At 31.8% G+C, this 72089-nt stretch overlaps 3 protein-coding genes across 3 annotated transcripts; all 3 read right to left on the bottom strand.

Moving 5' to 3' along the window:
* Positions 1 to 30257: 30257 nt before the first annotated feature.
* Positions 30258 to 33176, bottom strand: LOC123269624. Its single transcript, XM_044735458.1, has 3 exons — positions 33146 to 33176; positions 31399 to 31682; positions 30258 to 30428 (listed from the first exon to the last, which is right to left on the bottom strand). The coding sequence occupies exons 1-3, from the start codon at positions 33174 to 33176 to the stop codon at positions 30258 to 30260; spliced, it is 486 nt and encodes a 161-aa protein (XP_044591393.1).
* A 10400-nt stretch (positions 33177 to 43576) lies between these two features.
* On the bottom strand, positions 43577 to 47368 carry LOC123269623. The gene has a single exon (XM_044735456.1). It carries the CDS (start codon positions 47366 to 47368, stop codon positions 43577 to 43579), a length of 3792 nt encoding a protein of 1263 aa, XP_044591391.1.
* A 54-nt stretch (positions 47369 to 47422) lies between these two features.
* Positions 47423 to 48742, bottom strand: LOC123269622. Its single transcript, XM_044735455.1, has one exon. The coding sequence runs from the start codon at positions 48740 to 48742 to the stop codon at positions 47423 to 47425; it is 1320 nt and encodes a 439-aa protein (XP_044591390.1).
* Between the last annotated feature and the right edge of the window lie 23347 nt (positions 48743 to 72089).

Genomic DNA, 72089 nt, shown 5'->3' with positions numbered 1-72089 from the left:
AATGAAAAATTTTATAATCTTATTCTACGAGATCCAAAGAATATACACAAAAAAAAAAATTTCGCAAAAATATAATTTCTTAGGAGAAAAATTTTCTGTAATTGAGGATTAATAGACCTTTATTAATGTTGTTCGTGACGGGAAACAAAATTTAAAAATCAATAGAAAATTTTATAAAATGCAAGAAAAATTTTATAAGAGTGAGAAAAAAAAACGAACACTAATAATACTTAATTTGTCATAATTAATATATACTACCCAAAAAAAATTTCAATATATACATATATATATATATATATATATATATATATATATATATATATATATATATATATATATATATGTGTGTAAGACCGATAGTTTTTAAATATCGGCGCCCGTTTTCCTTGTCATATGCGCACGCAGTCTAAAAAAATCTAGCTTGATCAAGTGGCACCATAGTCTCACGTGAGGGAAATAAGAAAACTTCGTCTGTTTTTGTACGTGTGTATCGTAGTGAATTTTAATGGAAATTCAATTTGAAAAAAAAAATACGTAAACTACGCAACTGATATGAAATATGCTTCATAACTTTTATTCTGTTACATTGACGTAAAAATCATCTAAGTTGAAAATTGAAAATTTTTTAAAATCGGAAAGTTATTGTTTTTATTCCGTTCTTCGGAAATCGAGTTTTCATCTGATCTCGACGTTTTGAGATCCTAGGAAGCTTCCCTGACTATTCCCGCGATGGTGTCTGTATTTCTGTGTGTGTGTGTGTGTGTGTGTGTGTGTGTGTGTGTGTGTGTGTGTGTGTGTGTGTGTGTGTGTGTGTGTGTGTTGGTGTATGTATGTATGTATGTATGTAAACTTCTCATAACTTTTGAACGGCTTGACCGATTTGAACGAAATTGGCAGCAATCCAGAGTTTTTTTGCCTCCAAATATTTTGTAATATTCAAGGTCATTCGGGCCCATAGATTTTCAGGAATCTCAAAAATAAAAAATTAGAAAAACTGTTTTTTTCGATCGGTCAATTCCAAAAACTAATCAGCTCTTCAGCTTAAAAAACTGCATCGATAGCCGTTAACGCGATCAAACTCGGTTAATTCGTTTGTGAGATATTGTGAACGAAAAATTTGGGAAAAGGTCTTTTTCTTACATAACTCCGACATTTCTTCTTGAATTGTTTTTGATTCAAAAAAATTATTTTTAGAACTTAAAAGACCACGTCGATTGCTGCTGAGAACGTGAAAATCGGTTGATTGATTCGAGAAATATCGTTGACGAAAAATTTGGGAACAAGGGTTTTTTTAACATAATTCCAACATTTATTTTCGGATCGTTTTTGATGTGTCGATATAACTATAAGAGCTTAAAAAATCAAGTCGATCTTCTACAAAAACGTCGAAATCGATTAATTGGTTTGTGAGTTATCGTAGTTGAAAAAATACGGAAAAAGTGAATTTTTCAAATTTCTCCAAAATTTTCGGTCTGATCAATTCGTGTCTAGTAGAAAATTGTAGCATTCAAAAAACTGCGTCGAATGTTGCGAAAAGTGTGAAAATCGGTTCGTTTGTCCAAAAGTTGTTGTGGATTGAAAATTAAAAAAATTGTGTGTTATCAAACTTTTATTAGACTTTTGAGGTCTTGAAGCTCAAAAGCATAGAAAAGCGATCTCTTCAAATCCGAAGAGCCCAAAATAGCTTATAAATTGATTTTTTGAGCTCAAAGAGCTCAAAAACGTCATAAGTACGATTTTAAGTGCCTAGGTATGGAATTAACGGGAAGTTACCGGGATGGCCTTCAGGGTCAACTGTTTTCCTAATTTTTTTCTTTACAATGATTTTCATGCAACATTATCTGTCAAACACGAATCTCAAGTACTTTTTGATAGAGAATTTTTCTTTTATAATTATTGTCAATTCACATATTGAACAATCAACAATTTGAGAAGTTACAAAATTAATCACAATAATTTTTTAATATTTTTAATTCCAGTTAAAAATGCCCTGTAACTTTTTTTACGCTAGCTCAAGGTAAAAATTATCTTCTTACTTGTTAAAAGAGAATTGTTTTCTCTACAATTATCAACAAACTCGGTAGAGTTTGGCGCCAAGTTCCGTTCTCAAACCAGACTACCGAGTGTGTATTTATTTACCGTAAGCAGAACGGTATTTTGTGGTTGCAAATTTTTTTTCAAATTTATTTCGATTTTTATTCATAAGATGTTTTATAATAGTAGTATATGCTCTTTATTACACGTATTAATAGATGACTATTAATTATCTTGATGATTTCTATTTAAAATTATTAAAAATAATTAGCACAAACTATAGCGACCCAGATTTTTAGATTTTAACTTTTTTCTCATACAAAAAGCGGATGGCCAGAGAATAAATAATATAAAGATACATGCTAATCTTATGATAAATGGGAAACTACAGTAAAAAAAGATATTTGACAGCCTGCATTTACATCCGCCAGGCAGTGCAAGAATTATTTTTACATAAACTATAGCTTTAAGGGGATAGTTTGCCGACAGATATGTTTTAAATTAAAATTGTCAATTTTTATTATAATTACAAAAAATACTGAAATCCGAACAAAAACAGTTTTACTTTAAAAAAAAATCGCGCCAAGTCCACGTTCACAAGACTATTAAGAAAAAAAAATTTTTTTTTTCTTTACAAAAAGATATGAAATAAAAAATTAAAAAATCCAAGTAACCGATAGATTGTATATGATTTTTGGAAATTAAAAAAAATTTTATTGCAAATTTAAAAATTAAAAGTAACAATTTTGGAACGTACTTGGTGTGCGTGATTGTGTACTTCAAATTTTTTTAAGTCCTAGTAGATAGATTACACGGATTTTATAAGAAGTGAAATATTTTGCAATATTAATTAAAATTTTCATCAAGATATTTAATTTTTTGGAGCAAGAGAGAAATTTTTTTAAGACAAGAAATTTTACTTCTGTCAAGAACTTAATTTTTTTGGAGCAAGAGAAAAATTTTCTCAAATCGAGATAATTTTCTTGACTCAAATAAATTGTCTTGGATCAAGATACGTATTTCTTGAGGCAAGGAATTAATTTTGTTGGAATTAGTGAAATTTCTTGTGTCAGAAAAAAATTTTTTTTTCGCCTAAGAAAATAATTAGGAAGAAAAATATTTTCTTGGTTCAAGTGAACCTTTCTTTTTGTGTGACTTTCAGGGTCAAACGTTTTCTTAATTTTTTTCTCTATAATCATTGTCAATTTATATATCAAAGAAACAATAATTTCAGACGTTGATAAATAAATCATAGTATTTTTAAATATTTAAAATTTTAGTTAAAAATGGCGTGTAACTTTTTTTGGGCTCGTTTAAGGTAATAATCATATTAATACTTGTTTAAAGAGAATTTTTTTCTCTAGAATTATTGTCAATTCCTTTTTTATTCGAACCATTACCAAAAAAACCTGAAAAAATAAAATCAAAATTTTTTCACGCATTAAGTTCTAGACAAACATGCTACGTAACTTTATTTGGGCTAGATTAACGTAGAAATCATCTCAGTACTTATTGATAGAGAATTTTTTTCTCTATAATCATTGTTAATTTACATATCAAAGAAACAATAATGTCAGACGTTGATAAATAAATCATAATATTGTTAAACATTTAAAATTTTAGTTCAAAATGGCGTGTAACTTTTTTTGGGCTCGTTTGAGGTAATAATCATCTTAATACTTGTTTAAAGAGAATTTTTTTCTCTACAATTATTGTCAATTCCTTTTTTATTCGAACCATTACCAAAAAAAACCTGAAAAAAAATCAAAATTTTTTCACGCATTAAGTTCTAGTCAAATATGCTACATAACTTTATTTGGCCTAGATTAACGTAGAAATCATTTGAGTACTTTTTTATAGAGAATTTTTTTCTCTATAGTCATTCTCAATTCACATATTATACAAACAATAATCTGAGAAGTTGAAAAATAAGTTATTATAATTTTTAACATTTAAAATTCCAGTTAAAAATGCCTTGTAGCTTTTTTTAGGTTAGTTTGAGGTATAAATCATCTTTATACTTCTTGACAAAGAATTTTTTTCTTTATAATTATTTTAAATTCACATATCAAACACACAATAATCTGAAAAGTCTAAAAATAAATCATAATATTTTTTACTTTCAAAAGTCCAGCTAAAAATTTCACGTAACTATATTTAGGTTAGATTAACGTAAAAGTATTTTTTCTACTTGAAAGAAAATTTTTTTCTCTATAATTATTGTCAATTCACATAGATGTCAAACGTGAATCTCAAAAGTTTAAAAATAAAGCATAATTTTTTTTTTACTTTTAAAATTCTAGTTAAAAATGTCGTGTAGCTTTGTGCGGACTTTTTGATATGAAAATTATCTAAGCACTTTTTGAAAGAGAATTTCTTTCTCTCTAATAATTGTAAATTCACTTATCAATCAAACTATACCGAAATATTTGACAAAAAAATAGATGGTCATGAAAATTATTTTATAATTATCCAAACCTGTATGAAACTCTTGTGAAATTTTATGAAACACCCAATTTTTTATTGAAATTTATTTTTCGCTAAATAAAATAATTTTACTTTCTTGTTGTACATAAGTTCAAATGCCAACTATATAATTATAATCTGAATTTTAAATTAACCCAGAATTTTTTTCAGATTTGTTTTAATCCTTAATTATTCTTCCAAAAACAACTTGTTTCTCATTATTTTATGTATTATTTATAACCAAACAACTTATCTATTACTTTAATAGAATTTTTTTATTTACTTTAGAAATATAATTATAATCTGAATTATAAATTAACCCAGAATTTTTCAGATTTGTTTTAATCCACAATTATTCTTCCAAAACAACTTGTTTCTCATTATTTTATGTATTATTTATAACCAAACAACTTATCTATTACTTTAATAGAATTTTTTTATTTACTTTAGAAATATAATTATAATCTGAATTATAAATTAACCCAGAATTTTTTTCAGATTTGTTTTAATCCACAATTATTCTTCCAAAAACAACTTGTTTCTCATTATTTTATGTATTATTTATAACCAAACAACTTATCTATTACTTTAATAGAATTTTTTTATTTACTTTAGAAAAATTCATACTACCAACAAATACATTTTCTGCCTTGCCGATAATTTTCACCCGATGCTAACGCACACTCCATGATAAATAGTTAAAAATTTAGCGTTCAATATAGTTATACGATATCCGCCAGGTGTCACTGCAGGATTTTTCCTACTAAATAATAATAATGGTATTAGACTTTCCTCTATAATACTCTCTTTTTCATCGGATTCTCATCACTTATGAAGCTTGTAACCGTTTTTCTGGATTTAATTAATAATTATTATGGAAAACTTGTGATTTATGATTTCTTTAAAAATCTTGCATAAAAGTGACATCTTTAATAATCAAAAATTCTCTTCAATCTCAATGATAATTACACCGCAGACGGAATTAAGATCGTAAAATAAAATTTTAGGTTACATATGGTAAGAAAAACTTTCCTTCTATTTATTTTATGTTTTCAGAAATATTCTTATTTTGATCAATTTTTTTTTTTTTTTCAGTTTGAATGATTTCTATTATTTTAAAATGTTTTCGTTGATCAGATTTGTAGATAAAAACTTTTCAGTTGTGGCTACAAGTCATTTGAGAAAATTAGGAAATTCTAAATCAAAATTTTTATATGGATCGACTCCAGGTTCTGAAAGTACCGTGCACTTAATTAAGACTTCAGGTAATAAAATTTATGTGTGCAGAAGTATTTTCAATCTCCAAAGATTATTATTCGATTTAAGTCGAACTTAGATTGATCGATGACTGCATATAATACGTAGTTTGTTTTTTTTTTTTTATTTTCTGAAATTTGAAATTGAATAATAATTATCTAGTAAGCATGAAATCTTGTTAATATCACTTTTGTAACTATATTTTTTATTTTGTAGACAACAGAAAGTTTTTAGAACGATGGATGATCAAATTCAAATCAGAAGGATATTGGGTTGACGAGTCTTCGGATGATTCGAGTGATAAGAATTCTGCTACAAAGCCTGACTACCGGGCGTCGACACCAATTAACCTCAAAACCTATCCTACGTTAGTTGTCCGTCTTTCAGATATCCGTAAATCAGGTGATTCATTTGCAGATACGACAAGATCAGAAAGTTCTGTTGCACCCAGTATCCCTTCAAAACTTTTAGAAATGTGGGAAAGTCGTTCTCCTGAATCGTCTCCAAAAAATTTAATTCCTTTGGATTCTGATGTCGGTAATTCTTCGAATATTTCTAAAAAACAATGTAATGATTTAACAGTTTCAAACAATAATAACTCGGTCTACAGCGCTGATATAAGCTCGAATGAATCTACGACTATTAGTCGAAAGAAAGTTATATCCACAAAAAAACGAAAGTTTGACAAAAAAAACTTTATCATGGATCAACCAACAAAAAAGCAAAAAATTTCTAACCCTGACAATACTAATTTGAAAACTTCAAAAAGATTTCAACCTGAAAATACTCAAACAGTTACCTCGTTTTCTACTCAAGATGATAATGTCTCAGATTTCAATCCAAATACCAGCAGCTTAGTCAAAAGTTGTGATAGTGGTAACACAGCCAACATTTCCAACAGTGCTAACAAGTCATCATCTTTTGAAACTACGACTATTAGTCGAAAGAAAGTTATACCCACAAAAAAACGAAAGTTTGACAAAAAAAACTTTATCATGGATCAACCAACAAAAAAGCAAAAAATTTCTAACCCTGACAATACTAATTTGAAAACTTCAAAAAGATTTCAACCTGAAAATACTCAAACAGTTACCTCGTTTTCTACTCAAGATGATAATGACTCAGATTTCAATCCAAATACCAGCAGCTTAGTCAAAAGTTGTGATAGTGGTAACACAGCCAACATTTCCAAAAGTGTTAACAAGTCATCATCTTTTGAAACTATTATCCCGTTCAACGTCAATAATTTAATTGTACCAGCTTCTAAATTTGTACCAAAAAATGAGTCAACTGCTAAGCCTGAACGAACATCGAAACTATATTTTTGCATATTTTGTAAGCAATTAGTTACAAAATTTGCAAGACACTTGGAAGTCCGTCATAAAGAAGAAAACGCTGTCCAAGAGTTTCTAAAACTACCCGTGAAGAGTCATTTATGCTTGGAGAAAATTACTAAAATACGTAATAAAGGGACATTACTACACAATACGAACGAAGACATGAATAGTGGAGTTTTGTTGACAAGCAGAAGATGCCAAGTTGGCTTTAACCGGAAGGCAACTGATTATTTACCATGTAGTAAGTGCAATGCTTACTTTTCCAAGCAAACTCTTCGTATACACGTCAAAAAATGTATTCCTGAGCACCAAGCTGGTATTCATGATATTTTTAGTATGAGTCGTCGTAAAGTTTGTTACATCCACGAACGAGCTGATGATTTATTACGTAGATCAATTTTCCCAATTTTAAATGATAACGAAGTAAAAGATATAATTTCCTATGATGAAATCATAATACTATATGGCAATTTCTTATGTGAAAAATACGTACATATTCGTCATCACAGTATGATTCGGTCCGATTTGAGATATCTAGGAAAACATAAAATTGCTATCATGAAACTTAATCCGGAAATAAAAGAATATGCTTCAATTTTTCACCCAAAACACGTTGACACTGCAATGAAAGCATTAAAATCTGTAGCTAACTGGAATAAAAAAAAACTAATGTTTGATACTCCGGCTGTAGCTACTAAAATGACTACGTTGGTAAGAAAGGTTGCCAAAAGATTTAAATCTGAATGTATTAAAAAAGGAAAAAAAGATGAAAAAATTGCAGTTGAAGAATTTCTTGACTTATGGAAAGATGAAGTGCAGCAGTTGGTTAATCGGAAAGCAATAGAGGATCAAGTCTCGATAAAAAGTCAAAAAAAGTTGGATATGCCTTCTAAAAAAGATATTAAGTTATTGTATAGTTACGTTAAAGCTGAAGGTGATAGAGCACAAGCTATTTTGAACAAAAAATTTGATTTCGAAGCTTGGAAGTCATTGACAGAGTGCACTTTAATTTTAATCCAAATCTTTAACCGAAAACGAGCTGGAGATATAGAACAACTAACATTAGATCAATTCGTTAATCAAGATGCTGTAGGTAAAAACATCAGTGGCGAACTTTTCAATTCATTATCAAAACCGGCTCAAGACATAGCAAAAAAGTTTGTAAGAATTACTAACCGTGGTAAGCTTGGTAGACCTGTGTCTATGTTAGTTCATTCATATATTGTGGTTTACGTAGATTTGATTAAAAAATATCGATCACAAGCTGGTGTCAAAAAAAGCAATCACTATCTTTTTGGCCGCCCTACAAGAAACTCACTGCAGTTACCGTATTTTAGAGCTTGCCCATTGATGCGTAAGTTTTCTGCTGCGTGTGGTGCTCAAGTACCGACTGCTCTTCGAGGCACTAATCTGAGGAAGCATGTAGCTACTTACACAGCTATGATAGGCATCGAAGAAACAGATGTAGAACGTCTTGCATCATTTATGGGCCATCACAAGGATATTCATAAGAATTATTATCAAATGCCTATCCCTCTAGCTGAAATGACAAAGGTTGCTCATCTTCTTGAAATTGCAATCGGAGATGATAAGGAAGAAAATGAAAGTGAAAGTAGTTCTGATGAAGAGTACTACCAAGATAATAATGATAATAAGAACGATGCGAATCAAAATCTCGATGAAACTTTTTCTATCGATAGTAGAAATCATGAAAAAACCGCCCACGCTCGGAAAAAACAATCAAGATCAAAAAAAAATAATGAAAAAAAAACTTTAAATTCAGATTCTGAGAATTCAAACCAAAATTCTGGTATATCTTATTCTAATTAGCGATTAAGTCAGCAAATGAAGCGTAGATCGAATCAAAAATCCAAAATCAGCGATCAGGGAGGTAAGTTTTGCTGTGTAAAGTTTATCAACTATCCAAAATACCTTGCTTGTATCAAATAAAATTGCCCGCAATATTTGTTATACAAAAATTAAATGAAACATTTTACTTGTAATTAACTTTTTATAAGTGTTTCTATCAAAACTTAATTAACAAAATAACGGTTGATAAATTGTGTATGTTAAAATTATTGATCAGATTTTATTAAAAAAAATTCAAATGTTGAATAAGTTTAAAAACTTATTAAATTTTTTGAAGACAAACTATTTTGAACTTTTTTGCGAACAATTTTTTTTGTCACTGCGTGATATTTAATTACTGATTTTACATGACACAATATAAATTAATTACTGCTGTTGTTTAGGTTCAAGAGTAACACCCATCAAACGTAAATGGTCGGACGCAGAGAATAATGTGCTTATAAAATATTTCGGAAAACTAGAAACCTTACAGCGCACTCCTAGTATCAAAGAATGCCAGAAAGTTATTCGTCAATATGACATTTTAAAAAATAGAGAACCGATTCATGTAAGACTTCATGTTGATAATCGTCAACGAGCGAATGATAGGAAAAAACAATACCGAAAGAAAAAGAGATCTGAGTAAAATTATTCAAATAGTTTAATTTTTTGAATGAATATCCATCAAATTCTCTACAAATGTGATATGAGTATTCTCTAAGTAATAATTTCTCCAAATATAATACAATAGACCTTATATTTGATTTAATCAAAATAAGAGCTAAAAGCACTATTCTAAGCGCTGCGCGTTATGAGGCGTGCAAAAATCTATATAGCTTACATTTTAAGTATCTTGCTTTGACATTAACTAGTTTTTTAATATAAACTAAGCGCTATTAAATAAATCAGTTTTGCTGAAGAGGTTTAAATAATATTTATTAAATACGATAAAGATTGAAATAGAAAGAAAATTCAGTTGCTGAATATTGTGTAAGCTAAGCTTAGAGCGTTGAAGATAATTCATGCAAGATAGTTAATAAGCGTAGATATTTTTCATGTCACTGCAGTGAAACAATTTCGTTTTATAAATTAATCATACCGGAATACAGGGCGTTCCGTTCATATTCCGAGTTTATTAAGCTCTCTCAAGTTATGAGCATAGATTTATATCAGATTTAATGCAATAAAATAAGAACTCGATTCAAAAATTAAATAAAAAAAAGTGCGATCATTTAATATTCTTAATAATATTAATATTCTTAATAATAATAATCTTAAAAAAAGAAAAAAAATAATTGATTCTTAATACTATATGAATGATTATTTTATAGGTCAATGATCTATAAATATTTTTAAAATTTATCATAACTTGTAAGAAAGAATCGTTCAATAACTGATATCTAATTACTATGGCCAGGGACTTCGTAGGGAAGGGGTAAAACAGTTGATGCTCGTGCAATACCCCTTCCCTACCAAGTCCCTGGCCCTACTAATTACTCAATAAAAAATAGTAATTAAAAAATTCCGTAATTATTAAGGCTACGATTTTGAATCCCAAAGTATTTTGGACCAAAAACTTTATATTTTATAAAAATATATTCTATAATTATCATAAGAGTATGTTTGTGATTTAGATTTTACAATTAATTTTGAAAAATTTAACTAAATAATGAGCATAAGAATCTGTAAGTCGAAAAATCAATTAATGTAATTGTTGTTATAAAAGTGATGTTTTTATGTGAGCAAGTGCAGGTACTAAATTAACTATATTTTTTTGTTGAATTAAAAAAAAAATGATTTTTAAGACCATATGAAAAAAAAAACCACAATTTTCATTAGCAGAATCTTATCGATATCATTCTCTTATTATTTGTTTTTATATTTTGTTCTTTTATTTTTTGCTCTTATTTTTTTTCCGTTTTTTTTAATCACAATATTTAAAAAATAAATAATGATTGTGAGTGTATTCAACATACATTTAATGAATAATTTCAACCGAGGAGTTGTTCCTATTATTAAATCTTTTGTAAAATTATAGAATTGATATGTACCTGCTAACATTGGATTAATGTTAACCCGATGTTTTGGTATGCAATAGAAAAAATGTTTCATAATTTGGTTAATTAATTTATGTTAGTATAGATATCTACCATATTCGATACTATCTTAATTACCGTCTAATTCAGCAGAGTAATTATTCATAAGATTAATAATTTAGAAAATTTGCTTCTATATTACTTTCCGCTATTACAGTATATATAATATTCTTTAACAACATATTGAGAAAATCGATATCTGTTACTAAGTATGTTCATAATAGTTCTGTTTAATTATCTTATTTGAAAAGTTTTTTTTTCTATGAAAATAAAGTATTTTTGATTCAATTCGAAATGTGTTTTGTTTAATATGAGTCGTTATTGAAATTTTTATAGTATAACAAATATTTTAAAGATTTTTTGACAGTCAACAGATGAATGATTCCAGTTTGATTTTCAAGAATCTTTATTTTTTTTTGGAGATGTAAGCTTAAAGACAATTCGAGAAAATTATTGAAAATAATAGTAAGTGCTAATCACAGTCCTATGATGGTAATAACTTTAAGTCTACTGTTCCGATTAATTTCAAAAACTTATTAAATTTAGGCTGCTAAAAATCGAGTTCAGTAGTATTAGAAATTTTATAAGAATCGATAACTTTGTATAAGTGATATTATCCTCATAATTTTTTTCAAAGTATTTAAAATTTGTCTCTGAAGTGCGTTGAATAAGCGATGAATCAGCGAATCAGATAGTCCTCAGTTTTCACTACTTAATAAAATTTTCGTTTCTTACTTTTTTATTCATCACTTATTCTATACCTGTACTCTGTATTAATATTTTCATAAGTCAGCTGTTTAGCTCTCTATGTGTATAAAAGAAACATGATTACATTTCTTCAGAAAAAAATGAAATAATTTTAATCTAAAAAAGAATAGCTTATAGATTTCTTGGATAGATATCTTAAATTCTTATAAAAATAATTTTTTACTTTAGTTAAATGAAAATAAATTGAATATTGTTTTAATATGTATAAATCGACATCATTGATTTGTAGTGTTTGACATAAACATACGAGTGCTCAACGACTGTAGATGCTTAGGAATTTTTAATCATTTTTTTCATATTAACTCTAAATAAAATTATAGAATTTCGTTAATTTTTATATAATTTTTGCAGTTGATTTTCTTGATAACAATTTTAGAAATTTCAACAAAAGTATCGGTTCTACAACATTTACCAATTAATTACAATCTAATTAAAAAAAAATTAGGAAAACGGTTGACCCTGAAGGCCATCCTTGCAACTTCCCGCTTATCCCAAATCTAAGCGCTTATAATCACACTTATTACTCGAAGAGCTCAAAAATAGAATATTTGTGTCATTTTGAGCTCTCCGAGCTCAAAAATCTTATCAAAGTTCGATGAAACACGAGTTTTTTAATTTTCAAACTGCTGTAACTTTTGAATGAATCAATCGATTTTCACGTGGTTGGCGGCGATCGATGTATTTTTTGAGCTCTATGATAAAGTTCAGAACGAAAAGATTGATCTTATAAAACATTTCGGAGTTATTACAAAAAAACACCTTTTTCGATTTTTTTCGACAACGATATCTCACGAATGCATCAACCGATTCTGACGAATTTGGCGGCGATCGATGCGAGTTTTCAAGGTAAAGAGCTGATGAGTTTTTAAGTTCGATCGGTTCAGCCAATTCGGAGATATTTTGAAAAAATGAAAAAAAAAAACAACTTTTTTTTCCACTGTTTTTTCATTTTTTTTGCAATTTCTCGGAATCTACCGGTCCGAATCGGTAGATTCCAACTCGGAACCAACCTACAGGAAATCTAAGTTTGGCGAAGCCTTTTCGAATGACACCAACCGCGATGAAATCGGTCGAGCCGTTCAGAAGTTATAAGAGGTTTACACACACACACACACACACATACATACATACATACATACATACATACATACATACATACATACATACATACAGACGTACGGACATCATCGCGGGAATAGTCAGGGAAGCTTCCTACGACCTCAAAACGTCGAGATCTGATGAAAAGTCGATTTTCGAAAAACGGGGTAAAAACAATAAGTTCCCGAATTTTAAAAAATTTTCAATTTTTTTTAGCGGGAAGGTAAAAAATTGAAATGATTTTGTCAATCGTCTGATTGACACCGTCAAATTACTTGGAATAGGACAGTGATTAAACGTTAAATATATTCTTTATCGGTTTGGTCCTCAAAGTATCGGAAAAATCGGTGATTTGTCCCTGAAGTATGCAAATAGCTTATGAAAATCATTCAATTTTTAGTGAGAGTATAACCCGAAATTAACGTGAAAATTATTCAAGTAATTTTTGAGAGAGCATTCTTTACTCTACAATTATTGTCAATTAACATATCAGCCAAACAATGATCTAAAAGATTAAAAATAAATCATAACATTTTTAAACTTTAAAAATTCCAATGAAAAATGCCGCGAACTTTGTTAGAGGTAGTTTGAAATGACAATCATTTCACTACTTGTTGGAAGAAATTTTTCTCTACAATTATTGTCAATTCTTTTTTGTGTAGAACCATTACAAAAAAATTTGAAAAAACAAAATTTTCCACTTATCAAATTATAGCCAAAAATAGTACATAACTTTTATTCTGCTAGATTGAAGTAAAAATCATCTCAGTTTGTTTCGAGAGAGAATTTTATTCTCTATTATTATTTTCAATTTCATAATCAGTTAAACCATTATAAAAAATTAAAAAAAAAAGAGTTTTTTTTCACTTATAGAGTTCCTGCCAAAAATGCCACGTAACGTTGTTTGGGTTAGGCTGACGTAAAAATTATTCAAGTACTTTTTGAAAGAGAATTTTTTTTTCGATAATTATCGTCAATTCGCTAGTCAGTCAAAACATTGCCGAAAGACTTGCCGAAAGACATTGCCGAAGGATTATCATTCAAACATGAGCTGTCAAACATAAATCTAAAAAGTTTAAAAATGAATCATGATGATTTTAACTTTCAAAATTTTAGTTAAAAGTGCCACGAAACTACACTGAAGGTGCTTTTTCATGCTGACGCTTGACGTTGGTGTCTAGCGTCAAATGTAGTCACATGACGAGATTTTGACATGTGCGCCACCTAGAAAAAGTGTAGCGATAAATTGCAGCGTTTAGCGTCAAATTTAATAATATGACAAAAATCTGTGTCTGCTACTTTTCAATATTTATTAGTTGTTATTTTTACTCTCGCTATTATATTTATCAAAACACAGAGTAACATCAGATTGTTTTCAAAAGATCGATTACTATCGATAGTAATGTTGGAGTTACATTGACGCTAATATAGCCCGGAAAAAAAGCTAAATTAAATTTTATTTTTATTTAACAGTAATAACTAGGGCCAGGACTTTCGCAGTTGTTTAAATGAGCATTCATATGTTTAATCTCAAATTTGAACAATGAATAAACGCCAACTTCTTGGCCCTAGTAATAACAAAGTTTATTTGGGCGAAATAAAAACTTAATCGTAATGAAATTATTTTTCATACGAATAAAGTTTTATTAGTATTTAATAAAATTTTCTTAAATACTTATATGTATTCTTAATATGAATATTAAGTTATTAAAACAAATAAATCGGCTACGATAGCCGTGCGGACTAATACGTTAGTCTGTACAGATATCGTGCCGATAGGCGCGGGTTCGAGCCCCAGTGGTTGTTAGAAAATTGATTTCAACAACAACCGCTGAGGGTCGCTCTAGTAGCCGAACTGTACTGACCAGGTTTTCTGTGGTTTTCCTTGGTCACTGTGCTAAAGCTTAAATAGGCAGGCATAGGCAAATGCATTCAGTACTTGTAAGTCGGCCACAGCCACTACCTCGAACGCATTAAGGTGGGGTAGAATGAAGAAATCTACCTTACCGAGAGGGTGGGAATAAGAGGAGAAAGCAGGAGAAAAATAAGTGTGATAGTTACATGTATGAAAAACGCAAAGTGGAAAAAGCAGGTGAGAGAATTAAGTGGAATCCCCACCCTCTCCTTGTAAAAACACACTAAGGTTGTATACAAGTAAAAATCACATTTATTTATTAAAACAAATAATTTCAAAAAAGAAATTAATATTCATCAATTAATTATAATATATTAAAATATATTTTCACAGTAAAATCTTTTAATTAATAAATAGTATAAAGATTTTTTAATGAAACATACTAACCTAAGCTACTTATTTACTTCCCCAACCCCTTTATTAGCCAAATAAACGTTTTATTAAATAGTAATAAAATTTGATTACTATTAAAGAAAACTGTCTCTCAGTGTATGTTTGGGCTAGTTTGAGATGAAAATCAGTTTACTACTTTTTAAAAGAAAATTTTTTCCTCGACAATTATTGTTACTTCCTTCTGTGCAGAACTATTAGAAAAAAATCTGGAAAATGGTTCACCCTTAAGGCCATCCCTGCAACTTTCCGCTAGTTTCATACTTAATCGCTCAAAATTGCATTTATTACGCTTTTGAGCTCTTCGAGCTCAAAAATATAATTTCCGTCTCATTTTGAGCTCTCCGAGGTCAAAACTCTAAAAGCAGTTTAATGAAACACAGTTTTTTGAATTTTCAAACTGCAATAACTTTTGAATAAATTAAATGATTTCCACGCGGTTGACAGCATTCGACGCAGTTTTTGAAGCCTCATAAAGAATCTTTGAGTATGAATTGATCAATCTAGGAATTTTGGAGTGATTCCGAAAAAACACATTTTTCGGTTTTCTTTCGACAACGATTACTCACGAACAAATAAACTGATTTTGACCGGACTGGAGGCGATCGACGTAGTTTTTTAAGGTTAAGAGCTGATTATTTTTTGGAGTTGATCGATATAGCCGTTTAAAAGTTATTGAAAAAAAAAACCGGTTAAAAAAATTTTTTTCTCAGATTTTTCACAGTTTTTCTAAGTTTTCTCGACCAGTCCGAATCGGTCCAAGTTCGATCCAAAATCTAAGTTTGGCCAAGCTCTTTTGAATGGCACCAACCGCGATGAAATCGGTCGAAACGTTCAAAAGTTATAGAAGGTTTACATACTTACACACACACACACACACACACACACACACACACACACACACACACACACACACACACACACACACACACACACACACACACACACACACACACACACACACACACACACACACACACACACACACACACACACACACACACACACACATATGCATACATACAGTCATACAGACACCATCGCGGAAATAGTCAGGGAAGCTTCTTAGGACCTCAAAACGTCGAGATCCGATGAAAACCCGATTTTTAAAAAACGAGATATAACCAATAACTTCCCGAATTTTTTAAAATTTTCAATTATTCTTAGCGGGAAGTTAAAAATATTCAAATGACAGGGATATATAGTTTATTCTGCAGAAGTTTTACTCTAGACGACCATGTAAAGTTCTCTGTAACCGTGTTCACACGAAATTTTTTGAAAGTGTAAGATTTTATCAATTTTTATGAAAATTTAGGAAAATTTAGAAATTGCCTATTCATTACCGCAAGTTTCACTAGCGTGCCTTTTATAAGAGTTCTTACAAAGTTTCATAGAATTCTATAACATTTTATGAGTTTTATTGAAATTTTATGGAATTATATAAATTATTAGACTTGAATTTTATGCCAGATGATTTAATTCTAGATTTTGAAATTCATTTGATCTCAGAAAAATTATAAAATCAGAATATTTCTTTATGTAAGGCTTAATACATATGATAGTTACGACGTAACACGAACTGTGACTTGGACGAGTGAGTCGTGTTTCATACTTCGACGCAAGAGGACCCGAGTTCGAGACCAGTATACCTCAGGATTTTTTCATCAAGTATTTACGTATAAAATAGTGGTTTACAGTTTGTTATAAGTCCACAACACTATAACTGATTTCAAAATTGCACTCTCTTTATTTTTGATAAGAAAAAAATAATTCCGATGCAGTTCTCAGCAGTGTAGGTTTTTTTGTTGAGAGCTGATTAGAATTAAAAAATCGATTGATACATTCGTTTAAAATTTACCTAAAAACACAAGTTCGAATTGTTTATTATTATTAGGTTACTTTGTCTCATAACAAACCCAGAGGTATGTTACTTTGAAGTTAATTCATGATGTCCCCAAACTATCGGTATTATCGTAGAAATGATATATTTTGTTTGAATTTGTGATATAAATGAAAATCGTTGTGACAATAGTTTTGGAACCTTTTATATCACTCAAAAATGAAAAAAAAAAAGTTGTCTCAAACTATCATATATAAAAAGATATAAATTTTTTGATAGTTTGAGGACGTCCTCAAAGTATCAGTCCTCAAACTATCGGTTAGATCTGTGGATACTTCAAGCCCGTCCTCGAACTATCGGTTGCGTCCTCGAAGTATCGGTTTAACCGTAGATATGTCCCCGAACTCCACGTTTTATATATTATAACGGGTATTTTCGTACTCGTGCGTTAGCGAGAACGAAGCCCGAAATAAATAATCTGGCCTACCTGCTTTACCTGTTGTTGGGCGCCAGGAGCCTTGCTCCAATCACGTCGATGTCCGGCTACTCCGGTTCGGGACTCCTTTCGTCGGGTGGCGGGCCTCAAGGGTACGACTTAATTATAGAGGAACGAGGAAAGTATTCGGGCTATTCGCATTAATTCGCAATTAATTAACAAAAAATAAATTATCAATTTATTGACAATAAATTCAAATAGTTGTTCAAAATTAACAAAATACAAGAATTAAACGCGAGAAAAAAAAATAATAATAATCGTCGACGATCTCGTCGATACGCCGTCGATACGCAGTTTTCGCCGAAAAGCAAACTTCAGTTTTCGCCGAAAAGCAAACTTCAACGGTTTCAAAAAACAAAATACTCCGGCAAATTTCACTCAACAATCTCAAAAAAATAATTTTGTCGTCGCTCACTCAGTTAATTTAGTCAGTTAACGACAGCAACAAAATAAAGCTCCCCGCAATTCACTCAATCGCAATTGATTAACTAAATAACCAAAAAAATTGAATCTTCGCTTAATTTAATTGAAATCCCTTAATTAAATAATACTAATAATAATAATAAAATAACGTCCTTGAAATTCAATTAATAACAATTAATTGAAATAGTTAAATATAAATCGTCGCTCAAGTCAGTTGTTATTAACTAACCCAAAAAAAAATTACTTGTTCATAAATTGTCGCTCAATTCAGTTACGTTCAGTAAATTAACACAAAAAGATTTATAAAATTCACTCGATTCAAATGTATAGCAGTCAAATAACTAATTCATCATAATTAATTTTAAATTTTACTTTCTAAAATTTCGCCGAATTTTTGGTACTAATAATAATAAACAAAAATTCATTCACCGCAGTTAAATAATAGTTAAATTAATTATTCAGCACGAATCCGAAGCTCGATCAATGGATAATCGACCTCGTCGATTATCCCGGGAGTAAACGTCGAAATTACAAAAAAAATGATAATAACAGTATTAATTGTAACTTTCATACATCAGTACACAAAAAAAATAACAACAATGGCGGTACCAAAATACCTCGTGGGATTACTCGGTTACTGGCTGAGTCAACACAACCTTGAAATTCCTCATCGACAAATTTAATGAAAAAAAAAAAAATACTTGATGAATATAAATCCCACGAGCTATTTATTTACGAAACCCGTGGCACTCACCCTGGTCGAAGACGTCGCTTAATCCCGTCCGTCGATTGGCCACACCAGGTCGTACTCGGCTTCCACGTCGAACTATATCGGACAATGAACCTCCTCGGCGAGGATACGTGGTGATTTTGTTCGTCACTTGCACACGTCAACCAGCGATCACCCAACAAAAAAAACGTCGTAATAGATCGCTTCTATTAAATAAATAATTGGCGACAGCCAATTATCGTCGTAATGCCGTAATAAATTTTTGGCAAACAAATTCGCAGCTAAACACAATAATCAATACATGCAGCACACCACGTCGTGGCTAATTAACTGAAATCATCAGATTTCAAACGCGAGAAATTTCACGATAGTCTTTCTAATAAATCTCAAAATCAGACAATATTAAAAAAAAATAACCAACAAAAATCCTCCGAATCGAAATTACATCCGCACGTGGCAAGTGGAAAACGTGGAAGAAGGAAAAATTAGCACATGTCGCATTCCTCGTCTCTTCCCCCTTTCTGGGTCCGTCGTTAGCTTTGAACTCCAGAGATGGCGCCGCAAGTCCAATTTACCAATATCGACGTTTATTGAGTGATATATTGGCTGGAACAGTTGCTCGTTCCCGAGACAGACATCCGCCCGTCGTTGATAATCTTGCAGATGATCCACGTCGTTGATCCTCGTTGGTCTCTCTTCACGGGTTTGTGGCCGGTAGTACCATTCTCAATAATACAATACTTAACTAACTCATTCGCTAAATTAAATTCCTATTCGCAATAAATTTTGTTTCGAGCGCAATCGAGCTTCGGTCAAATTTTTTCCCACGCGAGGGCGACTCGGTCGCGGCGAATTCAATCAACGGACATTAAATAAATTTAAGAGCCCAATTTAAATTTTCTTTTAAAATTTAAATTCAAAATAAAATTATCATAAAAAGAAAATAAATAATAAACAAACGTCTTAACAGGTGGCGCTAAAAGCGGCCTGTTACAATATATATATATATATATATATATATATATATATATATATATATATATATATATATATATATATATATATATATATATATATATATATATATATATATATATATGTATATATAATTACCGAGATATTAATATTTCAAGTCAGCAAAAGTCTCAGGAAAAACTCATGTATATATATATAGAAAATTTTTCAAAACTTCGTAATTTTGCTTTTTAAGTTAGTTAGAATTATTTTAGCCAAGTAAATATGTCAATTTTGTGAAAGTTCTCTCAGATAAAGAAAGTGCTAGTTAAAGCACCTTTCCAGAACTGGGAGGCTTCTGTGAGTGTTTTGTAAGAGAAGGTGCTAAATTCAAAGCACCCTCCTCGTAGGATGTAGTATATGTGTAATAGGCTTAAAATAATTGCAATCAAAACAATTTTTAACAGGGAAATAGAAGAATTTATAAAAAAAAATTTTTTTTTTATAAATTTAAATAACTAAGTCGAAAGTAATACTGCTTAATTAGCAAAAAAAAAAAAAAAAACGTAGCGGTATTTCTCAATACGGAAGAAGAATATTTTTGCTGACAAGAATGTAGGTGTGAGTACGCGTGAGGCAACCACCTCGAATAAAGAAACGTCAGCGGATTCTTTATTGCAATATTAGACTACGATAAGTTAGAGTATACCAAAAGGTTAAGAACCTATATGAGGTCGAAAACCGATGATAAAAAATAGTATTGCTAAATATCGAAATAACTCCCTTAAACAAAAATTTTAATATGACGAAAGAATAAATTCTTTTGCGAGTTATGAGGACAAATTAATGTGAATCAAAAAAAAATTTTCAACAAAAGTTCTAAAATTTCAGGAGTTAATATTTTATAAGAAATTTAGAAAGGAAAAATTTTATAAAATTTAAAAATAAAATGTGAATCAGAATAACTTGATAAATTTAACTAATAAGAAAAATTTTAAAATTGTCAAGATTAAATAGAAATAAACTTGAATTTACTTTTGAACAGTAGGATTTACTTGATTAAAAAAAAAAGACAGATTTGAAAAGAAAAAGAGAAAATATTTAAAAATTATAAATTTTCTCAAACGAAAGTTAAATAGTTTCGTATTCGAAATCCCACCGCTGCCACCAGTGTTCTTTATGTTATGTCCAAGGGCGTTTTTTGAGCGGTAGCGTAAACGGTGGAGGTTTGGACTAACAGTTTAAAGAATACGCAACGGAGGTTTTAATTCCGTTGTTTTAATTATTTTTGTGGGACGTTTTCGATGTACGAATTTACCACGCCTTCGTTTGAGACTGTACACGGATTTCTATTAGGGGTAGATGTACTTACTCTTTGCAGGATTTTTGTTGTTACCGGATCCGTGATCCCGGGGCCGCTGTTAGCGCCTTTTCCTTGAATTGGCCCTCTGGTTGGTCCTTGCAGCGGATGGAGTTGGATGGATTTGGGGCTGCTTACTTTAAGGGCTTCTTATTTTTAAGAAATGAATTAACTCGAACAAAATTCCACTTCTTTTGATATTTATTTTTATAAACACTAAAACTTTTACACTTTAACAAATTTTATTTAATCGAAATTTATATTAATGAATTTTATTAATTTGATTGAGCTAACGTCCTCCAGTCCCCCGTAGGGTAAAGTGCGCAAAACTAGCTTTTAAGAAATTTTGAATAAACTTAATGACCGGATTCTCGCCTAAGTGCAGAGCAAATTATAACTTTGAGATTCCGGTTCTCTATGATTTATTTACTGGCCGAATTCTCGCCTAAGTGCAGGGCAAATTAGAACTTTGAGAATACGACTCTCTAAATTTTATCTACTAACCGAGCTCTCGCCTAAGTGCAGGGCAAATTAGAACTTTGAGAATCCCGACTCGTAGATATTAATAACTAATACGTGGCCTGCCGGTTGAACCGTGTCTGAACTCGTCTTAAGTGCAGCGCAAATTAAGATAAGGGACTTTTACAAGGCACGGGCCTGTCAAGTTAAACGCGGAAGTCGAATTAACTAACAAAGACCTGGATTTGGCTGTTGATCGCCTTTTTTAAAGCTCGCGGTGCTGAGATTGCAGAAGTCCCCGCTAGTCAACCAGCAGTCACGTAGCTTACATTTTATTGTGGCTTTCGCGCATGGAGAAGTCTTCCATCTGCGCGGGTGATTTAAACTAAGAAAAAAAAATTGAAGTGGCCATAACAGTATCAATAAAAGACTTATAGTACCCATTTTTTGTTAGTAATGCTCGAATGATATCAAAATTTTTTTCATGAAATTGACTATCACTTAATCTGACCATCCTATCCAAAACTTCAGTGATCATCCCCACTTTTTGTGATCGAGAATGGTTGGAATCATAATTAAACATTCTACCTGAAGTAATAGGTTTGATAAATCAATCTGTGATGAGATGACCATTTATCCTTTTTTGTTAAAAACCAAATAACTTGACATGAAACAAAATTTAATTAATTTAATTAAAATATCTTTAGGATCTTCAGTCAGTGGAGTAATATTATCCCATGTCTCATCAATAATTTTTAATTTCTAGTTATTCTAATTATTAATACTAGATCCTCTTTGATATTAGTAAACAATGATACTACATCTAACGAGATCAAAACATAACCCTCCTGTAGTTTCACCGTCTTACTAAAGTTCACAAATTCATAAGAATTTTTTATATTGAACCAGTACGTATTCACTAAAGGAACAAGTAACTCATGTAAGAATCTAGCTAATTAATAACTTGGTGAGTTGACACAGCTTTCAACTGGTCGTAACTTACAAGTCTGTTTATGAGTCCTCCTCAGACCGTAAATTCTCATTTTTATTCAGGAATTTTTATCCAGGGATATATCTCTTCAGAATATATCCTGGTATATATTCCTGGATATATACCAGGATATACTCAATTTTGCCGAAAAGACATATGATGAAACAGTATATATCCTGGTATATATACCAGCATGAATACCATTATGTATATATACTAGGATATATCTGAGATATATTCTAAGATATATACTGAGATATAGGTTAAGATATATCACAGGATAGATACTGGGATATATACTGCTGCATGCAGTCAAGGACATATATTATAAATGTAGCATATATATAGGATATATCCCAAGATATGTGTAGAATATGTACAGGATATATCCAAGTGTATACAAAGGATATATACTTCAATTTTCCTTGGCCTCATTGCTCGGATATATCTAAAAAGCACAGCCTGAGATATATGTCGGATATATCTGAGATGTATTCTAAGATATATACTGAGATATATGTTAAGATATATTTTAGGATATATACTGGGGTATATCCCGCTGTATGCAGTCGAGGACATATATTATATATGTAGGATATATACAGGATATATCCCAAAATGTGTGTAGAATATGGACAGGATATATCCAAGTGTATACAGAGGATATATACTTCAATTGTTCCTAGCTTCATTGCTCGGATATATCTAAAGAGCACAGCCTGAGATACATGTTGGATATATACTTGGATATATCTATATATATATAAAAATAAATTGCTGTGCGTTAGTCTCGCTAAAACTCAAAAACGGCTGGACCGATTTTCAAAATTGTTTTTTTGTTTTGTTTGCTACAGTTCAGAGATGATTCAGAAAAAAAATTTTTTTGAAAACCCGACAGTTCAGCTAAAAAAATCACGATCATCAATCATGATCAAATACACAGTAAAAAATTTTGCGTCATTGCGTCAAAAAATTTTGTGTTAAAAATTTTTATGTTAAATATTTAACACTTTTTTGTGTTAATTTAACATTTTTCTGTGTTAATTTAACACAATTAATGTTAAATTTACACATAAAAGTGTTAAATATTTAACACAAAAATTTTTAACACAAAATTTTTTGACGCAATGACGTAAAATTTTTTACTGTGTAGTAAAAAAATATAAAAATAAATTGCTGAGCGTTAGTCTCGCTAAAACTCAAAAACGGGTGGACAAATTAAAAAATTTTTTTTTTGTTTTGTTTGCTATAGGTCGGGGATAATTTAAAAAAAAAAATTTTGGAAAACTTGAAAGTTCAGCTAAAAAAATCAAAAATTGTTAATTTTGTATTGGAATCGCTATTGTTACGCTTGAGCCTCAAGGTTGCAAAAGTGTACCAAAATTTTTCAATATGTAGGAAGATACGTACAAGTACACTGCAGAGTTATACTATTTACTTATATTCAGTTTGTAAGACACAACTACAAATCTCAAGAAGAAACTCAAGAAGAACGTTTGTCATTACTTTTGTTTTGTTCGTGTTTATTTTCATATTGTTCATATCTATCTATATATATAAAAATGAATAGCTGTGCGTTAGTCTCGCTAAAACTCAAAAACGACTGGACCGATTTCAACAATTTTCTTTTTGTGTTGTTCGCTATAGTTCAGGGATGTTTTCAAAAGAATAAAATTTTTGAAAAACCCGAAAGTTCAGCTAAGGAAATCAACAGATCTAAAATTGTTAATCGTCTATTCTCTGTATATAAGGACAAAAAAAAATTTCATAAATTCAGTGTTCATTTTTGGAATCTTGATTTTCAGACGATAATGAGAAGCGAGTTTCATTTAATAACTTGGCAAAATTCTAACCGCACTTCATGCAGCCAGTATTTATTCTTTATTGAAGTAGATTAGAGTTTAAAGATTGATAATCGCTGTTTGAAAGGTGTAATAAAATATGTTGTAGGTGATATGAAGTTCACCGGGTCAGCTAGTCTGAGATATATTATAAGATATGTACTGGGATATATGTTAAGATATATTTTAGGATATATACTGGGGTATATCCCGCTGTATGCAGTCGAGGACATATATTATATATGTAGGATAAATACAGGATATATCCCAAAATGTGTGTAGAATATGGACAGGATATATCCAAATGTATACAAAGGAAATATACTTCAATTTTCCCTGGCCTCATTGCTCGAATATATCTAAAAAGCACAGCCTGAGATATATGTCGGATATATACAGGATAAATCAAAGTATACATAATGTATATATTATGCATACATCATATATATACATACTTCAATCGCCTTTGGCGTTATAGCTCGGATATATCTGGACAGTATAGGTTGCGATATACGTAGGATATATACAGAATAAATCCAAGTATATATGCAGTATATATTCTGTTTACACCTCGAGAAATATACAAAATATATCCTAAGATATATGTAGAATATTTATTTCAATTGTCTTTGGTCTTATTGCTCGGATGTATCTGGACAGCCAAGGTTGAGATATATACTTGAATATAATCTTACTATTGTTGTAGTGTAATTATTAGAAAATAATTCAGAATAAATTTCTTTGTATTAATTATTATTAAAATTGAACATGAATAGATTTTAAAATAAACTCAAGGATAATTTTTTATGTTTATAGAGATTAATTGTTAATATTATTAATGAAAAAGTATTATAAGTAATTTTATCATTAAAATAATATAAAATTTGCTATAGAGAATTACTGCGTTAATTTATAATAAACAATAAAGTAAAGTTATTGAATAAACGTCATACATTTGTTACAGTTATTAATATTTTTTACTTATGTTGAACTTGAAGTTGATTGTTTTTATCAGCGTCCTCTATTAATTTTTGAGCTTTCTAGAAAAGAAATTATGTAGTTATTATTATAAGTTTTATAATTATTATTGTGATGTGAAAATCACATTTTTATTTTAAAAATACGTAGTAGCTTCTGCTGTTTAACTTCACTTCTTAGTTTTCTGCATTTATTATTTACTGCAGTTCCAAATGGGCCATCCTTAAAATCGTTGTGCCTTTCTTGAACTGCTTCTGCAATGTACATAGTATCATAATTATGGATTTTTAAATTAGATTTTAATTTTTTTCATCGAGTATAATTTTATATGGATAAATTTTTAATCAATGGTGTAAATAAAAATTTATAATAAATAATATTGTCATATAATATTTGTAGACTAAAATATATGGATTAGAAAGGAAATATTTCTATTCAAATATCAAAGTAGCGTTAGTATTTAATAAATATGAAATAAATTTTTTCCATTATAATTTAAGAAATTTTAAATTTGCAACTTAAAAAATCTTAAAATTTACTAAAGTCAAAAATTATGTTAGTGCAGACTATATTTATTATTAATTTTAATTGTATTTATATACCTTATCAACTAAACATAAAATTTCAATTATTTATTGAGCTCTTCAATTGAAAGCAATTTAATTCAAAATAGAATTTAAAACTATCAGTACAAAAATAATAAAATAAAAACAGCTAATTTAAAGTTTCTACTTGATAAGTTCACAGTTTTTACACTTATAAAAGAATAAATATGTCGATTGAAATATTATACGGTACCTTTAATTACTTTTTAAATGTTCTCATCAAGTGCATCGTACTTTTTCTCTTTGTTTTTTGTATTTTTAGATGTGCCACCTTTATAGTTGCTTTTTAAAAGAACTTCAATAGGGAAAACTGATGTAAGTAATGATGCTGTTATAGCTGCGAAAGAATTTTTACTTTTCGCATCGTTCCACTGATCGCGAGTAATCCATACACCCGACCCTTCATGACCAAGTTCTTTCTATATTAATAAAAAAGAAATCGTTTATTTTCAAATTAATTTTAAAGCAGCTAATAATAAATATATATGTATATGTACTATCTTTGGTGATGATTTCATTACTTTTTGTTTTTTAGAGTCTTAACAACTGGATGACACTGATGTTTTAGGATGTTTTTTTTTACTTGATTCCTCTGAAAAAAATTAAAATGATATTAATAATGTTACGGTTAATTTTATAAATTTCTATAATTACCTTTTTTCAAATCATCTTTACTTGAATGTCCTTCCTCACATTTTGATTTTGATGTTGGTACATGGGAGCTTGTATTATTATCAGGGCGTTTCTAAGTGATAAATAAATTTTAATAAAATATTATATTATGTTATTTTAATTTTACTTACAGCTTCAGATGAGGTCTCTAATACTTCAACTTCTTGTTCATTCAAGACATCGCCCTTATTACTGTCTGAAAACCGTAACTTTTTTTTTGGATTTTCAAGCTCCTTTATTTCCTCAACGTCATCTTCATCAGAAATTTGTTCCATTACTTCAACTGGTTTTATAGATGGACCAGGAGATTTGATTCCCTCAAGAGCATCCAACTTTTTTTCTAAAGTTTTAATCGATTCTAAAATAATTAAATATCATCATTCATCATTAAGAATTTCGTGTTGCAAAAATTACTATTTTGTATTGTTAATTTATAATTATCCTAACAAAAAAAGTTCTTACTAGATACATCAACCACCATGGCATCGTAGCAGTTCCAGCCAGCAAGTGGCATTTTAATAGTATCATGCCATTCAACGACATATACTGTCTGTGGATCATGATTCTCTTTAAAATAGCTATCCAAATTGAAATCTGTTATGTGACGTACATCAATTCCTGCAGTCATTTTTTTGTTATTGTTTCCACCGACCCATTTAACCAATGCCCACCACTTTGCCCTGAACAAAAAATTTTTTTATCCGTTAATTTTTAAACAACATAAATATGTAAACAAAAAATCAATATAACATTAAAGTTAGCAGTCACTTGATCATTTTTTTATGTTATTTAACAATAAAATTTTTCTTGAAAAATTATTTATGAAAAATTCCTTTTTTTTTAATTTCTACATAAGTCAATCTTTCTTTCTACTTTTTTTTTTACCATTAATTTTTTTAAACAATTTTAAATATTATTAAATATCTACTAAATTAATTTTCATTAAAACACTAAATGAAAGGAAAAAAAAAAAAAAAAAACGAAAGTTAAATTAATAAATTTATATTCATAAGTGTAAAATTTAAAGGTTAAATGGCATTTTAACAAGATAGCCAAAGATAGAAAATTTTTTTAATCGGTCCACCCGTTTTTGAGTTTTAGCGAGACTAACGCTCAGCAATTTATTTTTATATTTTTTTACTACACAGTAGAAAATTTTATGTCATTGCGACAAAAAATTTTGTGTTAAAAATTTTTGTGTTAAATATTTAACACTTTTATGTGTAAATTTAACATTAATTGTGTTAAATTAACACAAAATCTATTCATGTTCAATTTCAAAAATAATTAATACAAAGAAATTTATTCATTGCATCCGAGCAATAAGACCAAAGACAATTGAAATATATATTCTACATATATCTTAGGATATATTTTGTATATTTCTCGAGGTATAAACAGAATATATACTGCATATATACTTGGATTTATTCTGTATATATCGTACGTATATCGCAGCCTATACTGTCCAGATATATCCGAGCTATAACGCCAAAGGCGATTGAAGTATGTATATATATGATGTATACATAATATATACGTTATGTATACTTTGATTTATCCTGTATATATCCGACATATATCTCAGGCTGTGCTTTTTAGATATATCCGAGCAATGAGGCCAAGGAAAATTAAAGTATATATCCTTTGTATACACTTGGATATATCCTGTACATATTCTACAAATATCTTGGGATATATCCTATATATATGCTACATAAATAATATATGTCCTCGACTGCATGCAGCAGTATATATCCCAGTATATATTCTGGGATATATCTTAACCTATATTTCAGTATATATCTTAGAATATTTCTCAGATATATCCTAGTATATATATATATATATATATATATATATATATATATATATATATATATATATATATATATATTAGGGTGTGCCAAAAAAAGACGATATTTTTTTTTTCACTCAGCCCAAAATATGATAGGATATGTCTAAACAAAAATTCTGTCAAAAGGACATCTCTTAATTTCAATTTTAAGAGCTCCTTCATCGAACTTTAAGTTTTCCCATATAAATAACATGGAAAGTACGGTCTTAAACAGTATTTTACCCTGCAAGCTGTGAAGAAAATTTCTTTTGATAAAATGAATGATTGGACCTTTTTAAGCATTAAATTTCTGAGAAAAAATTTCATTGAGTCATAAATCAATCGTCATTATTTAAGTTTTTACGGATCTTTGAAATTTGAATTTTTTGAAAATTTTACGTTTTTTGCATTTAACAGCCAAACTATTGGAGATAGAAAAAAAAATTAAATGGCAATTTTGTAGTTCGTTTGATGTTCTATAACAAAGTTCTTAACAATTTTTTTGTATAATCATTAACAAAAAAGCTACAGACCTACAAAGTTTTGTTTTTATTATTTTTCACTTTTTTCAATTGAACTATCGATGATATAGAACAAAAATTTAGTATAAATTTTTTAGTATATCAAATTTGCAACAAAATTGTATAGGTGAGATTTTTCGTATTATTGATGGTTAAAAGTTACAGGCTCAACAAATTCTATTTTTATGATTTTTCATCTATATCATGTAGTATATCAATAATATATATAAAAATTAATAATAAATATAAAGTACATTCAATTTTTACAAATTTATGCTTGGTAAACTTTATATACTGTCTGCAGTTCAATATCGTTACAATATTATTGTTACTTCAGTAATGTTTTGCGTTAAAGAAATATTCAATGAATACAAATTGAGTGATTATCGAGACAAATGGTTAATTTTTTAATCAGCAAGATTGAGATTCCTAGATCAAAAAATTGTTTACTAAATTCCAGTAAGAATCAGAAAAACTACAATAAGAATTTGTGAAATAGAACCCTCCTTCAAGTTGATTACTATGACTAGATTATTATAATTTTGGTTCATGATAAAATTCTACACGATTAGATTAAATAATGATGATAATAAATTTATAATCACTTAATAAAAATAACAGACAAAAACGATTATCATAGTTTCAATCGTGTAGTTAAATTTTTTTTTTTATTTCTTTGAATAAGTAGCTACAATTTTATTTTTGGTAACGTAAGGAAATTTTTTTCTGTGTTCTTCGACAACTTGCAATAAATATTGTTTTTGTTCTTCATTTCTCGTTAAGCAGTTGTTGTAGTCCTGGATTAATGCAACACCTCTTTCAGCGAGATCGTTGACAACTTTTAAGTCTGAAAACACAGATTTGCAATGTAGATAATCTTGATCAAATGCCCAGAGCTCTGGATCCTTGTCCATAAATTGATACGGTAATTGATACTGCTCAAACAAAAATAGAGATTGCTTGCTAGCAAAATCTTCGATGTTTTTCGATAATAATAAGCTTACGTCTTCGACGATAAATTTTTTTGAATTCGAAGCATTACTTTCTCGCGTTTTTATTGCAGTTACGGTTTGTCTCTTAGCATGTAAGGAAACTCTGTCATCAAACAAAGCTAACCCGACCAACTCTTCTGACAAGTACCATAAGTGTCTTGAAAATGTCACCGTTGCTGCTTCAGACATTTTTTTATGGACAGAACGGAATTCATAAAGATTTTTGATCAGATTCAAATCTTGATAGGATGACTTTATCGCAGAAGGTGCATTAAACCATGAAACCGTGTAGAAATTAACTAGAAATAAGCAGACATATCTCAGTCCATTTACTTCAGTTGCATTGACTTTAAACTGTTTTTAAAATGAAGATTTTTAAAGCATATAGAGCCTTAGCCATCCATCTTGCATGATGATTTGGTCCTGGAGCTCTAAATTTGATCCCGTTTTTCGGAGTACCACCTAAGAATATTAACACTAATTCCAAAAGCTCTTTATAATCATCTCTGTCATGCTTTTTCTGGAATATAAAAATGTTCATTAAGTTTTAGAAAATTATTTCAAAAATTACGATCAAATTATACATTACAACGAATAGTCATTTGTTATCTGAAAAAACCACTATGATCTAGTATTAAATCTCATGTCAGTTTTCAGTATTAGTTAAATTCGACTACTAGTCAAAAGTCTAAAGGAGCAAATGAATTTTTTTAATTTTTTAGTGATATTTGAAAGGCGGTACTTTCATCAATAACTGCTTGAACGAGAGACAAAAAATAGTATTTTGAAATGTTGAGTTTTTAAACGGAGATTCTAAAATTTTTTAGGAGGAAAAACGATCGGGAAATTCATTAATAATGGTCTGAGCTGCATTCTGACCGAAAAAATATCATTTTTTTTTAGTTTTATTTCGATCCGCACGACGTTTGGTGGTCAAATCGTTGATAATTAAATTAAAATCAATACACTGATAAGAAAATTGACTTGAATCGAGAATAAAATCTTGAACTATTAAAACTATTTTGAAGAAAATGATTTTTTTTGATTCAAGAGAAAAAATTATTGACCAAAGAAAATTTCTTGGCTTAAGAATTTTTTCTCTAGACTCAAGAAAATCAGTTTTTTCAAAATAGTTTTCATGGTTCAAGATTTTTTCTATTGAGTCAAAAGTTCACTTTTTTATCAGTATAGTTTTGTATTCTATTACAAGTATCTTAACAATAAATTATTGAGAAAAAAAAATTAAAAGTTAAAAATATCCGTATGAGGAACTGGAAACTTGAAAATACCTTATTGATTCTTATGGGTAAAACTATTTTTTATTTAAATATACTCGTTCAAATTCAATTGAAATATTCAAAAAATTCATATATTTCTTAAATTTTCTTATTTGTATAGTGCTCTCAAACTATGACTTAAGAGTATACTTTTTAAAGTGAATGTGCGAACATTAATTAATAGAAATGATCATTATAATTTAAATTAACTACCTGCAGTTCAGTTACGATGAAACTAATTATTTCGTCTTTTTTACCGTGAACTTCTTTATTTATAATGGAATCTTGAATACCAGTCTCATACTTTGTTTGGTCTATGTTCTTCCAAGAGTTTTGGAACCGTACAAAAATCGGTACATTAGGAGAATTTGATCCTGGCCAAACAACTTCAACAACGCTTCTCAAAATCAACTCATATATGTGATGTCGACATGCCAAATATAGTAATGGCTTTTTTAGCATTTGTTCTAAGCGACTGCATGTTCCTTTATCAGATCCTACAATAAAAATGATTAGAAAATTAAATAAAATTCGATACCAATTGATACTTTCGAGAATATCAAAAAAATTTAAGAATTTCGTACACTAAAGTATTGAAAATAAGTCATACACCGTGTACGTGAAAGACATGGACCGGAAAATTTTTTCTTAGTATAATAAATAGGGTGTGCCAAATTCAATCCCCATGAGAAAGCTTTTAAAATTGGAATTTTGAGTTCTGCTTTTAACAGGAGCTGTGTTTGGGCATTTCCTAAGATATTCTGGATTGAGACAATTTACATGATTTTCATAGAACTTTTAACAGGAGCTTTGTTTGCTCATTTCCGCTGAAATTTCCGCATTTGAGCCGGAAATGCCCAAACAAAGCTCCTGTTAAGAATTCTATGAAATTCAAATAAATTGTCTCAACTCAAAATATCTCAGAAAATTCCCAAACTCAACTCCTGTTAAAAGCAGAACTCAAAATTCCAATTTTGAAAGGTTTCTCACAGAAATTGAACTTTGGCACACCCTAATAATAAAGTAATAAACTAATTAATTCAATTTCTAGTTTTAATCAAAGTGTATAGAGTAGAAAATCATCGAAAAAAAATTTTCCAAATATTTGCTGATCTTTAAGACGGTCTATAGACTTCAATCATTTTTTTTAAAACGTCATCATAAGACTCTTCTAGAGAATTTCTTTCTCGTCTTTTTGACTTTATTTCAAACTCTGTTCGATTATTTGGTGCTAAGTTATCGTCGGTGAGAGTAAAAAAGTCTTTTTTGAGTTTAACAATCGATTTCTCAGAAAATAATGATCTCCGTAAGAGTAAAAAGAGGGTCTTGAAAACTACAAAATATTCTGTACAAGCGGTCAACGGATGTTAATAAAAGAATTTTTTCGAAATCAAAATTTCGTCTAAAAAAAATTTGGATGCGTATGTATATTCAGATTACTTAGTATCAATTAAGATGTAATGAATAATTGGAGGATATTTTCTGTAGTTTTTGAATTTTAAAATGCCCTAAAAAAACTCTGAACGTTTTAAAGCGCTGGGATTTTTTCTCATAAGTACCCGTCAAAAATCAATTAGATCTTTTTAAATTATAAAGATATCTTTCTCAATTTGTATGCTCTTTTGAAGATTAAGTTATCCTTACGAAGCAACATTTTCTCTTTCAACAAATGTCAATTGTTGTAGAGAACACAAAAGGTACAAATTTTTCGAAAAAGAAAACTTGAGAAAAGAAATTTTCTTTAATTTTAACAGAATATGAGCAAATTCTTGGAAGTGTTTTTTTTCATTTTCTTATGATTTATATTACCTCAACACTGTTCACGCTCAAAAATTTTAAAGTTCAGATTTAAAAACAATACTGTATGATTATTTTCCTTCAAATTAGAGGCTTTTTAAAATCACCAAAAAATTTTAAATTTTTGTTTATTTACCTTAATTTTTGTAATAAGTATATTTACCTGTGTTTGTAGGACAAGTATCAAAACACATTGCTTTAATGCGATCCAAGATGTTCCATTCATTTATAATTTCCTTGATAGCGATAGCTTGATTTAACCCAGTCCCACGATCAAGCTTAGGTACTCCTAATAATTGCTGAGTATTAACACCTGATAAGATTATTGGAAGTCTTTCAACTTTGTCCCGGCCAGTTATATCAGGCAGTAACTTCCCATCCCAATGGATAACAACGCATTGAGCAATTCTTAAGTCAGTTTTTAAATCTTTGGCAATTTCCTTTCTTAATTCTATCCGATTTCGATGAACCGTACGGTGACTTATAGAGACATCATTTAAATTATGTCCCAAAGCCGATGCAATAGCGAAAATAAGATGTGTCGCTTGTCTACTGGTAACGTTAGCTCTATCCATTGCTGAAACAACTTCCGGCGTCATTAATTTGATTTTTTTTAGTTTTGGTTCTAGAGGTAGTTCATTAGAAAAGTCAGAAGTAGTAGAACTATTTGATTGAGTTGATGCAGTAGAAGCAGTAGAATGTTGTGAAAGAGGCAACATAGAGTCTATAAATGGAAATTTTTAAGAGTACAAATTAAGGAAAATTGAGAAAAGAGTTCAATTTCATCAGCTCATGAAAGAGATCACTAAGAAAAAAAAATTGATTTTGAAAGGAATAGGCATTGTTGTGAAAAAATTGACTTATTGAAAATTTTCATAACTTTATTTCTTAGCTGAAGAAATCCCAATTATTATCATAGCAACTTTCTCGTTGAAATTAATTTTATTTGATTCGGAAAAAAAAACAATCTTAGAAAGACAACTTGCGAATTCACATCCAAAATTGTTTTTTCCCAAATCTAGAAAACTTTTTTGAACAAGAAAGTTACTGTTAATAAAATTTTAATTTCTTCAGCTAAGAAATGAAATTGATGAAAAGTTTTATCAAATTAACTTTTTATTGCAACATTGCTAATTAAAATAAATTTTTTCTCTCAGTGTAGATTATAAAAAATAGAACAAAAAAACACCTATCTAATATACCTGCTAGATCAATCTCGTTAATGTCTGAGTTTGTTTCTGTACTTTCCACTTGAACAACATTCAAGTTATTATCTAGGCAAATAGTTGCTGTACTTAGCACTTCTTAAACATCGGTAGCGTTTTTTAACAACTGTCTAGTTTTACAGATGTGCCGACTATCAATCAGAATTCTTTTTTGAGGAGAATTCAGAATCTGTAAAGCATTCTGCGGTGCAATATCAAATAACCGATCAAGAGAATCTCTGAAATTTTTTTCAACTAATAGTTGAGCTGGAGATCTTTTTCGAGCTTTATTCACTTGAGTTATTTGCCAATCTTTGTACAATTTTTCAATTTTTACGATTGTATTATGTGAGTTGTTTGCAGGCAATGAAAACTTATTCCACACCTTACTAACCTCAAAAAGAACAAGTTTAGCACTTTCGCGGATAATTCGTTTTTCTGTTCTATGTTTGTAGAAAAACAAACATAAAACGTCACGATTCATCGGTAATTTTAAATTATTTAAATTTTTCGATTCGAAGCCAACTAAGTTGATGTATTTTCTTTGATTAGTTTTACTAGACATTGTTTTTTTTTTCCAAAAAGTATAATTGTTGTTATTACATAAATAAATCTTAAAAAACCAACCTCAATTGAAGACTAATTAAAACGAAAGACAATAGAATTCACTAATTGGCGTTCTCCCGGGGAAAATTTATCAATTAAGCGGTAAAACAATAAATGCTTAGAGGGCGTTAAATGCGAATTTCTTAGGATAATTTGAATTTAAATTTAAATATTGGCAGCAATAACAACTTCATTTTTATAGAAAACACATAGTTCAATGCAAATATTAATATTTATAGAAACATAAACATAAAATATTGAGAATTTATTTTTGTGTAATAATTTTTCTGGGTTAAATTGCGATTAATTGATATTGAAAAGGAAACATATTTCTTTAGAGTCTAAATATATAATCAAAACTATAAAAACTTTTTATCTGTTTTATTTGCAAAGTAATTATAAATTTATTATCATCATTATTTAATCTAATCGTGTATATTTCATCATAAACCATAATTATAATAATCTAGTCATAGTAAACAACTTGAAGGAGGGTTCTATTTCACAAATTCTTATTGTAGTTCTTCTGATTCTTACTGGATTTTAGTAAACAATTTTTGATCTAGGAACTGCAGACAGTATATAAAGTTTATCAAGCATAAATTTGTAAAAAATTGAATGTACTTTATATTTATTATTAATTTTTTATATATATTATTTATATACTACATGATATAGATGAAAAATCATAAAAATAGAATTTGTTGAGCCTGTAACTTTTAACCATCAATAATACGAAAAATCTCACCTATACAATTTTGTTGCAAATTTGATATACTAAAAAATTTCTACTCAATTTTTTGTCCTATATCATCGATAGTTCACTTGAAAAAAAGAAAAATAATAAAAACAAAACTTTGTAGGTCTGTAGCTTTTGTTATTGATTATACAAAAAATTGTTAAGAACTTTGTTATAGAACATCAAACGAACTACAAAATTGCCATTTAATTTTTTTTCTATCTCCAATAGTTTGGCTGTTAAATGCAAAAACGTAAAATTTTCAAAAATTCAAATTTCAAAGATCCGTAAAAACTTAAATAATGACGATTGATTTATGACTCAATTAAATTTTTTCTCAGAAATTTAATGCTTAAAAAGGTCCAATCATTCATTTTATCAAAAAAAATTTTCTTCACAGCTTGCAGGGTAAAATACTGTTTAAGACCGTACTTTCCATGTTATTTATATGGGAAAACTTAAAGTTCGATGAAGGAGCTCTTAAAATTGAAATTAAGAGCTGGCCTTTTGACAGAATTTTTGTTTAGACATATCCTATCATATTTTGGGCTAAGAGTGAAAAAAAAAAATATCGTCTTTTTTTGGCACACCCTAATATATATAATGGTATTCATGCTGGTATATATACCAGGATATATAATGTTTCATCATATATCTTTTCGGCATAATTGAGTATATCCTGGTATATATCCAGGAATATATACCAGGATATATTCTGAAGAGATATATCCCTGGATATATATTTTTTTCGTATACCTTGATGTTAGAAAATCCGCTTGAGGTTTGTCAATCAGCTCCAAATCTAGAAGCTCCTTAACCAGATTATTACCCACACGTTGGAACTTGTTCGTAGGGTCCTTACTTAGCTGCTTGTATGTCTTTTTATCATTCAACAAGTTAAACATCTCCTTTTCATACTCTTCCCCCCACGTTACTACCGTGGTGTTACCTTTGTCCGAACGTGCAACTATCAGATCCTGATGCTCGTCGAAGAACCGTTTAGTGTAAGACAAATTCTTTCCAATCATTCTATGCTTCAAGTCAAAAACATTCTTTTTACAGAAATTAGATATAATATTGATAACTCTAGACCTTAAGTTATTCTTTATGATGCTCTCCTCCACTATATCACAATCCTCCAAATGAGCCTTTTTCCTGAAGTACGAAAAATTACTCACTAGCGGCGCTAGTAGTTCGGTAGGGACAAACATTGTCAGAGCTCCATTTAATCACATAGTAAAGTGGACTTATAAAAAACATGTTTTTGACCGAAGACGACGTTCCTGAAGCAAAATTAAAATTTGCAACCGTAAAAGACAATAATGTTGTCACATTAAAACGTTGGTTTGCGTGCCGTAACTTAAAAGTTACCGGAAAAAAAAATGAATTAATTGACAGGTTAGTATACAAACTCTAGTAAAAAACTAGCGGTAAATTCAAACTGTAACAAGAGAAATTGAAAATAATTATAAATTTAAGATTTATTTTAGAGTGAAATATGAATGAAATATAAATGGTAATAAATAAACGTTATTATATGTAATAAATGAATACGATTAAGTAACAGACAGAGGTTATATGTCATTTTAATTTATATCCAATAACTGCACTAATAGAAGGATTTGTTTCTAGTTAAAAATATTTTTTAATATTTAACAAATCATTTATTAGAAACCACTTTTTAATCCTTAATGAATATTTCTTAGTATTTAAAAAGATTTATTAATATTCAATAAATGAACATCAGATTTATTAAATACAAACAAATCATTTTAAATACTAAGAAATATTTGTTTAATACTAAAAAGTGGTCTCTAATAAATGATTTGTTAACCATTAACAAATATTTTTTGGTACAAATAAATCCTTCTATCAGTGTGTGAAAAAAATTTGCTATTCATTTTTTATTCATTTAATTAATTTCAAAAATAATTTTGAAAACATGTAATTGATGATTCTAAGTAATTAGTTTATTAGTTATTTAGAACTTTATAATTTCGTAATCTTTTATTGGAATCTAACCTCGTCGATATGAGGTTTTACAAATGGTATAAAAAACAGATTTTCTTCTGGATAGCGATTATCCGACGTACACTTTGCAAAACTACAATGTTTTGTTGGCATAGTGGTTATTAAAAAAATTTTTTTGTGTTTAAATATTATTTTTAAATAATAAAATAATATAGCGTAAATAACACTGTCTTAAATGAAAATATTTTATGTCTGTCCCTACTACGAGTGCTGCCTCTCGTGGCACGTTCGCTGTACTACTCTCAGGAAAAAGGCTCATTGACAGCCGCAATCCCACACTCAACCTCCTTGATAATCGTGGGTAACAGTTTCATATTATTTTTTGACTCCACAACAAACTTCGGGTCCAAGTTCAGAATCTCCATAACCTCAGTTGGTAAATTAACATCCGTGAAATTATAAACATGCTTTTTTTCCTTACATAAATTATTCATGTTCAACTTAACATTCACTAGCCTAGCTAATTTATTCATATTGTTCTTCTTTATCTTGTCAAACGTCTTGTCATATCTGTTATTATTTATACGTACACATTTCTTGAACATGTCAACTGGAATCCTCTCCTTCAAACAGTCCCTAGTATTATTTATTGATAAAGATAGTCTTTCAATTTTCTATAACGTCACTCTTATCTCCAGATTTAACACCGACCGGTGAAATCTAGTAATGGTTTTATCAACCTGCTTCATAAAAGGATATTTGTCAACAGATAATGAGTAGGTACACCGAAGGTTGTGACTGATATGTTTCGGTGTCACTCTATTAAGCCGACATTGTAAAAGAAAAATCTTTCTATTCTTTAAAGCTGCCAGTTTAAGTAAATTATTAGCCCGTTCCTTAATAAGTCTGACGGTTGATTCTCCATGTGCTTGATAAACCTCTTGGAAAAATCTCCTCGGTGAAAATATAGTATGAGTTTTTGTGTCCATGATTTAATATAATAAATAAGATAGCAGGAAAGTGGACAATGCTTTACATCATTTCATTGTCCACTTCCCTGCTTTCTTATTTATTATATTAAATCATGGACACAACCACTCATAATTATTATTTAATGTTTCCACGTCGTGGATTTTAATTTAAAGTAGTTAAAATTACAATATTATGTATCTGCATATTTTTACCGTTTATAGAAGTTGCAAAAAACAAAAAAAAAAATTTTTTCGAAATTCTGAAATTCATATTTAAAAAAAAAAAAACACCTATGCAAAAATTTGAGGATCTTTCAAGATCATTACACGGTATTATAAAAAAAAATGGAGCCGAAATTTTAATGGCGGTCTCCATTTTTGACAATTTTCAAAAATTCAAAATTTGAGAAATTTAGCATTTTTCGAAATTATTTTCCAAAATATTTTTTTATCAATAGCCCCGAGTGTCCCCTTTCAAACAAACAAAAGACCATTTCTGTATCTATAATAGCATTCAAGATATTGCAAAAACAAAATTGAAAAACTGGAAAAATCGCGAAATTTTGAATTTGCATATCTGTCGAAAAAATTTTTTGTATTTTTTTTTCTTTGGCAGAACTTTGTTTTATGATAAAAGAAAACTTCTGACCAAAATTCATCCAAATCGAAAGGGGTCGATTCCAACTATTGATCGATTTGACATGGAATGACCCTCTTATTAATAAACTCATAAACTCCATTGTCAGTCATTTTAGCACTAAAAACTTCATTTTTCCAGAAATATGAACAATTTTATAACTTCTATTCACAATTAATTATTTAAATATGTCTCGTAAATGGTAGCAAAGTTATATTTGATATTATTTCCTTATTTTCAAAACGGAAATGTGCAAATTTATTTCTCATAAACTGATTTATCAATTCCAAGGTTTGAGTAAGCTATCTTCTGTATTTTTTATGTTTCGAGCTCTGTAATCATCCAAAATTCTAATAATAAACTGCTTCTGATTTTCATCTTTCGTGAACAAATCATTGGATTCTCGCATTAATTTTACACCGCGTTCAGCAACATTGTTTACAACTGGTAAATTATTTACAGCGTTCAAACAGATCTGATAATTTATATTTTCTTGCCAGTTTTCACAATTATCTTTCAACTAAGTTGTATTCAAACCTAGTTTAAGAAAGAAATTAATTGAAGAAGAATTAACGTACTGTTCTAATCCTTGGTCGAATAATTTTGATACATCTTTTTCAGCTATTACCAATTTTTTGTAATTATAGATTTGACTGTCATCTGAAGAATTGAGTTCATCATTAGAAGTATCGAACAATTTTTGAACCATTTTTTTTTTTTCGTTTCGTTATCAACAACGTCATCGAATAATGCCATCAAACAGTTTTATGAAGTTAGGTACCATAAATGAATCAAAATTTTTTTCAAAGCAACAGAAGACAATTTTTTGTCAATTGATTAGAAGTTGTGAATCGATTGTGGAAACTGGCATGAAAATATAAATTATCAGATCTGTTTGAACGCTGTAAATAATTTACCAGTTGAGAACGATGTTGCTTAACGTGGTGTAAAATTAATGCAAGAATACAATGATTTGTTCACGAAAGATCAAGATCAGAAGCATTATATTATTCAAATTTTGGATGTTTACAGAGATCGAAACATAAAAAATACAAAAGAAAGCTCACTCAAACCTTGGAATTGATAAATCAGTTTATGAGAAATAAATTTGCACATTTTCATTTTGAAAATAAGAAAATAATATCAAATATAACTTTGTTATCATTTGCGAGACCTATTCAAATAACTTATTGTGAATAGAAGTTATAAAATTGTTCGTATTTCTGGAAAAATAAAGTTTTTAGTGCTAAAATGACTGACTTAATAGAGTTTATGAGTTTATTAATAAGATTACCTCGATAGATATAAACTTCATCTAAAACCGAAAGAAACTCTTTTGTAGCGAATTTAATTTTATAATAGCTTGTTTTCATGATTTCTTGTCCGAATTTAAATATCGTAACAAATATTTCAAAAAAACTATAATTTTATCGAAAAATCTGTTTTGTCGGAAACGCCAATGAGGTTACTTCCCGTAATTGTTTTTAATTTTAACACTTAAAATTAAATTTTCATAATTTTTAGATTAGGTAAGGTAACTTTAAATAAATCACTTAGTTAAGGGCACAATAATGATGAAAGTTTATTTCCCCAGAGGAGGAAAACCTCAGCCGAAACTGAGAAAAAACCTCGAAATATACAACAAATATGTGTGAATGAAAAAGTATGTATTGAAACACTAAATTTTTGTATACTTTAAAAATTTAATTATTTAATCCATTAAACCTCGCGGGGAAGGGAATAATCGAATAAACTTCTGATTTTATTTAGGATCACTGCCCGGGAATTTCCCGCTTCCTAGATGGATGTTGTCTATAATTTTATATATTAGGATTTTACCTTGGAGGTCTAACAGAAATTCCCTCGTGTGCCAGTTAATTTATTTTATTTACTTACAATATTATTAACGGCGACGATTGTTCTGCTTCCTCGATTGGACCCTTTTGGATGGTCGTAGACGTATTAAATTAATGTTGGTGTTCTCAGTAATAAATCGTGATTGGCGACAAAGATTATAAAAGAAACTTAACTTTATTTCACCAAATCAACACTTTAAACAAGACTTATAATATTTCGGTAACGAAATATTTATGAAACAGAACACTTGTATTTAAGATTATAACTAATTTAGTAATAATACTAGTGAGCGTGGTGAGTAATCACCTGATGCGAAAATAATAATTTTGATAGAAAATAATACAGAATATTAAATTAAATAATGAACTTTTAGAACTTAATGAGATTTCTGGTGGGTAATCACCGAATAGCAGTAATAGTGGTAATAGTGGTAAAATGACTAAGAAATATTTTGCGTGGTGGTTAACACCGGGGGATAGATCGAAGTAGCAATCACCGCTCAAGTTTTTAGGTTCGTAGCTGATTTTTCCCTCCTCGTGTCGTCTTGTGACGTCACGGAGCTGCACATTAATTTAGCTAGAGTCGGTAACGAAAATTTCGGGTGATAGTTCGCTAGGCTGGTAACATCGGGACATTTTGTAGTGTCTCAGTATATGTGTGTGAATGATAAAATTATGTCTCAAGGAGAGAACACAATAGGGGTGAGCTCAGCCGCCGTTCGTGTTGATTGTTAATTGATCAAATTAATGTAGCGACATGATTTGAAATTTATTTTGTATGAGAATTATTGCCGAGAGGTGTTATGAAAAGAATTGACAGACGCTGTTTTTAAGACCGCTATCGCCGTGACGTAATGCGGAAATCTCACGCGAATGTCTGATGTGTTTTAAGTTTAGCGATGTTAAATTAATTTTAATTCAATTAAACGATATAAATTAAATGAATATTGAGATAGTAGTTATCGCGAGTTAAATGCAAAGATAGTTTTAGTTAAAAATTAGCCGTAGATGTTTAAGCAGATCGTTTCAGTACGAAAGTCACAGAGCAACTGCCGCGTGCCAGCACACGCTGCCCGGTGTTTCTCCCGCTTGACGTTCTGCGCAAGCGCAGCAGCCATCATTACAGTGGTCCGAGCCTCGAAGCTCGGGGACCGAGCTCAAGCCAACGTTCTCGAACGTTCCAGATGCAATGCCTTTGTCTGTGAGCGTTTTTCGTAGAATTTTGAGCATCGAATAAATTCCGAGAGTCAAAATACGTTATAAAAAAAGACGTTATGTTTTCTGCGTTTCAACACACTCCCCCCGTTGCGAGCGAGCGAGTGAGCAATATGCATGATGTATGAGTGATGATGTACAATAATATGTATTACAATGCGTTAATGAAGTGTATTTTAGGAATTAATTGGCAGTGGATAGAGTAGAGTAATGTTGCGTTTGAACAGCCCCTGTGCTGTTCGGACTGATGTGACGCTGATCACTCCATCGTCTCCTGGATATGTCTCGACCACCACTCCTAGCAGCCACCGCATACAGGGTTGGTTTTTGTTTTGTCGAAAACTATCCACTTAGGATAGTTTCCGTAATTGTTTTAAAAATTATAGTTAATTTGGGATTAGGATATTAAATAAATTGTGCGTCGATTTGTAGGGGAATAAAATGAAGATTTATTTATCCCCAGAGGAGGAAAACTCAGTTGCACTGAGAAAAAACCTCCTCGAATGAAAAAATGTACAAGTAAGAACGCAAAGCGTGTAGTGCGAATAAGACTATGTGTAAATTGCCGTCGCAATCAACACGAGGTGAGCTCAACCTTCTTAGAAACGCAAAATGTATTAATTCAGAATTCGTGAATTGACGCTAACTTTTAAGTTAACTAGAGTCGATTGATAGTGCAATACTAATTGATCGACGTACAACGTCAGTGTAAATACTGATAGATTATAATTATTAGTGTAGGAACTAATTAGATAATTTTGACGTCAGAATTGAATAATTGATGAAATTTGATTTGATAGAATGATGGTTAAATGTCGAACGATGAATTTAATGTAATTTATTATAAGTATTGCGTATTAACTATGGATTGACTAAAGCCGCGTAGCTGATGCAATCCTTTCTCAAAATGGCGCGCAATAACCGCGTGGCGTCACTTATTAATTTTGATTTATTTAACTCACTGAATAATTACTAATGAAATTTAATGATTCGAGAATTTAATTGGTAATTGAAATTAATGAAACTAATAATATTTAATGAAAATTTTAAGTGTTAAAGTAAATGCGTATTATACGTGATAAATCAGAAAACGATTGACACAGAGTAGTCGTACTAGTACAAGCGTCCAAGCACAACTGCTTGCCGCCGGCCACGTGAACCGGCTTCTCTCCCGCTAACCAAAGCGCGCATGAGCGACAGCCATGGTGTGACACGAATTTTCACGAGTTGGAGCGATCAAGCCCGAAGGCGCAACTCCTCTTATAAATTTTTATTGAATGTTTTTTTTTTATCGGTTAAACATACTCCCCCCGTTGCGAAGGCTGAGCAAGATGGTATGAATAGTGTTTACAATTGGTTACATTACATGATTACAATGTTTGATTTTATAAAATTCAAGAATTGATTGGTAAAGGACATAGTAGAGTGATATTTCGTTTGTATATCCCTTGAGCCGTTCGGATTGAAGCTACTCTTGTCACATCATCATCTCCTGGATGAATGTCGACCACCACTCCCAGCTGCCACCGCATACATGGTTGGTTTTTATCCATCAATAAGACGACTTGATTGATTGAAATTTCTCCTTGAGAGGAATGCCATTTTTGCCGAATTTGAAGTTCATGGAGGTATTCCAAATACCAACGTCTCCAAAAGTCTTGTCTAGCCTTGATAATGAATTGCCAAACATTGAGTCTGTTATCTGGAACATCAGAAAAATCATTTTCAGGCAGCATTGTGAGAGGACGTCCTATTAAAATATGAGCAGGCGTCAAGGCAATAGGATCATTAGGATCACTAGATAGAGAACAGAGAGGACGAGAATTTAGTATAGATTCTATTTGGATGGTTAGAGAATTCAATTCTTCGAAAGTGAGAAGTTGGTCTTTTACCACTCGTTTAAAGTGGTGTTTGAAGGATTTTACCGCTGCTTCCCAAATACCACCAAAATGAGGAGATAGTGGAGGATTGAACGTCCAGATAATGTTTTTGCGTACAGCATATTCGTTAACGGAATTTTGATGGGATTTTGAATTAAATAACACATACAATTCTCTCAATTGATTATTTGCGCCTACAAAATTAGTACCATTGTCCGAGTAGACGTGAGTTGGAACTCCTCGTCGACCAATGAAACGACCAAATGCCCCGAGAAAACCTTCTGTTGTTAAATCGCTAGCAATTTCTAAATGTATAGCTTTAGTAGCCATGCAAACAAAGACGCATCCGTAGACTTTAATTTTTGTTCTGTTTCTGAATTTACGTTCTTTAATAAAGAGCGGTCCAAAGTAGTCTACACCCATGTGGGAAAATGCCGCTGATTCGGTGACTCGAGATCTAGGTAAATTAGCCATTTTACCTTGCAGTATTACAGGCTGATGTCGAATGCATGTGACACAATTTTTTACAATTTTACGGATCTGGTTTTTACCGTCTAGTAGCCAAAATTTGTGTCTAAGATTTGAAAGCGTACTCTGTATACTTGAATGGTATAATTTTTCATGTGTTTCTCTAATAATTAAATCGGTAACATAATGACGTGAAGGTAATAAAATAGGATGTTTCTTTGAAAAAGATATAGGAGCATGTTTCAAACGACCTCCTACTCTCAGTAGTCCATCTGAATCGATAAATGGATTGAGACATCGCAATCGTAAGTTCTTAGTCTCTCTGGTTTCCTTAATTTGTTCGATTTCATAATGATATTGTTCGTTTTGAATCATAGTCAAGATTTTTTTTTCAGTTGATAATTTTTCTTCTACGCTTAAAGATTTGTATTTGAAGGCATTATTTTTTAACATTCGTAAACAATAAGAAAGGGAAATTATAAGTTTGGAATATGATGAAAATCGTTTAAACAAATTCTCAGTAGTGGCTACTAAACAGGTAATTTTTCGAGTACCTGGAAGTTCGGAAGGAACAGCAGGCTTTAAGTTAGGCCAATTAAGAGAGTCCTGTGAGAGCCACGTGGGACCTTCTAACCACATTTTGTTATTTAAGAATTCAGAAGGAAGTTGACCTCTAGATAAACAATCTGCCGGATTGTCTTTGGTTCTAACATGTCGCCATTCGACTTTACTGCAAAGAGTTTGAATTTTTGCTACGCGATTTGCTTCAAAGACCTTCAGAGAGTTAGGAGACCGTTTGAGCCATTGAAGTACAATAGTTGAATCAGACCAAAACGTAACTTTAGAAATATCAAAGTCAAAGGAGGGAATTGTGTCTTTATATAATTTAGCAAGTAATAATGCTCCGCATAATTCTAATTTTGGAATTGTAACATCTTTGATGGGAGCAACTCGAGATTTAGAACAAACTAATTTTGTGAGCACGTTTCCGCGTTTATTTACTGATCTTATGTAAATACAAGCACCATAGCCCACTTTACTAGCGTCACAAAATCCGTGCAATTGTATGTCAGTCGGATTGGGAAGTAAAATATTGCGCTCAATAGAAAAATCTTTAATCAGAGGTAATTGTTCAGCAAATTTACACCAGTGTAAATGTAGCTCTTGTGGGACCGCTTCGTCCCAGTGGACCTTTAATTTCCAACATTCTTGAATGATAGTTTTTGCCGCTAATACTATAGGACCCAGAATTCCGATAGGGTCGAAAATTTTTGCAATATCAGATAAGATGGTTCGCTTAGTTATTTTTCGCGACGAGTCAATTGGTTTGACTGTGTAAATAAATTCGTCCGTTAGAGAATTCCATGCAATGCCTAAAGTTTTAGAAATTGGATCATCATTGATAGCACAATCTAAATCTAAAGTTCTTTGATCGAAATTATCCAGTGCATGTCGATGATTTGAAGCCCATTGTCTGAGTTCAAATCCACCTTTTCGCACCAGTTGAATGATTTCATCACGCAATTTTAAAATTTCGGTCAAAGAATTAGATCCAGTTAGTAGATTATCGACATAAAGATCTCGTTTTAATATTTTTGAAGCTACAGGAAAATTATGAGATTCGTCATCAGCAAGTTGGTTTACGGTGCGTATAGCTAAAAATGGGGCTGCAGAAACCCCGAACGTAACTCGTTTAAGTTCAAAAGTGCTAATATTGTTATTATGATAGTAAAGAATTCGTTGAAATTTGTGATGATCCGGATGAATACAGATTTGCCGATACATTTGAGCGATGTCAGAAGTCATAGCATAAACAAAGGTGCGGAAACGCAAAATAATAGTGAAGAGATTGTCTTGTATAGTAGGTCCAGTTAGTAGAACTTCATTCAATGAGATACCTTTATCGGTTTTAGCTGAAGCATCAAATACAACGCATACCTTGGTGGTAGTACTAGATGTTTTAATTATCGGATGATGGGGCATATAATACCCAGGTCCACTATCATCCGGTACGTGTACCATGTGGCCAAGATCGATATATTCGTTCATGACCTTAATGTATTCAGCCTTTAATGAGGAATCTGAATTTAATCTCCTCTGTAAGGATAGAAATCTTTTATAAGCTAGTTGTTTAGAATTTCCGAAATCGACATCGTCTACGCGAAAAGGTAATTTTACTACGTATCTACCGTCAGTATCGCGAGTAGTGTTATTTTGATAATAGGTCTCGCACGTAGAATCATCAAAGGATCGAGAATCATTAGAACCTAGGTCTTCAATATTCCAAAATTTGGTTAATTGACTCGATAGATCAGTTAATTGACAAGTTACAAGAAATACATCTTTATCATTATTGACTCCCCCCGCTACGACCCAGCCCAGTTGTGTTTTTTGTAGTATTAAATCACAGTCATTTTGTGAGCGATTAATCTGTCCGACAGATAGAAGAGAAAGTGTGGTACCTGAACCGATAAGGACATCTACAGGTCTTGGTATGTGAAATTGTGGATCAGCGAGTATTATGTTTTTAGGTATGCATATTTTATTACGTGGAAACATTTCATTCGGACTTAATTCTGCAATTTCATCAACGGTTAAAAATGACAATGTTCTTTGAAATTTATCGTTTAAAGATTTACAATTTATTTGTACGACATGTTTTGAAAGGGTTTGCATTCCATTAACAGCCCCGATTGGAATAGAACAATTTTGCATAGGAAGTTTTAATTTATTAGTCAAATTTTCAGTAATAAAATTAGCTGTTGCACAGGTATCAAGTAAAGCGCGAGCTTGTATGAATTTACCTGCTGAATCACGCATCTGGATGAGAGCACTCATCATCAATTGAAAACGCGGTGTTCTAAGTATGGTTGTATAATTATCAACGACTAGTCAAGCTATAGATCCCTTATCAGTTGTTACAGTAGCGGGTGATTCGATTTTGGCAGAATCATGTTTTGATACGTTAGCATTATTTGTTTGTTGAGTTGCATTTTGATTAATGTGCAATGCAGTATGATGGAATTTCTTACAGACTCGACATCTGCTAGAAGTGCAGTTTCCCTGGTGTACGCGAAGACAATTATTGCAGAGTTTACTAGATTTTACGAATTTTATCCGTTCTCCTACAGTTAATGCATTGAATATGTGACATTTATAGAGTGGATGTAAATGTTTGCAACATGGGCAGGCAGAAGAGGAGGTTGTCACTAAAGCTTGAACTGGCGTGTCAGTTTTTTGTTTCTTCAAATTATTATTCGAGTGTTCATTACGTCTTCGTTTGGAAGAATGATCGGAATCGCGATGTTTATCGGGTCTGTGTGTATTAAGTCTGAAGGCAAAGTTTGAGATAAATTCACAAAATGATTCAAATGTTGGGAGAGTGTCGTTGTCAGTGAACGTTTCTTGCCATTTGTTTTTAATTTCTGATGGTAACTTATTTTCTAATATTCGTACAAGTAAGGATTCGGTAATATTAATTTGAAATGACTGTAGATTATTTATATGTTGCCGAGCATCATCTATCAACTTGTTTAAATTATCTGTTGTTGGGATCGAAATTGTATTAAGATTAAGTATCGAGTCATAATGTTTACAAATTAATGCTCTTTTCTTCTGATATGTTTTAGTTAAAAAATCCCAAGCTTTAATATAATTCTCTGCACTCGCATCAAAAAGCGCTAGCTTGTTAGTTGCTGAGCCAATTAAACATCCGCGGAGGTATAAAAATTTGTTTAGATCATCAAGATCATTACGTGTATCAATAAGTGTTTTAAATGTGTTTTTGAAAGATAGCCAATTTTCAAAATTACCATCGAATTTAGGTAAATCAGTAGTAGGGAGTTTAGCAAGTCGTTGAGTCTCAACAAAGGTAGTATTTCCCGCTGTAGTATTATTCGTACTAATGTTTGCATTATGTGAATTATTATGGTTAGTTCTATTCAATTGAGTTAACTTTTCAAATTGATCCATAAGATCGTAAAATAATGTACGAACGTCTTCCGCGAGATTTACTTCATTATCCTCTGGTGTAGTTAATTCGAGTTTCTCAATAAGTTTTTCATATTGTTCAAATAATTCCTTTACCTTTGTAAAGCGATAGTTAATGGACTTAGTTTTAACACCTTCAGCTGTTAGTTCATCCTGAAGTTTAGTAATTTTCGAAGCTATCATTACGCGTTTTTGTTCTAAAGAAACCCTCGGGTTATCCATTTTGTGATAAATTTATAAAAATAACAGTAATAATAATCGTGATAAATATTAATTGATAATTAATTGTCTTATTTCTATAATAAATAGATTACTTGTGGTGATCAATTTATCTAAGAAACGACTTAAACACTTAATTATAATTAATAATAAATAATTTGAGAATTAATAATGAAGATAGAGATTAACTAATAATTAATTATTCTGTCGAAAAATAACTAGTCACCATACAATGACCAATTAATTGTCGATTATTAAATAATTAATTAAATTAAATTATACGTAAATAATAAGAATAATAACGTACGTAAATATTTAAATGATAACCAATTGCACTATTCGATTGATAAATTGATTGCCTAGTGACAACCAATCCGTCAGTCAAACTTAGACAATTAATTAAAATTACAAATGAATAAGTTGAATATATTGTCAAGTGATAAAATGATATGATAGTTAGTATTGAATAAATTTTAATAATTCAAAAACTTATCTCATGTGTTGAAGTCCAACGATGCTGGCAGCAGCTGGGTGGTGTAGTGATTGGATCCTTGGATCGTCTTGCTCGTTTTCGTAAACCAGGGGTCGTGAGTTCAAACCTCACAGGAGGCACCAAATGTTTTGTCGAAAACTATCCACTTAGGATAGTTTCCGTAATTGTTTTAAAAATTATAGTTAATTTGGGATTAGGATATTAAATAAATTGTGCGTCGATTTGTAGGGGAATAAAATGAAGATTTATTTATCCCCAGAGGAGGAAAACTCAGTTGCACTGAGAAAAAACCTCCTCGAATGAAAAAATGTACAAGTAAGAACGCAAAGCGTGTAGTGCGAATAAGACTATGTGTAAATTGCCGTCGCAATCAACACGAGGTGAGCTCAACCTTCTTAGAAACGCAAAATGTATTAATTCAGAATTCGTGAATTGACGCTAACTTTTAAGTTAACTAGAGTCGATTGATAGTGCAATACTAATTGATCGACGTACAACGTCAGTGTAAATACTGATAGATTATAATTATTAGTGTAGGAACTAATTAGATAATTTTGACGTCAGAATTGAATAATTGATGAAATTTGATTTGATAGAATGATGGTTAAATGTCGAACGATGAATTTAATGTAATTTATTATAAGTATTGCGTATTAACTATGGATTGACTAAAGCCGCGTAGCTGATGCAATCCTTTCTCAAAATGGCGCGCAATAACCGCGTGGCGTCACTTATTAATTTTGATTTATTTAACTCACTGAATAATTACTAATGAAATTTAATGATTCGAGAATTTAATTGGTAATTGAAATTAATGAAACTAATAATATTTAATGAAAATTTTAAGTGTTAAAGTAAATGCGTATTATACGTGATAAATCAGAAAACGATTGACACAGAGTAGTCGTACTAGTACAAGCGTCCAAGCACAACTGCTTGCCGCCGGCCACGTGAACCGGCTTCTCTCCCGCTAACCAAAGCGCGCATGAGCGACAGCCATGGTGTGACACGAATTTTCACGAGTTGGAGCGATCAAGCCCGAAGGCGCAACTCCTCTTATAAATTTTTATTGAATGTTTTTTTTTTATCGGTTAAACAGTTTTTGTCCATGATGAGTACAATTTGGTTGACCTTCAGATCACTTTGAGATGAGTGCCATTTTTGGCGGGTTTAGAGTTCGTGGAGGTACTCCAAGTACCAGCGTTTCCAGAAGTTCTGGCGAGTCTTAGCGAAGAATCGCCAGACGTTGAGTCGGTTATTTGGAACATTAGAAAAATCATTTTCCGGCAGTAAAGTAAGAGGACGCCCGATTAAAATATGTGCAGATGTTAATGCAATAGGATCGTTGGAATCACTAGATAATGAGCACAACGGTCGTGAATTAAGTATAGATTCAATTTGTATAGCTAGAGTATTTAGTTCTTCGAAGATTAAAAGTTGATCCTTTACCATCCGCTTAAAGTGATGTTTGAAAGACTTCACAGCCGCTTCTCAGATGCCGCCAAAATGAGGAGATGAAGGAGGATTGAAATGCCAGACGATGTTTTTGCGTACAGTGAAGTCATTCACTTGGTCGTGATGCGATTTGGAGTTGAGTAAAAGATAGAGTTCTCGCAGCTGATTGTTTGCGCCCACAAAGTTCGTACCATTGTCAGAATACGCATGAGAGGGAATGCCCCGACGACCTATGAATCGACCGAAAGCCCCCAGGAAGCCATCAGTTGTCAGATCGCTTACTATCTCAAGGTGTACGACTTTAGTGGCCATGCAAACAAAAACACAACCGCAGACCTTGATCTTCGTTCGGTTTTTGAATTTTCGTTCCTTGATGAACAAGGGTCCGAAATAATCCACACCTACGTGTGAAAATGCTGCAGATTCGAAAATTCGAGCACTAGGCAAATCTGCCATTTTTCCGTCCAATAACACTGGGCGATGTCGGACACAGTCGACCCAATGCCGAACAATTCGTCGCACTTGATTCTTTCCATCTAACACCCAGAAGCAATGTCGCAGAGTAGAAAGAGTGCTCTGAATGCCAGCATGAAATCAATTTTTGTGGATTTCACGAATGATCAGATCAGTGACATAATGATGAGGAGGCAATAAGATTGGATGTTTTTCGGTGAATGAGATGGGTGCGTGTTTCAAACGACCACCAACTCGAAGCAGACCTTGTTGATGGATGAATGGGTTGAGACATCTCACTCGAAGGTTTTTTGTTTCTCCAGTTTCTTTCAGCTGTTCAATTCCATCGTGGAAACGTTCAGCTTGAACTAGAGTCAAAATCCTCGTTTCAGTGAGAAGTTTATCTTCCACACTCAGAGGTTTATGTCGAAATGGACTGGATTTAAGCATACGCCGACAGTAAGAGAGAGAATTAACGAGTGTGGAGTAAGATGAAAATCGTTGAAACGTGTTTGTAGTATCAACAACCAGACACGTGTTTTTCTTGAGACCAGGAATTTCAGCCGGTGTGATTTAGACAAGAATGGGCCAAAGCCTTTCTTCATGTGAGAGCCAAGATGCACCTTCAAACCAGAATCGATTGCTTACAAATTCAGCTGGCAGTTGACCCCTGGAGAGACAATCAGCTGGATTGTCTTTGGTTCGGACATGTCGCCATTCTACATCATCTCCCAGAGATTGAATCTCTGTGACGCGATTGGTTTCGAAGACCTTGAGAGTAAGAGGTGATCGTTTAAGCCATTGGAGAATGATGATGAAATCAGACCAGAAAACTGTTTTGGAAATAGAGAAATCAAAAGCTGGGATTAAATCCCGATACAATCGAGCGAGCATTTGAGCACCACATAATTCCAGCCTTGGAATTGTCATGTCCTTGATGGGAGCCACACTCGATTTGGAGCAAGCTAGTCGGATAACCACTCGTCCATGTTGATCGACGGATCGCAAATACACACAGGCGCCATAGCCAACTTGACTTGCGTCGCAGAACCTATGCAGTAGTACATCAGTCGCATTTGGAGTTACAAGATTGCGTTCGATTGAGAAATCTTTGATAAGAGGTAATTTATCGGCGAATTGGAGGCAACGAGAATGTAGTTCTTGCGGCACTGCTTCATCCCAATGGACCTAGGACTTCCAGCATCCTTGTAAGATAGTTTTCGCAGCAAAAACCACAGGACCCAAAAGACCAAACGGATCAAAAATTTTTGCAATGTCGGACAAGATAGTGCGTTTGGTTAATTTGTGAGATAAATCAATTGGACTGACTGTGTAAGCAAATTGATCAACGTGTGAATTTCAAACAACGCCGAAAGTTTTCGAGACGGGATCATCATTTATTGCACAATCGAGATCGAGAGTTCTTTCATCGAAGTTGTCCAGAGCATGTTGATGGTTGGATGCCCATTGTCTCAGCTCAAAACCTCCTCTTTGTACGAGTTGAATGACGTCATCACGTAGTTGCAAAATTTCCTGTAGAGACTTAGCCCCAGTCAAGAGATTATCAACATACAAGTTGAAGTCTCTTTTCAAGATCCGAGAAGCCTCTGGCAAATCATGAGCCTCATCATCAGCTAGATGATTTACGGTCCTTGTGGCCAAGAATGGTGTAGCAGAGATGCCAAAGGTGACTCGACCGAGCTCGAAAGTACTGATAACATCGTTGTGATAGTAAAGAATTAGTTGGAACTCATGGTAATCTAGATGGACGAGAATTTGACGATTCATTTGAGCAATGTCTAAAGTCATAGCATAGATAAAAGTACGAAATCGAAGGAGAATAGTGAAGAGAGTGTCTTGGACAGTAGGTCCGGTGAGCAGGACCTCATTCAAGAAAATACCTTTCTCAGATTTGGCGGACGCATAAAATACAACACGCACCTTGGTAGTGGTGCTGGAAGTTTTAATCACTGGATGGTGTGGCATGTAATACCCAGGTTCACTATCGTCAGGATTATGAACCATGTGCCCCAAATCAATATACTCCTGCATGACCTTACAATATTCAACCTTAAGTTGAACATCAGAATTCAATCTCCTCTGTAAAGACAAGAATATACGATAAGCTTGACATTTAGATTTCCCAAAGTTGACATTTTCCACACGGAAGGTTAAGTGTACAATATAGCGACCATCTGTGTTTCTAGTAGTGTTGTTTACATAATGAGCTTCACATGAAAAGTCTTCCAGAGATCGAGATCCCCTTGGACCCGCATCTTCAATTATCTAAAATTAAGTTAATTGATTGGATAAATTAGTTAATTGACAAGAAAGTAGTTGTGTGTTATTGTGATCATGAACTCCCCCCGCCACGACCCAGCCAAGTTGTATTTCTTGCAAAATTAAATCACAATCGTTTTGTGATAGATTAATTTGTCTGACTGATAAGAGTGATAAGGTGGTACCTGATCCATTCAATACATCTACTGTTCTTGGTACGTGAAATTGGGGATCAGCTAAAATTAAATTATTTCGAATATGAATTAAATTACGCGGAAAAGTCTCACTCGGACTTATATCCGCGATTCTATCAAAAATTAAAAAGGACAAAGATTTTTTGAATTTATTATTTAATGATTTGCAAGTTACTTGTATTATATTTTTTGAAAAAGTTTGCATTCTATTTACTGCCCCGATAAGGAGAGAACAAATTTGTTTTGAAAGTTTTAATTTCTGTGTTGAATTTTCAGTGATGTAGTTAGCTGTTGCACAGGTGTCCAGCAAAGCGCGAGCTTGTATGAACTTGCCTGAAGAGTCAAGCATCAGAAGGAGCGCACTCATCATTAATTGAAATCTTAGCATTCTTAGAATGGTCGCAAAGGGGTGATTGACTAGTCATGCGGGAGTTTCTTAGTCTGTAGTTGTTTGATCATTATTAGTTTCAGATGCAGAATTATTTTGTTTATTTGTGTTCGAATTAGTTGAGTGTTGATTTGAATTCTGTTTAAGGTGTAACATTGTGTGATGGAATTTGTGGCAGAGTTTACATCTAATGGAAGTACAATTTACCTTGTGTTCCCGGAGACAGTTTAAACAGAGTCGGGTTGATTTGACAAATTTTATTCTTTGATCAACTGTTAGTGAATTGAAGTTTGGACATTTATAAAGAGGATGATTACTAGGGCCGAGAATTTAGTTTTTTTAAAAGAGAGAAACAGAAGATAGGCGTAGCCAAGCTTTTTGATTGGTCGTGATTAATAAATTGTTTTTTGTTTTTCGCAATCAAGTGAAGACAGCAGCTTGGAAAAAAAAATAAAAATTAAATTGCTAATCAAATATAAAAATATAAAAAATAATTAAAAAAAAATAGGTTGGTTTACAGATGTTAAGCTGCTTGTAAACAAATACAAATCTGTACTGCTCAGACAAATAAAGAAGGATATTTGATGCACAGTTTTGTGACTAAAATGTTCAATGAAATTAATTTAAAGTGAATAGTGAACAAGCTGGCAATTTCACTAGAGAGCGCGTAAAGGAATTGCTCCGATCACACTAGTAATTTTGCTGGAGATCGCACTGACGGTCTTTCTGGAGGTCTCGCTAGAACTCTCGCTGACGGTCTCGCTCGAGATCACAATGACGGTCTCTCTGGAGGTTTCGCTGGTGATCGCGCTGATGGTCTCGCTGGAGATCACGCTAACGGTCTTTCTGAAGGTCTTGCTGGAGATCACGCTGACGGACTTTCTGGAGGTCTCGCTGGAGATCGCGCTGACGGTCTTTGTGAAGATCACGCTGACGGCCTTTCTGAAGGTCTCGCTCGAGATAACGCTGACGGTCTTTCTGGAGGTCTCACTGACGGTCTCGCTGGTGATCGCACTGATGGTCTCGCTGGAGATCACGCTGATGGTCTCGCTGGAGATAACGCTGACGGTCTTTCTGGAGATCACATTGACAATCTTTCTAGAGGTCTCACTGGAGATCATGTTGACAGTCCTCCTGGAAGTCTTGCTGGAGATCACACCGACGGTCTCGCTGGAGATCACACTGACGGTCTCGCTGGAGATCACGCTGACGGTCTTATTGGAGATCACGCTGATGGTCTCGCTGGAAATTTAACTAAACTACTATCTTGAATACTTATTTAACTACTGACTTCAAATGGTCATTAACTGACTCTTTTGCCATTAAGCTTGCTGATCGTTATGCGGGTTAGTTTGCTTACCATATTACACTAATCATGGAAATCACCAGCAACACCGTCAGCGTGATTTCCTACGAGACCGTTAGTGTGATCTCCAGCAAGACCATCAACGTGATCTCCAGCGAGACCGCCAGAAAGACCGTCAGCGTGATCTCCAGCAAGACTTTCAGAAAGACCGTTAGCGTGATCTCCAACGAGACCATCAGCGCAATCACCAGCAAAATCGCCAGTGAGACCGTCAGCGAGATCTCCAGAAAGGCCGCCAGTGTGATCTCCAGCGAGACCTTCAGAAAGACCGCCAGTGTGATCTTCAGCGAGACGTCCAGAAAGACTGTTAGAGTGATCTCCAGAAAGACCGACATCAGTGTGATCTCCAGCAAGACCGTCAGCGTGATCTCCAGCGAGACCGTCAGCGTTATCTCCAGAAAGACCGTCAGCGTTATCTCGAGCGAGACCTTCAGAAAGACCGTCAGCGTGATCTTCAGAAAGACCGTCAGCGTGATCTCTGCTGGAAAGAGATGAAATCGCGGCATACAAAAGTATTGTTTGGTGGCTGCATTAGACATCAAAAATGCTTTCAACTCTGCTAACTGGGACTGCGTAATGCACGCCCTCGAAGAGAAACGAGTTCCAGGGTATTTGCGTAGAATGGTAGCAAGCTACTTCACAAACAGAGTCCTCAAATATGACACAAAAAGTGGTCTATGGATTATGATATTACTGGTGCTGTACCACAGGGCTCAGTTCTAGGTCCTCTGCTATGGAACATCATGTATGATGGTCTCCTGAAAATAGCATTCCAGCAGAAGTGAAACTGGTAGCATATGCAGATGATGTTGCCGTGGTGATTGTCGCGAAGCATCTCGAAGAGATGAATCTGGCCTTCAACATTACATTTAGACGGATTAATTTATGGATGGATACGGTGAACTCGCAATTAGCTAAGCATAAAACCGAAGCAGTGCTCATTACCAGCAGGAAAGCGATGGAAACCATCAAGTTACAAGTTGAAGAACATGAGATCATATCACAACCGTACATTCGGTACCTGGGAGTGATGCTTGATGCTCGACTTAATTTCAAGCAACAAGTTGAACATGTGACTGCCAAAGCACCAGTAGTTAGAGTGAGCCTAGCACGACTGATGCCTAACGTTGGTGGACCAAAGCAGAGCAGAAAACTACTGCTGTCATCAGTAGTAATATCCGTGCTCACATATGGCATATCCATTTGGGCTGACGCATTGGAAACGCAAGAATCATGGAGAAAAGAGAATCCAATTTATAGACAGAGCGCCCTGAGAGTTGCTAGTGCCTTTCGCACAATATCAGAAGAAGCAGTGTGCGTCATTGCCGGAACCCTACCTCTTAGAGTACTAGCAGAGGAAAAACGGGCCCTTTACCAACGAAAAAGGTCAACTGCACTGAGCCCTGAAGAACTTAGAATTGAAGAACGGTAGAACAGCATAGGCCGATGGCAACTACAATGGGACGCCGCAGAGAAGGATAGGTGGACGCACCGCCTCATACCTCGGATTGACATTTAGCTTAACCGGAATCACGGCGAGGTCAATTACTATTTTACACAGATGTTGTCGGGACACGGGTGTTTTCGAGAGTATCTATACTGCTTTAAGCACGATGATTCTTTGGAGTTCCCGTCCTGCCCAGAAGTTGCTGAAGATGCGGAGCACGTCTTTTTTGTATGTCTCCGTTTCGATTCACAGCGTGAAGAGTTGGAGAAAATCCTGAACCAGAGAATGCAACCAGATTCACTAGTGGAAGCAATTTTGTCATCAGAAGCTGCATGGAACGCTACCACCGCGTTTACAACAGAAGTCCTCAAAGACGCGTTCCAACGAAAGAAGAAGAGCAAATATCAGAAAATAGAAGGAAGGAAGTTAACACCTTAGCCACCAGAAGGAAGAGCAGTAGCTAGATCCTCCTCTCACGAAGTAATGCTTGACGGTGGTTTCCATGAGGGATTCGAGGAAAGAAGAAAAAAGGTTTAGGGTGTAATGAGTAGGGGCGTTAGCGTAGAGTTTTAGTATGATGCTGCGTCGAGTCTTCACATATCCAGGCGAAACAGCTATGCCTGGAATCCGCACAAAGGATTCCTTCTCTAAAAAACAAAAAAAAAACACATACACACACACACACACACACACACATACCTACAGACATACAGACATCATCGCGAAAACATTCAGGGAAGCTTCTTAGGACCTCAAAACGTTAAGATCTGATGAAAACTCGATTTTCGAACAACGAGGTAGAACCAATAACTTCCCGATTTTTGAATATTTTCAATTTTCTTAGCGGGAAGTTAAACATTTTTTACTCACAAAGTTTTTATACTGATGCAAATTTTTATGGCAGCAAGTATCAAAAGTACTACACCGAAGGAAAATTGTACGAAAAATTACAATGAAAACATCGTCATTTTTTGTATAGGACATTGTATTTCCAGACCAGAACTCAAACATCGTAATTTATACGATGCAACATCGTAAGTTTCTATCACTTAAATTAAAAAGAAGTTTAGCTCACCGAAAAAATAATTCTGTATCCCCGTGGAATCGAACCCGGTTTTCTCTCCGCCACAAGTCCAAGGTTTATCCCCTTACACTATCGGAAGGAATATGTAAATTTCTGTTCAGTCACATAATAAGACCCTCCATACAGTAGTTGGACATCTTTCGGTGGTGGCGTCGCCATCTACTGGACTCTGTCTCTCTTTTATTAAAACATATAGCTTGCGTCCTTATTCACTTGCTCTTACAGAAAAAAAATTTACTTAATAACATCGTAATTTTTAATAATTCAAATGGTATTCTGTAGACGGCAGCATCGTAAAAATCAAGTTACTGAAAGTCTAGTCCTGGATTACGATGATACTATTATAATTTTTCATAGGATTTTTTTTTCCGTGTACGTTACTCATTTTTAGTAAGTATAAATTTTTTGCATTGTCTTTTATAATAAATAAGTAATGATGGAAGTTCAATCGACATTATTGAAATTGTTATTGCGTATTTGATTGAAAGTTTCTGTACAAATATATAAATTCTTGAACATGAAAATTTCCAATTATTGTATTTGATCAACGCAGTACAAATTAAGCGATCGTCATTTATTTAAAAATGTCGATTTGTTTTCAATAACATTTCGTTGTTGACAGTTTTTATTTAATAACACAACAAAGTAAGTAGATACATTCATTTTGATATTTAATATTTTTTATAATAATTAATAAACAATAACATTGTGTAATTATTGATTAAGATTTATATATAATATGAGTGGATGCAGTTTTCCAGGTTGTCACAATAGCACTGAAAAACGTTTTAAAATTTTGCGATTTTCTCGGTGTCCTTATGTCAGAAACCAATAAGTATCTGCTTGCAAAATTTTAAAATCAATCACAAATAATTTCCGTCTGTGCGAGGTATGAAAAAACCTTTGAACCATCTTAATATTCTGATTAGAAAAAAAGATTTAAAGTAATCAAAAACGAGATGTGGAAAGATTAAAAACATTTGAGTAGATCACTATCTATAGATATGTATTTAGCATGCAAAAAAAAATTCTTGACTGGAGGGGTACATTTTCTTGGCTTAAGAAAATATTACGGAAGATTAAAAATTTCTTGAGCCAAGAAAATTTCTTCTTGCTCCAAAATGACTTTTGTCTTCCTTAAAATTTTCTTGGAACAAGTTTTTTTCTGTGTGGGTTATGTCTGTTGAAATGTTTTTTTTTAAATAAGGATATTTATAATTATTTAACAATTATAAATTTTATTTTACGTTTTCAACTCAATTATGTTGACAAGGACACATCAGTAGGGGACTATTTGTCGTGTAAAGATATTCGTATAAATTGAAAAAAAAATGTTGTTCCCGATATTCTGGTACCTTCTCCACCCAAACCTTTTGAGACTGATGATGGTGTTAATGATAATGATGATGATTCTGATAAAAATCGTTCTTTAAATAATAAGAGGCGTATGTCTGGAGTGACTGACTTGACAAAACGTAAGTTTTAATTCATTTTGTATAATACTACATTTTTTTATGGTGTAAAATTAGAAATTAAAGTAAAGTTTATTTTTTCAAGCAAATCAGCGTCTGGAAAAATAAATTTTTTAATTGTTATATGATAATTCCGGCTGGTTAAATTTCAATATGGTAGGTTTAATTTGCGAGGAGGTAAGTGAATATTTGAAGAAGAATTATTAACTTCTGCTTGGTTTTTTCTATGGTCTTTTATTTTAAATGTAGCATATCTACTCTACGTATAAAATAATATTTGATTTACAATTAATTTAAACAAATAGGAATATTATTTAATGAAGTCATGGTTATATGGGATTTTACAAAATTATTATTCTGTTGTTTTTGTGTTATGGTGTTACTGCATAAATGAACTTTATATCTATATACTTCTTGTACTCTTACTAAATTAAACAAAAAGATTAAAAAGATAATTATTCACGAGTGGATTCAACCCCTTTTTGGGCCATAACTAGATGAAAATTAACATTTTCAATTTTTTTCTGATATTGCTTGTTTTTATGGCGCATTTATAATAAAAAAATGTTGTGAAATTTGGCTCTTGTGTTTTTAGATAAAATTTCTATTTTATATTTTTCCGATATCTTTTTTTTTGAAAAGTACATAAAAAAACGAACAATTAAAAAAAAAATTGATCAATTTGAAAATAAAATAAAAAAATTTATGTGAGCTAGCATGGGTTTACCCCACTTAATGTAAATAATTACTATTAAAAATTATTGAAAATTATTTCATTTTCAAATATTTTGAATACTTTTTAATCCTATTCAACTCTTTTTTTAATACTATTGCTTATGTGGGCATTTAACATGTAAAATTATTTTTGATCCTTCCGTTTAATAAGGGTAATGTTCATCGGTAAAATGTTAATTTTAATATGTTAATAATATATTTCGTTATTGGTAAATACTAATAAAGTTAATTGTAAATATTCTAGAATTAGAAATCTCAGTAAATGAAAATACTGGTCTCTGGTGATGAAGCTATACCGGGAACTTCGAACCAACATACTCAATCGAGTACGCTCCAAAATCATCTCGGGAGTTATTGTTAGAGCAGCAGCTTCATGAGCTTCAGAACGAGAATAATGCATTGAAAAATAAGGTAATACAAAAAATTAAATAATTATGTATTCCAGATTAGTTAATCATAAAATGATTTTTATTCTGAAGTACAAATAATTGATTAAGTACTAATTGATTCGATTTCAGGTTGCTCATTTGACACAAAATCAACAACACTGGATGATAACTTGAAAAAATTCTTGAATCCTGATCAGTTGTTGTTTTTGAAAGGTAGCGCTTCGACGAGCTCCAAACCTTGGTCAGAAGATACGATCAAAAAAGGTCGCGAATTCGATTATTGATGGGCACTAAGGCTTATAAAAAATTGAGGGACAATGAAGGATTTCCTTTACCTGCTTTTTCTACACTGTATAATCGCCTGTCGGGATTTAATTTTGCTCCTGGAACTTTCCACAGTATCATTGAGTGGCTGAGGATGAAAATTCAACAAGAGCAAGACGAAACTGCTCGTTATTGTGTGCTGGCATTAGATGAAATGTCAATTCATCCAGCAGTTGAATATGGTCGTGTTCTTGGAAATTTTATTGGATTAGTGACTCCACAATTGGCAAGAGACTCGAATGAAGCTGATTCGATGGCTTCCCATGGAATTGCATTCGTTGCTCGTGGGTTATCCAGCCATTGGAAGCAATTGTGTGGGCTATGCTTTGACAGGAAAAACAGTAACCTCGGAACTTCTCTGAAATTACGTTCAAGAGATAATAATAAAGCTTTATCAGCAGGGCATTATCGTCAAATGCATTTCAACAGATAAAGGACCAACTTATGTAGGTATGTGAACATTAAATAGCATTACATCTAGCCGCTATTCAATTTCCTCATTTAGCCTACATTCATCAAATCCAGATGAACGACTTCATCGGACTTCAGATGTTCCACACGTGCTAAAACGCATTTGGTGTCAATTGTTGAAGACAAAGTTTATTCTGAGCTCGGCTATCGTCGAAGAAAACAACTTAACATCGCCTACAGTTGATATTTCCCATGTTCGACAATTAGTTGAGTTACAATTACTTGGTGGGCCTGTATTAGTGACAGGTCTTATTGATACAATTCTGGACCCATTGCAGTTTGACAAAATGCATGTTGGACTCGCTAAAAAAATTTTCAGCAATGAAATGGGACATGCGTTAGTTTTATCAGCTCAAACTGGTCTTCTTCCTCAAGAAGCTTTCACTACCAAATGGTTTATTTTATTATGTAGCCAATGGTACGAATCGATGGTTTGTCGCCATAAGAGTATTCCCTTGGGAATGATAAAGATAAAGCTTCCGTAGAACGTGTGCAATTCCTCCAAAATTTCATTGATATTATTAGAGAACTTCAATTTACTTCTGATAATAAGTGGAAACCTATTCAACGAGGGATCATTCTTACAACAACTACAGCTCTAAATTTGCGTGAAGAACTAGTGTTATCTGGAAAATTACAATATCTCCTTACAGGACGCCTAACTTCTAGCTTTGTGGAAAATCTATTTTCTCAAGTCCGATCTGGTGGTGATATTAATCCAAAGCCCAATCAACTGCGTTATTGATTGAGGTTAGTTGCTGTAGCTCAGTATTTACGAGTTCCCACGTCTGCATCATATAAAGATGATGATGAACCGTATTATTTAGAGTTGTTAAAACAAAAAAAGACGACCTCCGTACTGCTGATAATGAAGCAAATAATACTATTGAAGTTCCTGATGGTTGCATTCTGTCGGAAATTCAGAGGTATGGGCTGTATTACCTCTCTGGATGAGTGGTATTTGTTACAGCAAATGGTTGCGAAGTTTGTGAAACAGCAACTATTTCTTCTGTACCGTTGTCAAATGCATGTTCGGCTTAGACAGATGCACTAAATCACGGTAATTTGAAGCACCCAACTGAGGCTGTTTATAAACTCTTGAAGACAGCCGAAGAAATATTTATTACCTATGAAAAAGCATTCTTACATCTGCAGAACGTCTATTAGGTTTTAATGCAAAGTATTAAGGAAGCTGCTGCTAATCGTTTGTTGAACTTCCCAAAATGCCACAATATTTCTGATAAAGTTCTACAGAAATACATTTCCTTGCGGTTACACGTTCTGGCAAAAGATATCAGAGTACAACCAGACAACCAAAATCTTGTTATCTTCAGTTCTCGAAGTGCGTATATGTGTACTTCATCAAAAAAAGCCCGCAAATGAAGAAACTTGTTTCACTTTTGTGCTGTGATCCTTTTCTCAATATAATTTAAATTAAAACATAATTATTTATTTAAACTATTTAATATTGTTGATCAAAATATACAAATGTTTTAGCTTAATTATGCTACTTGGATTATTGTTGAATTTGTTCTATTATTTAACAAATATACTGTTGAAATTTTTAATTATTCTGCAAAAATTTCTTCTCATTTAACAGATAATTATAATAATCATAATTAATAATTAATTTTCAAGAATAAAAATAATCAGCCAATACTGTTATTTATTATTAAATTTAATTATTTTTAAATAAAAAAAAATAAATAAATAAAGATGACCCGCAGGACGCGAACCCGAACCAGTTAATTGACAAGTGAGTAAAAGAAATCCGCGCTAACAGCTGGTTACGGTGAAAAAATCAAAGGTAAATGATAAACTGCGCTTGAAAAAAAAAACAGTTTAACCCTATAAATAAATAGTTTGGTTTATTTATTGGAATTGGGGTTGTTAAATTAACAATTTCTACTAATTAATGTTATTTAAGGGTAAAAATAATTTTTATCAATGCCAGTTTGTTATTTCCAATTTATTCATTATTTTTATAAGAGTAAGCGTGAAAGTACTTTATACTAGTACTTCTGACACACTTGTGGCGGCGCGACAGCTTGACACATTTTCCATCATGCATTGCAGGATTGGAACACCTTCTTATATATTATCTCAATTACGGCTTTCGATATAATTCTGAGTGAAAATCATAAGAAACATTTTTACCATACGTCTGAATTTTCAAAAATTTCTAATTACAATGAATATTTTTTCCGTAATATTAAAAACTACGCAATCGATATTGAATGAGATATTGAGAAATTTTATTAAGTCAATAATAATACTCTGAAAACTGTCTTTGGATAATCGTTTACTCAAATAATGATACTTCGAGGACTGTCTTTCAAATACTGTTTACTCAAACAATGATACTTTGGAAACTGTCTTTGAAGTATCGTTCACTCAAATAATAATACTTTAAAGACTGTCCTCATAGTATTATTCACATACATAATAATACTGTGAATACTGTCGTCAAAGTATCGTCCGACAAGATAATTATTAGAGTTATAATTTTTTCATATAATTTTTAAAATTTGCAATTCAACGAGAATAGTATCGATTGCATGGAAATTATTTCAAAAATATCGATAGGATATTCAATTTTATAAAATAATAATCTTCTGTGATTGTTTTAAAAATTCAGATAATTGCTAATCTTGAAATTCGTTATTTTAAATTTTCGGCTTCCTAGATAATTCTAAAAAAAATCATAAGATACTTTCTTTCTATAAGATTCAATTTTTAATCACTTTAATTTACAAATTTCTCGATACAATGAATATTTCTTTCGTTATATTAAAAACAACATCATCGATATTGAATGAGATTTTGAGAAATTTTATCAAATCAATAATAATACTCTGGAAACTGTCGGTAAAGTATCGTTTTCTCGAATAATGACAATTTGAGGACCGTCTTATAAATATAGTTTACTTGAATAATGATACTTTGAAAACTGTCTTTGGAGTATCGTTCACTCAAATAATAAAACTTTGAAAACGGTTTTGAAGGATCGTTTACTTAAATGATGATACTTCGAGGACTGTCTTCGAAGTATCGTTTACTCAAATAATGATACTTTGGAAACTGTCCTCGAAGTATCGTTTGTAACAGGATAAAATTAACCTGAATCGATAAGTCGCCAGATATCGATTAAAATCTTATTAACGAATCGATAAAATTGAACAAATTCTCATTCAACAGCGATTGTGTAGTTTTTCATATTGCGGAAAAATATTAATTATATGAAAAAATTCTAGCAAAAAAGTGTTAAAAAATTGGATCTTTTGAACAAAATGTTTATGATTTGTCCTCAGAATCATTAAAATAGGCGTAATTTCAAAATAACAATTTTTATAATTAGCAATTAACTCAATTTTTTAAACAATAATAAAAATAATTGTCATAGAAAAGTAAATTTTCAATCAATATTTTCGAAACAATTTCCGTGCAATTACTATTTTTCTCGTTGAACTACGAAATTTGTAAATTATATCAAAAAATCTCAACTCTAATATTTATCTTATCGGACGATACTTTGACGACAGTATTCAAAGCATTGTTAGTTATGTGAACGACACTTTGAAGATAGCCCTTGAAGTATCATAATTTGAGTCAACGATACTTCAGAGACAGTTTTCATGGTATCATTATTTGAGTGAACAATACTTCAAAGACAGTCCTCGAAGTATCATTATTTTAGTAAACGATACTCCAAAGAGAGTTTTCAGAGTATCATTATTTATTCGACAAAATTGTTCAAAATCTCATTCAATCTTGATGGTGTTAAATTTTTAATATTACGGAAAAACATTAATTGTATTTGTTACGTCCAGAATTCGGACTAATTAATTAAATTTATTTTGGTCCAAGCTTTTCAGCCTATAGACCGGGATCGTGTTGAGTATTAGGTTTTAAAAGTGAACGAATGCAGATAGGTGTAGTTTTAAATTATAAAGTATATTCAAAATTTTAAATTCTAAAATACAATAAGTTTTACAAGATTGGAAACCAAATTAAATGTATAATATTTGAAATTACGGTACCTGGTCAATAAATTTCGATTTCCACTGACTCTAACTATTAAAACAAAACTGAATTTAAGATTTTCTGTTGAAATATTAAGTAAAAGTGTGAGGACACTGTACTGAATGTTAGTCGGGACTAATGTCGATAGATAGGTGAAGTGTGAGGACATTTGCGGCTTCTGAGGATGAACTAGAGAACGTTTCGGGTAAACAAGGCCCTTTTATGTCCACGACTATTCCGAAATAGACATAATTTTCGGGGGAAAACTGCATCCAATCAGGAAGCAGTTTTCCAAGGTCCGTTCCCTTTCTTACTCCATTTTGTTGGGAAAAGCGGCTAGTCCCGCCCAAAATGTTAGCCTATGTGCGTACGCACCCACACATACACTAACATGTACATTAAATAAATTTTTCATTTGTTTATTAAGTTGTTTTTAACAATTATTTGTTCTAATGAAATAAGAAAAAATGTCTTATTGTTATTTTTATAAATATGCAATTTTTAAATGAATTGCAAAATTCTTAGGATCTTTGGATAAATACCACATGGTAGTCCAAAGTTCGATTTCTGTTATTTTAAAAATTACTATTTTAATAATAATCGTTTTTTATTGTATTATAATTCGTTAAATTAAAAATTAATGAAAAAAAGAATAGTGCAGAAAAATAAATTTTAGATAGTTAACACGTGGCCAAAAATGTAGGTGGTTATTTTTGGTTATTAAATGTATTTTGGAGCTTCTCTCATTTGTTGCAATTTTACAACAATAGGTTGTAAAGTAATTTGCATATAATCATCGAGAATTAAATTGACTCTAAATTTTAATTTGACTTTAATAATTGTTTAAACTTTTGTGACCAGTACCGTTATATATATATATATATATATATATATATATATATATATATATATATATATATATATATATATATATATATACATATATATATAATAAAAAAAAACTCGTTACTTTATATTGTTTATATTGACAAACGTTTCTTTTTAGAGAATTTTATTTACTCTCTCTCGATATTGAATTCTATCTTTTAAATAAGTTATTGTCGAAAAAAAAAAGTTTCTTTAAAAGTTACTTGTTTAAAATAAAAAATAGTTCTGATGTTGATAATGATTTTTAGATAAAATCGTGTCGGTACAAAAAAAAATATTATAAGTTGCTTGTTTAAATAAAAAAAGATTGTTGAAATAAAAATGTTTGTCAAGAATAGAACGAAAGATATTAAAATTAAATTTTGTTATCTTAAACACATCTGGATATAATAAGGTATAGAATTTCAAAAGGTCATAAAATTTTAGTCCTTTTTTATGGGTCTCTTAATGAGAATTTTATTGCCCTGGTAGGCTTAGGCTTAGGTCAGATGCATTTTCTAAAGAGGTTTTTCCTATTTATTCGAGATTATTTTTATTTTTAGTTTTTATAGTTCCGAGAAAAAAAGAAAATACATCTGTATAATGTTAAAATTAAAGAACCTTTCTGAAATTCGAGATTAAAAAAAAACTTAAAGCTTAAAAGTAATTTATGACCTAGCGATGGTCCGGAAATTCCCGAGATAAAATTTTGTCGTATTTAACTAAAATTTTATATTTAAATAAAAGAAAATAATATAAAATTATTAAATTTCCTTTGACGTAACATATAAAAAAGTTTTGCTAAAGAAACCTGTTAAAAATTAAACCTATTGAAGAAAATGTTTCTTATGATTTTTTCTCAAAATCCTTCAAAAAGCCGTTATTTCAAAATAACGGTTTTTGAAATTAGCAATTATTTAAATGTTCGAAAAAATCACAGAGATAATTGTTATAGAAAATTGAATAATCGTATCGATAATTTTAAAAAATTTTTCATGCAATGAAACTTTTCTCGTTGAACCACAAATATTTAAAATTATATGCAAAAATCCTAACTGTAATCATTATCTAATGAGTCAATACTTGAGCGAAAGTATTCACAGTATCGTTATTTATATGAATGATACTTTGAGGACAGTCCTCGAAGAATCATTATTCGAGAAAACGTGAAACAGCTTGATTTCTGCTCAATTGGCCCCTTAATAAAATTTAAATAAAATAATAAACAACAAAAATGGAAGCTAAATTAATTAACAAAAAGGGCGCTACCAGGTTATTATCACGGTTCCTGGAACCGGTCCAGAGCCAAGAGCTTATTTTACAGGGTAAACAGAGTGGAGGAAGGTGCTGTGAAATAAATAAATTCTTAATTAACAATATCCAGGATTTATTAATAACAACCAATTTTAACAAGTTGCGCACACCTACACTCACACAATAATTACTTCACAATAGCTTATTACTACTATTCTCAACTTGACTAACTAACTAAACTGACAAAACTAACTCCACGACTTGACAGACTAATTACCCTGCACAGAGACTAATCGTATGCAAGAGATCGTTAACTCGGCCCACGTTATTAACGACCCAGTGACTAAACGTAGACCTAGATGTCCTGCAATTAACACACATACACTGCTACAAGATAACGACCCAGTGACTAAACGTAGACCTAGATGTCTTGCAGCTCACACACATACCCAGTACACACTCACATAATCTGAATTTACTTTACATTTATTTTTGATTAAAAAAAAGTTATAACAAAATTTAATTCAAGATAAATGTTACATCAAATTCCAACTAAAAATATTTCAGTCATCAGCTGGCAATTAAATTACTAAACATTTTCGAGACTAAAAATTTAATTCCCAAAAATCTGAACTGAAAACCGACGCATATATTTATTCAAATTCAACTCGTAATTTTAATATTAAATATAAAAATAAATTTTTATTAAATTTCATCAAATAATTTTAACTAAATATACCCGGACTTAATATATCCACGCTGGTAAATAATTTATAAAGAATTTTATCAAAACGATGAATTAAATTATCACAAATAAATTCCAGAACTTAAGTTCAACATATATAAATTAACTACATAGAAATTTTCCGGTTGAATAAATAATTATTTAATAAATTATCCCAACATCAAAAATAAATTAGCGAAAAATTCTCCACGGGTAAATCAGTCTCAAATGCGCCAAATATCAATAAATAAATTCTCAGTAAATAATATAATGTTAGATAAATATTTTCTTGTAATAAATAATATTAATAATAATAATATTTCAATTATTCATAATAAATTATCGAGTAAAATATTCGACAAGAATTTACGCGCTCAAAATGGACGCCAATATTCATTAGTGCGTAGTAAATTTTGACCTTGGTTACGGATTAACTACGTTGTACAATTTAACCGACGCTTGACTAGTCCGTGAGAAGACAACTGGAATTTTCTCAAAGAATTTATTATTCGGTTTTTATATTATTAAATTGTTAAATAAATTATATACAACTAAAACCGATTTTTCAGATGTTCAAAAATTGTTAACAAAAAATCGGGTAAATTATTTTTATCAAATAAATTCTCACGAAAATTTACACCACAAGGTCTCTGAGTGTATCTCGTGTAAAGATCCCCTTAAGATCCACTCAGCACCGACTAACGAATAAATATCAATGAATTAACAATTATTGAATTATTATTAATCAACAAACAATAGATAATTAATCAGAAAAGAAGTAAACCGAGTATAAGCTCCGTGGTCCACTCCTAGCCAACAGAGTAATATATTCGATACCTTGATGAATAAACGACGATCTAACTCACTACTTGAGATTGAAGTCCTCGATGTTATTGGCTTCTGTCGATAGGTAACTACTGCGGGGATCAGTCCCTCTTGATTTCTGTGGCACTCCGTCTGGCGGTTACACTACTTCTCTCTGTTGCAATGCACGGCTCCTCGATAATAACCCCCAAACTACCCCCTTCTACTCTTTCTTTAGGCCCGAAGATCGAGACGCGCCAGTGCTGCGTCGAATAGTTATCGATATCTGGCGACTTATTGATTCAGGTTAATTTTATCCTGTTACAAACGATACTTCGAGGACAGTTTCCAAAGTATCATTATTTGAGTAAACGATACTTCGAAGACAGTCCTCGAAGTATCATCATTTAAGTAAACGATCCTTCAAAACTGTTTTCAAAGTTTTATTATTTGAGTGAACGATACTCCAAAGACAGTTTTCAAAGTATCATTATTCAAGTAAACTATATTTATAAGACGGTCCTCAAATTGTCATTATTCGAGAAAACGATACTTTACCGACAGTTTCCAGAGTATTATTATTGATTTGATAAAATTTCTCAAAATCTCATTCAATATCGATGATGTTGTTTTTAATATAACGAAAGAAATATTCATTGTATCGAGAAATTTGTAAATTAAAGTGATTAAAAATTGAATCTTATAGAAAGAAAGTATCTTATGATTTTTTTTAGAATTATCTAGGAAGCCGAAAATTTAAAATAACGAATTTCAAGATTAGCAATTATCTGAATTTTTAAAACAATCACAGAAGATTATTGTTTTATAAAATTGAATATCCTATCGATATTTGTGAAATAATTTCCATGCAATCGATACTATTCTCGTTGAATTGCAAATTTTAAAAATTATATGAAAAAATTATAACTCTAATAATTATCTTGTCGGACGATACTTTGACGACAGTATTCACAGTATTATTATGTATGTGAATAATACTATGAGGACAGTCCTTAAAGTATTATTATTTGAGTGAACGATACTTCAAAGACAGTTTCCAAAGTATCATTGTTTGAGTAAACAGTATTTGACTTCCGTTTCCGGTGCCGTAGTGTATAGTCGCGTATTTACGCTGTGATTTATTAAATCTTTAGATCTCTGATAATTAGGAGTGTTAGTGGAGGGTTTTAGAGTTTAAGTAAAGCTAAAAAAGAGGGGTTGATTCGGTGCTATAAGGTTGAAGGGGTGTGAGTGGTGGTGTGTAGTATAGGGGAGATAAAATCAGGGAAGTAGCTGGGAAGAGGTTGGGTTTCTTGTGGGTGAAGGGTTTGGGAGTATGGAGAGGTGTGGGGTAGGGAGAGCGTCGGTGGCGCGGTGGTGAAAGTTAGAAGTAGAAGTGTGTTGGTAATTCGAAGGGAGAGCGGTAGATAAAGCAGGTACTGGGATAAGAAATATGCCGGATGGTAAGGAAGGGAATAAGGCGGGAAACTCGAACTGGTTTCAAACGAACTTTAGGCTAGAAAGAACAGCGAGTACGGGGGAATTGGAGGAACCGTGGGCAAGGGGCAAAAGAATTAGGGAAACAGAGGAAGAGAGCAGTCTAAGGAAGGATAAGGAAGACAAAGAGGTACTCAAGAGAAGTAAGCTGCAGATTAAGGATCAAGAGAAGAAGGACAATCTGAAGTAGGTCGAAATGGAAGCGCTGATGAAAAAGTTAGGGGAGTTAGATAAAAGGATAGTGCAGGAGTGCAAGAAGGTTAGTGATGAAGTTGGGAAATTGAGAGAGAAAGGTAGAAAAGAAAGAGAGGAATTTATGAAGAAATGGGAGGAAGAAAAGTTGGAGATGAGCGGTAGGATTGAGAAGCTAGAGAAAAGGTTGGAAATTTTGGAGCAGGATAACAGGGGAAACCTCTTTGGAGAAAAAGCAATGGAGATTGATAGTGTGTTGGATAAGGAAACTGAAAGAAGACTAAATAAGCTGGAAGCAGGGGCGGAAAGAAAGGAGAGAGAAGCAAGGAGAAGGGATGTAATTATAAAAGGGATTAATATGAATGAAGGAACAGACTGGAAAAGGGAGGTAGACAGGGTGTGGGCTAAATTGGAGGTAGTTGGGGGTAGAAAAAGTACAAGAAGGATTGGTGGAGTGGATAAAGAAGGGAAAGGGATGGTCCTAGTGGAAATGGAAGGGTTTGAAAAGAAAAGAGAGGTTATGTTGGCAAAGAACAAGCTAAAGGGGGATATAATTAGGTTGGAAGATGACCTGACCTTTGAGGAGAGAAGGATTAGAAGGATTATTATTGAGGAGGCTATAAAGGAAAGGGCAACTGGCAAGTCAGTGAAAGTAGGTTACATGAAAATGTGGGTGAATGGAAAGCTAAGAATTTGGGATGAAGCCGAAGGAAGGTGGAAACTGCAGGAGGGAAACGAATGAGGGTGGAGGATGGCAACAGGGGTAAGGGGGGAGGAAAATTAAGGGAAAAATACAAAGGGAGGGGGGTTTCGACGTTTCAGATAGGTTTTTGGAATGTAGCTGGGATCAAGAATAAGGATGAAGAATTCTGGGTGGGATTAAAAAGTTGGGATATCGTAGTCCTTCTGGAGACGTGGGCAAATAATAAGAAATGGGCAGAGGTAAAGGACTCCTGGAAAAAGGGGTTCACGTGGGACATACAGGAGGCGATAACATCCAAAGGAAGGGGGAGGGCAAAAAGTGGTATTCTAGTGGGAGTAAAAGAGGGAATTGAACTTGGAAAAAGGGGTAAGTGGGATGCAGAGGGATGGGTGAAAAGAGAGGTTAAGCTGGGAGATGAATGGTGGTGAATTATAGGGGTTTATGTTAATGATGATTTAGAGAAAAAGAAGGAGCTTATGAGCAGATGGATGGATGAGGTCGGAGAAAGCCAAATTTTGATGGGCGGCGATTTCAATGCAAGGACGGGGAATGATGGGAGGTTAAAGGGCATAGGAGAGCAAAAGGACATAGAGTTGAGAAATTCGAGAGATAAGATTATTAACAAGGAGGGTAGAGTTCTATGCAAGTTTGCGAGAGAAAGAGGCTGGGAAATTCTGAATGGATGCGTGGTGGGGGACGAGGAAGGGACTTGGACATTCATCGGGGAACGGGGCT

Source organism: Cotesia glomerata, linkage group LG7 (genome assembly GCF_020080835.1).
Source record: "Cotesia glomerata isolate CgM1 linkage group LG7, MPM_Cglom_v2.3, whole genome shotgun sequence".
Classification (NCBI taxonomy): domain Eukaryota; kingdom Metazoa; phylum Arthropoda; class Insecta; order Hymenoptera; family Braconidae; genus Cotesia; species Cotesia glomerata.
The sequence above is the reverse complement of the archived record's forward strand: the minus strand, read 5'-3'. Positions and strand labels throughout refer to the sequence as shown.

Excerpts from the sequence above, each read along its gene's own strand:
- LOC123269624 (XM_044735458.1), bottom strand. The coding sequence starts at position 33,176 with ATGTGTTTTGATACTTGTCCTACAAACACAG. Across the intron at positions 31,683-33,145 it reads TACTTGTCCTACAAACACAG|GATCTGATAAAGGAACATGC; the intron begins GTAAATATACTT and ends TTTTTATTGTAG. Across the intron at positions 30,429-31,398 it reads TCATCGTAACTGAACTGCAG|AAAAAGCATGACAGAGATGA; the intron begins GTAGTTAATTTA and ends TTTATATTCCAG.
- LOC123269623 (XM_044735456.1), bottom strand. The coding sequence starts at position 47,368 with ATGAGTGCTCTCATCCAGATGCGTGATTCAGCAGGTAAATTCATACAA.
- LOC123269622 (XM_044735455.1), bottom strand. The coding sequence starts at position 48,742 with ATGGATAACCCGAGGGTTTCTTTAGAACAAAAACGCGTAATGATAGCT.